The sequence below is a fragment of the Triticum urartu genome, chromosome 4, assembly GCF_003073215.2.
Source record: "Triticum urartu cultivar G1812 chromosome 4, Tu2.1, whole genome shotgun sequence".
NCBI lineage: Eukaryota > Viridiplantae > Streptophyta > Magnoliopsida > Poales > Poaceae > Triticum > Triticum urartu.
In genome coordinates, this window is record NC_053025.1 from 538,192,449 (window position 1) to 538,253,396 (window position 60,948).

The 60,948-nt window shown below is 47.2% G+C and overlaps 3 protein-coding genes across 3 annotated transcripts; 2 read left to right on the forward strand and 1 right to left on the reverse strand.

Moving 5' to 3' along the window:
* The first annotated feature begins 35,209 nt into the window (after positions 1–35,209).
* On the forward strand, positions 35,210–38,872 carry LOC125552506 (translation initiation factor IF-2-like). Its single transcript, XM_048716090.1, has 8 exons — positions 35,210–36,206; positions 36,286–36,331; positions 36,428–36,505; positions 36,648–36,767; positions 37,657–37,755; positions 37,873–38,027; positions 38,184–38,249; positions 38,439–38,872. Exons 1-8 carry the CDS (start codon positions 35,293–35,295, stop codon positions 38,461–38,463), a joined length of 1,503 nt encoding a protein of 500 aa, XP_048572047.1. The 5' UTR covers positions 35,210–35,292; the 3' UTR covers positions 38,464–38,872.
* A 589-nt stretch (positions 38,873–39,461) lies between these two features.
* LOC125552507 (probable mitochondrial-processing peptidase subunit beta, mitochondrial) lies at positions 39,462–43,829 on the forward strand. Its single transcript, XM_048716091.1, has 9 exons — positions 39,462–40,253; positions 41,190–41,354; positions 41,478–41,615; positions 41,682–41,833; positions 41,969–42,077; positions 42,277–42,375; positions 42,618–42,683; positions 42,767–42,874; positions 43,413–43,829. The coding sequence occupies exons 1-9, from the start codon at positions 39,585–39,587 to the stop codon at positions 43,497–43,499; spliced, it is 1,593 nt and encodes a 530-aa protein (XP_048572048.1). The 5' UTR covers positions 39,462–39,584; the 3' UTR covers positions 43,500–43,829.
* Positions 43,830–53,505: 9,676 nt separating this feature from the next.
* Positions 53,506–60,664, reverse strand: LOC125554848. The gene is made up of 3 exons (XM_048718247.1): positions 60,656–60,664; positions 54,432–54,736; positions 53,506–53,919 (listed from the first exon to the last, which is right to left on the reverse strand). Exons 1-3 carry the CDS (start codon positions 60,662–60,664, stop codon positions 53,661–53,663), a joined length of 573 nt encoding a protein of 190 aa, XP_048574204.1. The 3' UTR covers positions 53,506–53,660.
* Between the last annotated feature and the right edge of the window lie 284 nt (positions 60,665–60,948).

The following is a 60,948-nucleotide window of genomic DNA, read 5'->3' on the forward strand; positions in this document are numbered from 1 at the left end:
TTAGGATTAATAGCACCTGGTTTATTTGTTGTAGCAATCCAAAGAAAGGTGATTCCGAAAATTGGGACTCGATCCGCACACCCATTGCCTGATGGGCGATAAAGCGACGGTATGGTGATGCTAGCAAAGGTTGGCTCGCCGAGGCAAAGCCCTCGGTCCAGCTAACGCGACGGAGCCGGTCGGCTAGTGACGCCGAAGTCTCCAAAGTAGGATGATGAAGAGATGGCGAAGCCCCCGATCCAGCCGAGATGTCAAGCCTCGATGTCAGCCGATGAGTCGAAGTAGATCGGCGTGATGGACACCAGCTTGAAGAAGAAATAGTGCGGCCCTGCCGATGCAGGTCATGACGTGGCCGATGCCGGTTTGATGAAGTGACCATGTGGCGATGCCGGTATGCCCGCTCTGTGTAATCCGTGGGGCGGTGATGTTGGTGATGATTTATCCTTCACGATGCTGGACTCTTGTTCGGCTTGCCGAGATGATGATCCGAAGAAGTTGAGCTCGGCTCAACAAAGTGACGACGTGTCTAGCGCAGGTCGGCAGCCTTGGAGCAATATTACCGGACTGGTTTGGCACCAGCGTAATGATGAAGACGACCTCAGGGGAGGCTTAAAAATTTACGGGCACGTGTTTAAAAACAACACACAATACCCTAGAAGAGAATTCTTCTAAAAAGGTTGTCCAATATCACGTTCATAAAGAAACATAAATTCGGGTCGGATCCGTATTCGCGCAGAAAACGGATCCGAAAATTGGTCCACTCATCGGAAGCTTCCCGGAGTTTGAACCGTCGGATCGAGCTGAAATTTGGAGGGGTGGTAGATATGGGAATTCTGCAGTAGACGAACGGTTGGATCTTCCAAAGGATGTCCGAGGTAGAAGCTGGACACCACGCCCTAAACTCGTCCAGATTCCCGTCCAGATTTGACAGGGCTCCGGTATATCGCGAATTGCCAGAGATTCCTCCATCAGAACTCGACGAATTTTTCCAGGGTTGTTGTAGACTCAATTACGCACATTCCACCAAAGCAATCGTTAAAACGACACTTGAGGAGGCTGTGGCGGCAGATACGAGTTCGTTGTCCAAAAAACAGTACAGTCGCCCGAGGGCAGTGTTGACGTTGAGCCCCCGGGCTCCCTGGATGATTTCTCCATGATCTTGATAGAGATCGGAGTTGATGTCGATGAAGGCCCTCATCCGAACAAGACGATCGGAGGTAGGGCACAGTCCTCGGTCCAGCCAAGGTGACCGGCCGAGCCGGTGACGAAGAAGCCGGTGTCGCAGTTGACCTGTGGGCGAGCCATCGATCCTTTTGCCGATCACACAGCGGAACTCTCAATGAAAGCACCAATGTCGGTGTCAAAACCGGCAGATCTCGGGTAGGGGGTCCTGAACTGTACGTCTAAGATCGATGGTAACATGAGGCAGGGGACACGGTGTTTTACCCAGGTTCGGGCCCTCTTGATGGAGGTAATACCTGTTGGAAATATGCCCTAGAGGCAATAATAAAATGATTATTATTATATTTCCTTGTTCATGATAATTGTCTATTGTTCATGCTATAATTGTGTTGTCCAGAAATCATAATACATGTGTGAATACATAGACCATAACATGTCCCTAGTAAGCCTCTAGTTAACTAGCTCGTTGATCAATAGATAGTCATGGTTTCCTGACTATGGACATTGGATGTCATTGATAACGGGATCACATCATTAGGAGAATGATGTGATGGACAAGACCCAATCCTAAGCATAGACAAGATCGCGTAGTTCGTTTGCTAGAGCTTTTCCAGTGTCAAGTATCATTTCCTTAGACCATGAGATCGTGTAACTCCCGGATGCCATAGGAGTGCTTTGGGTGTACCAAACGTCACAACGTAACTGGGTGACTATAAAGGTATACTATAGGTATCCCCAAAAGTATCTGTTGGGTTGACACGGATCGAGACTGGAATTTGTCACTCCGTATGACGGAGAGGTATCTCTGGGCCCACTCGGTAATGCATCATCATAATGAGCTCAATGTGACCAAGTGTTTGGTCATGGGATCATGCATTACGGTACGAGTAAAGTGACTTGCCGGTAACGAGATTGAATAAGGTATTGGGATACCGACGATCGAATCTCGGGCAAGTAACGTACCGATTGACAAAGGGAATTGTATACGGGATTGATTGAATCCACGACATCGTGGTTCATCCGATGAGATCATCATGGAACATGTGGGAGCCAACATGGGTATCCAGATCCCGCTGTTGGTTATTGACCGGAGAGTCGTCTCGGTCATGTCTACGTGTCTCCCGAACCCGTAGGGTCAACACACTTAAGGTTCGGTGACGCTAGGGTTGTAGAGATATTAGTATGCGGTAACCCGAAAGTTGGTCGGAGTCCCGGATGAGATCCCGGACGTCACGAGGAGTTTCAGAATGGTCCGGAGGTGAAGATTTATATATAGGAAGTCCAGTTTCGGCCATCGAGAAAGTTTCGGGGGTAATCGGTATTGTACCGGGACCACCGGAAGGGTCCCGGGGGTCCACCGGGTGGGGCCACCTATCCCGGAGAGCCCCATGGGCTGAAGTGGGAGGGGAACCAGCCCCTGGTGGGCTGGTGCGCCCCCCATGGGCCTCCCCCTGCGCCTAGGGTTGGAAACCCTAGGGGTGGGGGCGCCCCACTTGGCTTGGGGGGCAAGTCCCCCCCCCTTGGCCGCCGCCCCCACTTGGAGATCCCATCTCCTAGGGGCGGCGCCCCCCCTAGGGGCCCTATATATAGTGGGGGGAGGGAGGGCAGCCGCACCAAGTCTCTGGCGCCTCCCTCTCCCCACGTAACACCTCTCTCCCTCTTGTTGGAGCTTGGCGAAGCCCTGCCGAGATCACCGTTGCTTGCACCACCACGCCGTCGTGCTGCTGGATCTCCATCAACCTCTTCTTCCCCTTGCTGGATCAAGAAGGAGGAGACGTCTTCCCAACCATACGTGTGTTGAACGCGGAGGTGTCGTTCGTTCGGCACTAGGTCATCGGTGATTTGGATCACGACGAGTACGACTCCATCAACCTCGTTCTCTTGAACGCTTCCGCTCGCGATCTACAAGGGTATGTAGATGCACTCCCCTCTCCCTCGTTGCTAGATGACTCCATAGATTGATCTTGGTGATGCGTAGAAAATTTTAAAATTCTGCTACGTTCCCCAACAGTGGTATCAGAGCCAGGTATATGTGTAGTTTCTATGCACGAGTAGAACTCAAGTTGTTGTGGGCGTTGATTTTTGTCAATTTACTTGCCGTTACTAGTCTTATCTTGATTCGGCGGCATCGTGGGATGAAGCGGCCCGGACCGACCTTACACGTACGCTTATGTGAGACTGGTTCCACCGACTGACATGCACTAGTTGCATAAGGTGGCTAGCGGGTGTCTGTCTCTCCCACTTTAATCGGATCGGATTCGATGAAAAGGGTCCTTATGAAGGGTAAATAGAAATTGGCATATCACGTTGTGGTTTTGGCGTAGGTAAGAAACGTTCTTGCTAGAAACCTATAGCAGCCATGTAAAAACTTGCAACAACAATTAGAGGACATCTAACTTGTTTTTGCAGCATGTGCCATGTGATGTGATATGGCCAAAAGGATGTGATGAATGATATATGTGATGTATGAGATTGATCATGTTCTTGTAATAGGAATCACGACTTGCATGTCGATGAGTATGACAACCGGAAGGAGCCATAGGAGTTGTCTTAATTTATTTATGACCTGCGTGTCAACATAAATGTCATGTAATTACTTTACTTTATTGCTAAACCGTTAGCCATAGTAGTAGAAGTAATAGATGACAAGATAACTTCATGAAGACACGATGATGGAGATCATGGTGTCATGCCGGTGGTGATGATGATGATCATGGCGCCCCGAAGATGGAGATCAAAAGGAGCAAATGATATTGGCCATATCATGTAACTATTTGATTGCATGTGATGTTTATCATGTTTTTGCTTCTTATTTGCTTAGAACGACGGTAGTAAATAAGATGATCCCTCACAATAATTTCAAGAAAGTGTTCCCCCTAACTGTGCACCGTTACTAAGGTCCGTTGTTCCGAAGCACCACGTGATGATCGGGTGTGATAGGCTCTAACATTCGCATACAACGGGTGTAAGCCAGATTTACACATGCAATACACTTAGGTTGACTTGACGAGCCTAGCATGTATAGACATGGCCTCGGAACACGGAAGACCAAAAGGTCGAACATGAGTCGTATAGAAGATACGATCAACATGAAGATGTTCACCGATGATGACTAGTCCGTCTCACGTGATGATCGGACACGGCCTAGTTGAATCGGATCATGTATCACTTAGATGACTAGAGGGATGTCTATCTGAGTGGGAGTTCATTAAATAATTTGATTAGATGAACTTAATTATCATGAACTTAGTCTAAAAATCTTTGCAATATGTCTTGTAGATCAAATGGCCCATGCTAATGTTGCCCTCAACTTCAACGCGTTCCTAGAGAAAACCAAGCTGAAAGACGATGGCAGCAACTACACGGACTGGGTCCGTAACCTGAGGATTATCCTCATAGCTGCCGGGAAAGCATATGTCCTTGATGCACCGCTAGGTGAAGCACCTATTTTCCGTGCAGAACAAGACGTTATGAACGCTTGGCAGACACGTAGTGATGATTACTCCCTGGTTCAATGCGGCATGCTTTACAGCTTAGAACCGGGGCTCCAAAAGCGTTTTGAGCAACACGAAGCATATGAGATGTTCCAAGAGCTAAAAATGGTTTTCCAAGCTCACGCCCGGGTTGAGAGATATGAAGTCTTCGACAAGTTCTACAGTTGTAAGATGGAGGAGAACAGTTCTGTCAGCGAGCACATACTCAAAATGTCTGGGCTGCATAACCGCTTGTCTCAGCTAGGAGTTAATCGGTCGTTGACAGAATCCTTCAGTCGCTCCCACCTAGCTATAAGAGCTTTGTGATGAACTTCAATATGCAGGGGATGGAAAAGACCATTCCCGAGGTATATTCAATGCTGAAATCAGCGGAGGTGGAAATCAAAAAGGAACATCAAGTGTTGATGGTGAATAAAACAACTAAGTTCAAGAAAGGCAAGGGTAAAAAGAACTTCAAGAAGGACGGCAAGGGAGTTGCCGCGCCCGGTAAGCAAGTTGCCGAGAAGAAGTCAAAGAATGGACCCAAGCCTGAGACTGAGTGCTTTTATTGCAAGGGAAATGGTCACTGGAAGCGGAATTGCCCCAAGTACTTAGCGGAAAAGAAGGCCGGCAATACCAAAGGTATATGTGATATACATGTTATTGATGTGTAACTTACCAGCGCTCGTAGTAGCTCCTGGGTATTTGATACCGGTGCAGTTGCTCATATTTGTAACTCAAAACAGGAACTGTGGAATAAACGGGGACTGGCGAAGGACGAGGTGATGATGCGCGTCGGGAATGGTTCCAAGGTCGATATGATCGTCGTCGGCACGCTACCTCTGCATTTACCTATGGGATTAGTTTTAAACCTCAATAATTGTTATTTAGTACCAGCTTTGAGCATGAACATTGTATCTGGATCTCGTTTAATGTGAGATGGCTACTCATTTAAATCTGAGAATAATGGTTGTTCTATTTATATGAGAGACATGTTTTATGGTCATGCCCCGCTGGTCAATGGTTTATTCTTATTTAATCTCGAACGTGATGTTACACACATTCATAGTGTGAATGCCAAAAGATGTAAGGTTGATAATGATAGTCCCACATACTTGTGGCACTGCCGCCTTGGTCACATTGGTGTCAAACGCATGAAGAAACTCCATGCAGATGGACTTTTGGAGTCTCTTGATTATGAATCATTTGACACGTGCGAACCATGCCTCATGGGTAAAATGACCAAGACTCCATTCTCCGGAACAATCGAGCGAGCAACCAACTTATTGGAAATCATACATACTGATGTGTGCGGTCCAATGAGTGTTGAGGCTCGCGGTGGCTATCGTTATGTCCTCACCCTCACTGATGACTTAAGTAGATATGGGTATGTCTACTTAATGAAACACAAGTCTAAGACCTTTGAAAAGTTCAAGGAATTTCAGAGTGAGGTTGAGAATCAACGTGACAGGAAAATCAAGTTCTTACGATCAGATCGTGGGGGAGAATATTTGAGTCACGAATTTGGCACGCACTTGAGGAAATGTGGAATAGTTTCACAACTCACGCCGCCTGGAACACCACAGCGTAATGGTGTGTCTGAACGTCGTAATCGCACCCTATTGGATATGGTACGATCTATGATGTCTCTTACCGATCTACCGCTATCTTTTTGGGCTTATGCTATAGAGACTGCCGCATTCTCTTTAAATAGGGCTCTGTCGAAATCCGTTGAGACGACACCGTATGAATTGTGGTTTGGCAAGAAACCTAAGTTGCCATTTCTGAAAGTTTGGGGATGCGATGCTTATGTCAAGAAACTTCAACCTGAAAAGCTCGAACCCAAATCGGAAAAATGCGTCTTCATAGGATACCCTAAAGAAACTATTGGGTATACCTTCTATCTTAGATCCGAAGGCAAGACATTTGTTGCCAAGAATGGATCCTTTCTAGAGAAAGAGTTTCTCTCGAAAGAAGTAAGTGGGAGGAAAGTAGAACTTGATGAAGTATTGCCTCTTGAACCGGAGAGTGGCGCAGCTCAAGAAATTGTTCCTGAGGTGTCTGCACCGACTAGGGAGGAAGTTAATGATGATGATCATGAAACTTCAGATCAAGTTGCTACTGAACTTGGAAGGTCCACAAGACGCGTTCCGCACCAGAGTGGTACGGCAACCCTGTCCTGGAAATCATGTTATTGGACAATGGTGAACCTTCGAACTATGAAGAAGCGATGGCGGGCCCAGATTCTGACAAATGGCTGGAAGCCATGAAATCCGAGATAGGATCCATGTATGAAAACAAAGTATGGACTTTGACTAACTTGCCTGTTTATCGGTGAGCCATAGAAAATAAATGGATCTTTAAGAAGAAGACAGACGCGGATGGTAATGTGACCATCTATAAAGCTCGGCTTGTCGCTAAGGGTTATCGACAAGTTCAAGGGTTGACTACGATGAGACGTTCTCACCCGTAGCAAAGCTGAAGTCTGTCCGAATCATGTTAGCAATTGCCGCATTCTATGATTATGAGATATGGAAAATGGACGTCGAAACGGCATTCCTTAATGGTTTCCTTAAGGAAGAATTGTATATGATGCACTCGGAAGGTTTTGTCGATCCTAAGAATGCTGACAAGGTGTGCAAGCTCCAACGCTCAATATATGGGCTAGTGCAAGCATCTCGGAGTTGGAACATTCGTTTTGATGAGATGATCAAAGCGTTTGGGTTTACGCAGACTTATGGAGAAGCCTGCATTTACAAGAAAGTGAGTGGGAGCTCTGTAGCATTTCTCATATTGTATGTGGATGACATACTATTGATGGGAAATGATATAGAATTCTTGGAAAGCATAAAGGCCTACTTGAACAAGTGTTTTTCAATGAAGGACCTTGGAGAAGCTGCTTATATATTAGGCATCAAGATCTATAGAGATAGATCGAGACGCCTCATTGGTCTTTCACAAAGTACATACCTTGACAAGATATTGAAGAAGTTCAATGTGGATCAGTCCAAGAAGGGGTTCTTGCCTGTATTGCAAGGTGTGAGATTGAGCACAGCTCAATGCTCGACCACGGCAGAAGATAGAGAAAAGATGAGTGTCGTCACCTATGCCTCGGCCATAGGGTCTATCATGTATGCCATGTTGTGTACCAGACCTGATGTAAACCTTGCCGTAAGTTTGGTAGGAAGGTACCAAAGTAATCCCGGCATGGAACACTGGACAGCAGTCAAGAATATCCTGAAGTACTTGAAAAGGACTAAGGATATGTTTCTCATGTATGGAGGTGACGAAGAGCTCGTCGTAAAGGGTTACGTCGATGCTAGCTTCGACACAGATCTGGATGACTCTAAGTCACAAACCGGATACGTATATATTTTGAATGGCGGGGCAATCAGCTGGTGCAGTTGCAAGCAAAGCGTCGTGGCGGGATCTACATGTGAAGCGAAGTACATGGCAGCCTCAGAGGCAGCACAAGAAGCAATCTGGGTGAAGGAGTTCATTACCGACCTAGGAGTTATTCCCAATGCGTCGGGCCCGATGACTCTTTTCTGTGACAACACTGGAGCTATTGCCCTTGCCAAGGAGCCCAGGTTTCACAGGAAGACTAGGCATATCAAGCGTCGCTTCAACTCCATTCGTGAAAATGTTCAAAATGGAGACATAGATATTTGCAAAGTGCATACGGACCTGAATGTCACAGATCCGTTGACTAAACCTCTTCCTCGAGCAAAACATGATCAACACCAGAACTCTATGGGTGTTCGATTCATCACAATGTAACTAGATTATTGACTCTAGTGCAAGTGGGAGACTGTTGGAAATATGCCCTAGAGGCAATAATAAAATAATTATTATTATATTTCCTTGTTCATGATAATTGTCTATTGTTCATGCTATAATTGTGTTATCCGGAAATCATAATACATGTGTGAATACATAGACCATAACATGTCCCTAGTAAGCCTCTAGTTAACTGGCTCGTTGATCAATAGATAGTCATGGTTTCCTGACTATGGACATTGGATGTCATTGATAACGGGATCACATCATTAGGAGAATGATGTGATGGACAAGACCCAATCCTAAGCATAGACAAGATCGCGTAGTTCGTTTGCTAGAGCTTTTCCAGTGTCAAGTATCATTTCCTTAGACCATGAGATCGTGTAACTCCCGGATGCCGTAGGAGTGCTTTGGGTGTACCAAACGTCACAACGTAACTGGGTGACTATAAAGGTATACTATAGGTATCCCCAAAAGTATCTGTTGGGTTGACACGGATCGAGACTGGAATTTGTCACTCCGTATGACGGAGAGGTATCTCCGGGCCCACTCGGTAATGCATCATCATAATGAGCTCAATGTGACCAAGTGTTTGGTCATGGGATCATGCATTACGGTACGAGTAAAGTGACTTGCCGGTAACGAGATTGAACGAGGTATTGGGATACCGATGATCGAATCTCGGGCAAGTAACGTACCGATTGACAAAGGGAATTGTATACGGGATTGATTGAATCCTCGACATCGTGGTTCATCCGATGAGATCATCATGGAACATGTGGGAGCCAACATGGGTATCCAGATCCCGCTGTTGGTTATTGACCGGAGAGTCGTCTTGGTCATGTCTACGTGTCTCCCGAACCCGTAGGGTCTACACACTTAAGGTTCGGTGACGTTAGGGTTGTAGAGATATTAGTATGCGATAACCCAAAAGTTGTTCGGAGTCCCGGATGAGATCCCGGACGTCACGAGGAGTTCCGTAATGGTCCGGAGGTGAAGATTTATATATAGGAAGTCCAGTTTCGGCCATCGGGAAAGTTTTGGGGGTAATCGGTATTGTACCGGGACCACCGGAAGGGTCCCGGGGGTCCACCGGGTGGGGCCACCTATCCCGGAGGGCCCCATGGGCTGAAGTGGGAGGGAAACCAACCCCTGGTGGGCTGGTGCGCCCCCCCCCCCATGGGCCTCCCCCTGCGCCTAGGGTTGGAAACCCTAGGGGGGGGGGCGCCCCACTTGGCTTGGGGGGCAAGTCCCCCCCCGCTTGGCCGCCGCCCCCCCTTGGAGATCCCATCTCCTAGGGCCGGCCCCCCTAGGGGCCCTGTATATAGTGGGGGGAGGGAGGACAGCCGCACCAAGTCTCTGGCGCCTCCCTCTCCCCACGTAACACCTCTCTCTCTCTCGTTGGAGCTTGGCGAAGCCCTGCCGAGATCACCGTTGCTTCCACCACCACGTCGTCGTGCTGCTGGATCTCCATCAACCTCTCCTTCCCCTTGCTGGATCAAGAAGGAGGAGACGTCTTCCCAACCGTACATGTGTTGAACGCGGAGGTGTCGTCCGTTCAGCGCTAGGTCATCGGTGATTTGGATCATGACGAGTACGACTCCATCAACCTCGTTCTCTTGAACGCTTCCGCTCGCGATCTACAAGGGTATGTAGATGCACTCCCCTCTCCCTCGTTGCTAGATGACTCCATAGATCGATCTTGGTGATGCGTAGAAAATTTTAAAATTCTGCTATGTTCCCCAACAATACCCTACGTCCTGCTTGATTGTTCTTGATGATATGAGTATTACAAGAGTTGATCTACCACGAGATCGTAGAGGCTAAACCCTAGAAGCTAGCCTATTGTATGATTGTTGTATATATTCTCTATCGACTAGCCTGGCCTCGGTTTATATAATGCACCGAAGGCCTAGGATAACAAGAGTCCTAGCCGAGTACACCGGTGAGGAGGAGTCCTTATCTTGATCACCAAGTCTTGTGGAATCTTCCATGTATGCGGCAGCTGTCCGAACTGGCCCATGAGTATACGGTCATGGGGGTCCTTGGCCCAATCTAACAGATCGGGAGATGACGTGGTGAGTACCCCCTAGTCCAGGACACCGTCACTAACCAAGAGGATCAAACTCTTCAACGTGATCCAGGTTATGCTCATTCATCGGATCCTTCTGTGCCAACACTGGGCTTGCTTTTTGTGGGAGTTCAATCCAGTCAAGCATCAAACGCTACGAGAGCTCTTCGACACAACGCACGAAGATATCTGGAAAGTTCTCTTCAAGGCCGGCGAGACACCACCGCCCACGACCTAAGATCGTGGGCTCAGCTTAAAGCTCTAGGCCAATTCGGTAAGTTCTTTCATGTATTCAAGGTATAGCCTTTACTGGCATATTTTGGGAAGGAGTCTAAGCCTTCCTATCAATTTTCAGGCCTGGATCGACATAGCGGAGTGGATTAATTGTCCAGCTCCACTTACCGAAGACGAGGAAACCCCACTCCTAACGAAAATGCTATTTCCGACGCCTTATGATGTGCCTGACAAGAAGGCCAAGAAGACGGCCAAAGGGAGCGGGAGCGGCCTTTGCTGAAAGGGAGCTTCGGACATGTCGTCCGAAGATGAGACTGGCTCTTCGGTCGCCGAAGACGAGGCGAGGAGGAAGAAGAAAGTGGCTTCCCCCCGGAGGGGGGGAAGAAGAAAAGAGAGGCATCCACGAATCTGGAGGCGAAAGCGCCCAAGAGGGGGAAGGGCTCCCTTGCGGATAACTTCGCATGGGATGTTGAAAGCAGTCTGGAGCGAATGCCCCGGACCAAGCCTCGGGCTGCCTTGTAAGTACCAAAACCCTATGCACCTCCCAATACATGGCCTTTCCAGTTTATAATATTAATATGTTTAAACTATGCCATTACAGTCCGGCCCGTGACGGCTCCCCGCGATCCTCGACAAAGAATTCGCTAGACTCAAAGGAGATGGCCAGCATGTCTCCGCCGCCCGCTCATTCTACCTCACCCAAGGGTGATGACGAGGTGGCGTCCCAAAGGATCTTCCTAGGATAGGGGAGATTCTAGAAATCGTTTAGGTGGCGTCGCAGGATGACTCCTCGGCTGCCGTACATGTGGGGGAAAAATCCCCCATGGGGACTGGCAGTGGGGGCCAAGTTCTCTTCGGCCCTCAGCCGGATACCATTCCGGAGACCTATACGGCTCCGGAGTCCAGCGAACGGCCTTCCCCGAAAGGAGAAGGTGTGTCTGTTCCACCGATGACCTTTGTCCAACCAGAGGCATCGGACAATCTGATGGAAGCGCTGCGAGGCGCCGCCATTGTGGATGAGCACCGTGTCCTTATGGGTACGGTGATCGAAAAGGTTCAGTCCACCAAAAGCGGATTGATCGAGGCCTGCACTAGCCTTTTAACAGGCTTTGAGGTAACAATTATAGAAAAAATATCATAATGTAGATAGTAGCCCCTGATGCTCTGTTCGGTGTCCAGAAAGGAAAAGCCGAACGGGGGATCAAAATGATTTTCGCAGGAGTCTAACATAATATGTCTATGTGAATAAGCAGGCATCGCTGCTGGCTGCTGCCGCTCATACTGCGGAGGTCTCCAGTCTGAAGCGGAACCTAGAGCGGGCCGAGAAAGAGCTCGGTCTCATGAAGGAGCAGCTGGAGGACAGCAAAGGTATGCAGTAACCTGCGTGTATGTTTAGGAAGGATGAATGGGTCATGCTGAATAAAGTGCCATGAACTTTATTAGGGGCCACGACCGAGGTGGCGGCCCTCAAGAAGGCATTAGAGAAGACTGAGGACAAAGCAGCCAAGGAACATGCCGCACGCGAGAAGCACGAGGCCCGGGTCGGCGAGGTTCAACAAGAGCTCCAGGACACCGTCAAGAAGTGCAAGTCCTTGGAGCGTGATTCTAAGATGCAAGTGTCCGAACTTGCGAAGGCCCTCCAGAGTGCACAGGAGGCTCGAGCCGAAGCCCAGAGCGCCCTTAAGGAAATCCAGGCGGCTTGGAAGATCGCGGCGGGTAAGGCTTTCATTATGCAAAGCAAGTCTGTGAAGGAAGCGTTCCTTTTACTTACCCGAATTTGGAGCTCTCCAGGGGCGTCTACGGATTTTCCGCGCAGTGTATCAAACGTTGTCGAGTTCTATCGAGCCAAGGAGGGAAGTTCTACGGAGAAGCTGTTCTGGTCTCAATACCTTGTGCCCGAACATCCGGTGTCCTTCAGCGACCAGCTAAAATAGTTGGTCGAGCTACACAAGGCGTCCGAGCTAGCCATGAAGGAGCTGATAGTCCGGCTGTGGCCTGCCGCGTCGATACCTAGCAGCTACTTCGGACTTGTGAAGCGGCTTGTTGATGCATGCCCCCGGCTTGAGGTTATAAATAGGTCTGTCTGTATCGAAGGTGCACGATTGGCCTTTGACCGCGTCAAAATGCACTGGGCGAAGATGGATGCCAAGAAGCTAATGACTGAGGGGCCACCTAAGGGCAAGGAGCACCGCCGACCCGAGTTGTAATTTGATGGTGTCCTGGAGGGATCCCGCATTGTTGCGCATCACTGTATGAAGGACACTATCTTTGAATGAATGTATGTGATTTCCCTCTGCCTTGTATGATAAACAAAGTATTTATGCAATATAATACTTGTTATGTTTTTTAATTTTTACTTCCTGTGCGGCCGTGTTGTATAAAATCTGAGGGTTAACCAGTCGTCGGCTTCTGCCCCCACGTAGGTAGTACGGAGGTGTTTGGGATGGAATCTAAACAATCTTGATTCAATTAGATGGTCCTTGAAGGAGTTGTTTAGCGCAACGAACCAGGCAACCAGACTATGCGGCTGTAACGCCCTCACTTAGCCATAGGAGTGCGACAATAAAAACATGGGCGCAACCCCTAGTATCCGAACTAGAGTGCTATAAGTGTCTGATCGGTAAGTACCAATCCTTCGCGTAGTGCGGAAGAAATCTCTAATGATTTGCAACCTCCGAACAGCTGACCGGCTCTCGCTACATCATGACAGTCAATTTTCGGCTTTCTCTACTGAGGTGCTCCTTTGAATAAACCAAGGCACAATCGCAGTAGTTCTCCCTTTACTACCATAGCCGATATAGCGGAACGTAAGGTAGCAAGCACAGGAGCGGGGCAACCCAACTATTGACCAAAGACATGATTCGGAGCCAATGCATATAATGCTAAATTCGGGGTGCCAGACTGTACTTATAAGAAGTGTTCGGACTTTTGTTGCCATAATGTGGGATGCTATGAAGCCCCTGGCAAACATCAAGCGTACCAAAGTGTACAGGTGCTACCTGATAGGATTATCCGCAGGGGAGCTGAAAGAAAAAGAAAGAAAACAAAAAGGTAAAAAGTTGGAGTCCTACAGCTCCAGCCGCAAACTGTTCTCATGGTAATTTAATTAGTACGTCAAAGCGCATTGATACAGGTAGTGCGATAAGCAATAGGCTATTTTACATGCCGAAACCAAGGGAGAGCTGCATGTGAGTCCTGAAAAACAGGTAAAGTTATCATTAACGGAATCACCTAAAAGGTCCCCCATATGTCTGCGTTTCTCGCCGTCTTTGTGTGTTTATCCTTCAAGAGGACAGATGACCAGACCATCAGATGGTTCCTATGGGATTGAGACCTGAAAAAGGAAACAAGTAAAGGTGAAAGTATGTGTGTATCCGATGTCGGTTGAGCTGTACTACGGACCACCAGCTAGCTATCCCTCCGTCGATGCCCATGCGATTTTGAGTGCGTAGTTATGTACGGGCGGCATGAATGCCACCACTTGATCGGGATTGCACCGAGGCCGGATTGCTAGTCGAGCTCCTGACGAGCCGAGCTCTCCTGCTCCAGAGTAGTTCGGACCCTCTTAACGGTGTTTGTGGGCTCGGCAGCCGAATTAAGGTTCTGCTTGAGAAGGCCGCTCTGTACTTCTGCTGCTAAGGCAGCTGTGTGCTCTTCTGTACGGAGGGGGCGCTCCGTATTTCTGTTGACTGTTATGACGCCGCGTGGACCGGGCATCTTGAGCTTAAGATAAGCGTACTGTGGTACTATGTTGAATCGAGCAAACGCGGTTCGTCCGAGCAGTGCATGATAACCGTTGCGGAATGGGACGATATCGAAGATTAACTCCTCGCTTCAGAAGTTGTCCGGAGAGCCGAAGACAACCCCTAATTTGATTGAGCCCGTGCAACGGGCCTCTACGCCTGGTATTACTCCTTTAAAGGTAGTCCTTGTAGGCTTGATCCTTAATGGGTTAATGCCCATTTTTCGCGTTGTATCCTAATAGAGCAGATTAAGGCTGCTACCTCCGTCCATAAGGACATGAGTCGGGTGGAACCCATCAATTATTGGGTCTAAGACTAGTGCGGCTGAGCCACCATGACGGATACTGGTCGGATGATCCTGACGATCAAAGTTGATCGGGCATGATGACCATGGGTTAAATTTTGGGGCGACTCGCTCTATCGCGTAGACGTCCCTGAGCACACGCTTGCGCTCCCTCTTGGGGATGTGGGTAGTGTATATCATGTTCACCATTTTAACCTGAGGGGGAAACTTCTTCTGTCCCCCTTTGTTCGGTTGCTGGGGCTCTTCGTCATCATCCTCGCTTTGCGATCCCTTTTCCCTGTTCTTGGCATTCAATTTGCCAGCCTATTTAAAAACCCAGCAATCTCTATTTGTATGATTGGGTGGCTTGTCTGGGGTGCCATGAATCTGGCACGGACGATCAAGTATGCGGTCCAAGCTGGATGGGCCTGAATTGCTCTTTTGGAACAGCTTCTTCCGCTGATCGGACTTAGAGCCCCTGAATCCGACATTGACTGCCATGCCCTCGGTGTTATCACTGTTGTTTCGGCGCTTGTATCTGTTGCGTCGAGACTTATCTTTGCTAGTTTTAGCTTCAGAGGTGCCGGCGTCGCTTGCATTATTTTTGCTATGGGCCAACCAACTGTCCTCACCCGCACAAAAGCGGGTCATGAGTGTCGTGAGGGCTGCCATGGATTTTGGCTTTTCTTGGCCGGGGTGGCGAGTGAGCCATTCGTCGCGGATGCTGTGTTTGAAGGCTGCTAGGGCTTCGACATCCGGACAGTCGATGATTTGGTTCTTTTTAGTTAAGAACCTAGTCCAGAATTTCCTGGCGGACTCTCCGGGCTGTTGTACTATGTGGCTTAAGTCATCAGCGTCTGGAGGTCGAACATATGTACCTTGGAAGTTATTGAGGAAGGCCTCTTCCAAGTCCTCCCAGCTGCGAATGGAATTTGCAGGCAGACTGTTGAGACAGTGCCAAGCTGTCCCCTTGAGTTTTAAAGGGGGGTATTTGATGGAATGGAGGTCATCGACGCGGGCCTTATGAATGTGGAGAATGAAGCCTTCGATCCACACTGTGGGGTCCGTGGTTCCATCGTAGGATTATATATTTAGGGGCTTGAACCCTTCTAGGAATTCATGATCTAGGACCTCATCAGTGAAGCAATGAGGGTGTGTGGCACCTCTATATCGGGCCATATCGCGACGTAGCTCTGATGGAGTCCGTCTGCGGTTTTTGGCCAGCACGAGACTAAGTTTGTCACGTCCGAATAGGTGGCCGTCATCGCGTGTCGAGGCAGGCCCTCGTGATTCGTAGATTGATCTAGTATGTCCTGCTTTATTTTCTAGCTTTTGCCGGAGGTCATATGTATGACTGTGGGCTAATTTGCATCTACCTGTGCACTGAGGCAGGGTTGGCTGGTGTTCACCGTGAGTTGTCGTTTTGTACCACGTGGTGGTCGGTCAACCACATTGTACGATGGAGGTATGTAGTTCGGCGCCTCCTCGTCAAACTGAGGTAGCAATTTGCGCTTTGGGTAGCTTTGGTTGGGCGCTTGAGGCCGTACTCTTCGGCTGCTAGGACATCGGTCCATTTATCATTGAGCAGATCTTGGTCAGCTTGAAGCTGCTGCTGCTTCTTTTTCAGGCTCCTTGTAGTGGCAATTAGCTGGCGCTTGAAGCGCTCCTGCTCAATAGGTTCCTCAGGCACGATGAAATCCTCGGTGCCGAGGCTCACCTCGTCCTTGGAGAGCGGAAGGTAGTTATCGTCCTCCGAATCTTTGTGTGTGACCTGTTTACCGGGGCTAACCTGCCCGCCTTCCCGTTCATCTTGTTCATTAGTTGTATCGACTGGGTCTTCGTTGTCTTCGGCACCTTCTGGAGTATTATCTTCCCTTGTGTCGGTGTTGCTGTCTTTACTACGGCGTGACTTAGAGCGGCACCGCTGACGCTGGCGCGTGGATTGTATTTCGGAAGGTTTATCCTCAGCTGGATCTTCCTTGTCATCGCCGTTGTTTTCTTTTGGTGCAACCACCATGTATACATCATACGAGGAAGTGGCCGTCTAGCGTCCAGTGAACGGCGGGTTCTGGACCTCTTCTTCTCCGGCATCGTCGTCCATACCGTCAATGTCCTCGGAGTCATAATCAAGTTCGTCGGTCAAATCCTCGACCGTGGCTATGAAGTGGGTGGCGGGTGGGAAGAAAAATTCTCCACCATCAGCCCCTAGTTCAAGCCGGATATAGTTCGGCTGTGAGTCCTCTGTCAAGGACATGCTCTTTAACGAGTTTAGCACATCGCCCAAAGGCGAGTGCTGGAAGATGTCTGCGGCGCTGAATTTGAAGAACGATAAACGATCAAGCTCGGCGTCCGCGAGCTCACATGGTTCGGAACTTACGGCCGGAGACGAGTCCGGAGTTCTGCTGACAGAGACGTCGTGAGAGGTTAAGTCTATGTGCGGCTCCAACATCGTGGAATATGTGGCCTCCGTGGTGGGGTTGATCCTCCCATCCTTGGGTGGCGCAGCTTGCTTCGGATCTAGGGCCAGGGCGGTTACAGGAGCAATCTCCTGGATGCGGCCTGATGACAGATTTAGGTCATGATCATCGGGGTTACTGGGAGTGGCTACCGCGGTCTCGAATCCGGCAAAGATCAAGTCTCCACGGATGTCTGCAACATAGTTCAAGCTTCCGAATCTGACCTGATGGCCAGGGGCGTAGCTTTTGATCTGCTCCAGATGGCCAAACGAATTGGCCTGCAGTGCGAAGCCGCCGAACACGAAGATTTGTCTAGGGAGGAAAGTTTCTCCTTGGACAGCGTCATTATGGACGATTGAAGGGGCCATCAAACCTTTTGGCGACAGCACAGTGGAACTCTCAATGAAAGCACCAATGTCGGTGTCAAAACCGGCGGATCTCTGGTAGGGGGTCCCGAACTATGCGTCTAAGGTCGATGGTAATAGGAGACAAGGGACACGGTGTTTACCCAGGTTCGGGCCCTCTCTATGGAGGTAATACCCTACGTCCTGCTTGATTGATATTGATGAATATGAGTATTACAAGAGTTGATCTACCTCGGGATTGTAATGGCTAAACCCAAGAGGTCTAGCTTGTATGGCTATGATAATGAGTCCTCTATCCGGACTAAGTCCTCCAGTTTATATAGACACCAGGAGGACCTAGGGTTACACAAGGTTAGTTACAAAGAAGGGAATCTACATATCCGGTCGCCAAGCTTGCCTTCCATGCCAAGGAGAGTCCCATCCGGACACGGGTGCAGTCTTCGGTCTTCGTATCTTCACAGCCCATCAGTCCAGCCCATGGCTAACAGGCCGGACGCCCGAGGACCCCTTAGTCCAGGACTCCCTCAACGACTTCCAGTGTGATTGAACCCGTGAAGTGAGCTTCGACGCCGGGTATTACTCCTTTGAAGGTAGTTGTGGTGGGTTTGATCCTTGAGGGGTCAATGCCCAGCTTGCGGACAGTGTCTTGATAAAGTAAATTGAGGCTACTGCCGCCGTCCATAAGGACCCGCATGAGATGGAATCCGTCGATAATTGGGTCGAGGACCAGAGCTGCCAAACCTCCATGATGGATATTGGTTGGGTGGTCCCTGCGATCAAAAGTGATCGGGCAGGCCGCCCATGGGTTAAGTTTTGGGGCGACCGACTTTATGGCGTAGACGTCTCATAGTGCGTGCTTGCGCTCCCTTGTAGGGATATGCGTAATGTGTAGCATATTTACTGTTTTTGCTTCGGAGGGAAATTGCTTCTGTCCCCCAGTGTTTGGTTGATGAGTCTCTTCGTCTTTGCTGTCACTGGGTGGCCCCTTCCCTTTGTGTTCGGCATTGAGCTTGCCGACTTGTTTGAAAACCCAGCAATTTCTGTTGGTATGGTTGGCGGATTTGTCACGGCTGCTGTAACGCCCTCGATGCGGCTATATCTCCCACGTGTCGAAACACGACTTAGAGGCATAACCGCATTGAAAGCAATGTCGCAAGTGAGGTAATCTTCACACAACCCATGTAATACACAAGGGAAAGATACATAGTTGGCTTACAATCGCCACTTCACACAATTACATGAATACAGCGTTACATCATCCAAATACACTCAAGGTCCGACTACGGAACCAAAATAAAAGAAGAACCCCAAATGCGACAAGGTCCCCGATCGACCCCAACTGGGCTCCACTACTGATCAACTAGAACGAAACGACACAAAGTACAAGACCTTCATCGAGCTCCCCCTTGAGCTTGGTTGCGTCATCTGTACGGTTCAATGGCACCTGCAAGCTGGTTTTGGAAGTATCTGTGAGCCATAGGGACTCAGCAATCTCGCACCCTCGCGATCAAGACTATTTAAGCTTATGGGTAAGGTAAAAGGTATGAGGTGGAGCTGCAGCAAGCGACTAGCATATATGGTGGCTAACATACGCAAATGAGAGCGAGAAGAGAAAGCAAAGCACGGTCGATAAAAGTATGATCAAGAAGTGATCCTAGAACAACCTACGTCAAGCATAACTCCAACACCGTGTTCACTTCCCGCACTCCGCCGGAAAGAGACCATCACGGTAACACACGCAGTTGACTCATTTTAATTAAGTTAAGGTTCAAGTTATCTACAACCGGACATTAACAAATTCCCATCTGCCCATAACCGCGGGCATGGCTTTCGGAAGTTCAAATCCCTGCAGGGGTGTCCCAACTTAGCCCATGACAAGCTCTCACGGTCAACGAAGGAATAGACCTCCTCCCGAGATGTTCCGATCAGACTCGGTATCCCGGTACTCCAAGACATCCTCGACAATGGTAAAACAAATCCAGCAAGACCGCCCGATGCGCCGACATCCTGATAGGAGCTGCACATATCTCGTTCTCAGGGCAACACCGGATGAACACTACGTATAGCTAAAACCAGCCCTCAAGTTTCCCCGAGGTGGCGCCGCAAGTGGCTCTAGTTTGGACCAACACTTAGACAAGCACTGGCCCGGGGGGGTTAAAATAAAGATGACCCTCGGGATGCGCGACTCCCAAGGGAAAAAGGCTAGGTGGCGAATGGTAAAACCAAGGTTGGGCCTTGCTGGAGGAGTTTTATTCAAAGCAAACTGTCAAGGGGTTCCCATTATAACCCAACCGCGTAAGGAATGCAAAATCCGGGAACATAACACCGATATGACGGAAACTAGAGCGGCAAGAGTGGAACAAAACACCAGGCATAAGGCTGAGCCTTCCACCCTTTACCAAGTATATAGATGCATTAATTAAATAAGATATATTGTGATATCCCAACAAGTAAACATGTTCCAACAAGGAACAACATCTCCATGTTCCAACAAGGAACAAACTTCAATCTTCACCTGCAACTAACAACGCTATAAGAGGGGCTGAGCAAAGCGGTAACATAGCCAAACAACGGTTTGCTAGGACAAGGTGGGTTAGAAGCTTGGTTTAACAATATGGGAGGCATGATAAGCAAGTGGTAGGTATCGCGGCATAGGCATAGCAAAAGAGCGGGCAACTAGCAAGCAAAGATAGAAGTGATTTCGAGGGTATGATCATCTTGCCTGAGATCCCGCAAGGAAGAAGAACGAGTCCATGAAGAAGATACACGGACGTAGTCGAACGGATCCTCACACACACGATGTTATCGGAACCAATCCGAAGAAGCAAACACCGGAAAGAAGCACACAACATAGTAAACAAACCACACATGAACATGGTATGATATGCGAGATGCGGTATGCGATGCATATGCATGATTTGACAAGAGATGAATGAACCTGGCCTCAACTTGGAAATCCAAGTGTGCCACTGGAAAGATGAGATGAAATCGCTTGAAAACAATATAAAGAACGCCGGAATCGGAGTTACGGTTTGGAAATGGCAAGCAATTCAAATATGGCACCGGTCTGCGATATACAGCAAGTAGCCATCTAAATGCAACAAGATGAACATGCTACAGCACTCAAACATGGCAACAAAATACATGGCAGGAATCCATTCATGATGCTTAACAAAAGTCTAGCACTGAGCTACGGCCAATTCATCCATTAATAGGTTCAAACAAGCATGGCAAAAATGCATATGGTAAACAGATTTCAGACAGTGAAATTAACACTTGTCTGGAATTTCAGATCAGATAGCACTCTTCGGAGCAACAAAACTACATGCTACAAGACCTGAACATGGCAAAGTAAAGCATGGCATGGAGCTACTCAAAGAGCTTAACAAAAGTCCCTTAGTGACCTTGAGCCAAAAGGGATCAGAAAATACAATTGCAAGCATGTGAACATAGCAAAAACATAATCAGTTCTCATACTTAGTGAAAACTGGAGCATGCTGAAAACAGATATCAAGTAGGCATGTTTACGAGCTCGATGCACTCACTACAGAGCAAGGCATGACAATATAAGCATACATCCATCAAGAATACCCAAAGTACAAGCTAGACATGGCAAGAACAATAACATAGCATGCAAGGATCAACTACAACATCATCGGCAAAATCGCTAACAAGTAGACAATCTGCCCAGATTCACGAAATGAAAAAAGTAGAGCTCGATTGACTCAGGCTAGGGTGCTCCATAATTGCAAACAAAGACATGTATGGATAGAGCACTACAAGATTAACAAAACATCCTTACTCATCATCCTCAAAAGAGGCACGGATCACTAGGAAACAACATGAACATATGGCATAATGAGATAAACAGACCAAGGACTTAGTGGAAATGCTAAGTCCCTGAAATCAGCACTAACAAGTGCCTCACTTGGCAAGCTTGTGCTAGTCACCACACACATCACAAAAATACATGGGTTGCACCTCTGGAAAGATGGCAAAACCCTTAACAAAACATATGTAGAGCTCCAGGGCATATCATGCACACAATAATCATGACAAAAATGACAAATATCTAAATGGAGTAGCAGATCTGACAATTAACTCAAGTAGCACTCTTCTAACAGCATTTCGGGCATCAAGAAGAACTCAAATGAAAATGATGCAATGGAATGAAATGATGTACTCTCTGAGATGAACATTTTGATATGCTATATGCATGAATCGGAGCTACAGATGCAAAGTTACGGTACGATGAACATGGGCATATGAAACGTGGAAATCTTGGGGACTTGGTGAAATTTTAACCTCTCCGGGAAAAGTCAACGGGCGGACGAGGAGATCTGGGACGGGGTGGTTCCGGATCGGGACGAAGCCGTTTGGATCGGGGGAGTGGTGGATCTCATCCCACTCCCCGATCGGATCTGACCGGAACGGAGGACGACGCCGGCGAGGTCGGCGCGCGGTGGCCGGATCCTTCCGCGGCGAGGCGAGGTGGCGGCGCGGGTCGCCGGCCGATGGGAGGTGCAGGACGGAGGCAGCGGCCGGAGATGGCGCAGGCGGCGGCGCTCGGCGATGGCTGATGGCGGCGGGGCGCGGCGAGCGAAGTCCGGCGCGGTCGGCGGCGATGGCCGGTGGAGGAGGCGGCGGCGAGGCGCTGCGGCGCGGAGGCGGCGCCTCGGGCATGGCGGCAGGGACGACAGGTGCGACGCAGCGGCGGTTGGGCCCCACAGGCCCGCGATGGGCCTGGCGGGCCGCGGCGGCGGGGGTGCCGGCTGGGACAGGTGGCGGCCGCGGGTTGGAGGAGAGCGGCGGCGGGGCTGAGGTGGCGGCGCGCGATTGGTCCGGGTGATGTGGCGGCGGGGTGGACGCGTCCGGCGGCGGAGTGGACATGTCCGGCGGTGCTGAGGGAGGAGTTTTAGGGTTTCGGGCAAAGATCCGAAAACGAAAATGAAGGGGTCTATTTATAGAGGTAGAGGGAGCTAGGAGAGTCCAAATGAGGTGCGGTTTGCGGCCACACGATCGTGATCGAACGACCGACATGATGGAGAGGGTTTTGGGCCACTTTGGAGGGGTGTTGGGCTTCAACACACACGAGGCCTTCTCGGTCCCTCGGTTAACCGTTGGAGTATCAAACGAAGTTCAAATGGTACGAAAATTGACAGGCGGTCTACCAGTAGTAAGCCAAGGCCGCTTGGCAAGTCTCGGTCCAATCCGAAAACGTTTAACCCCCACACACGAGAAGAAGGTAGAAATGGCCAGCGGAGGAGAACGGAGCGCCGGAATGCAAAACGGACAACGGGGAAAATGCTCGGATGCATGGGACAAACATGTATGCAAATGAAATGCACGTGATGACATGATATGCAATGCATGACACGCAAGCAATGACAAGGCAAACAGCAGCGAATAACTAGACGACACCTGGCACATCGGTCTCGGGGCGTTACAGCTGCCATGAATCTGACAGGGCCGATCTAGTATCTTGTCTAAGCTGGATGGACCGTCTCTGTTTGGCTTGAATGGCTTCTTCCATTGACCGGATTTGAGGCCACTGAATCCGGCGTTGACCGCTGTGTCTTGGGTTCTTGCGTTATTGTTTCGACGCTTGTTTTTATCGCGTCGTGGCTTTCCATTGCCGTCCCTGGCTTCAGAGGTGCCAGGATCACTCGTGCTATTGCTTCTATGAGAAAGCCAACTATCTTCTCCCACGCAAAAGCGGGTCATTAGTGAGGTAAGGGCTGCCATGGACTTAGGTTTTTCTTGGCCGAGGTGACGGGCAAGCCACTCATCTCGGACGCTATGTTTAAAGGACACGGGGGCTTCGGCGTTCGGACAGTCAACGATTTGGTTCTTCTTAATTAAGAACCTAGTCCAGAGTTTCCTGGCTGACTCTCTGGGCTGCTGGATGACTGAGGTCATCAGCATCCGGAGGCCGGACATATGTACCTTGGAAATTGTCGCGAAAGGAGTCTTCCCAGTTGCCAATGGAGTTCTCTGGGAGGCTGTTTAGCCAGTGTCGGGCTGGTCCCTTTAATTTTAGTGGGAGGTATTTTATGGCATGGAGATCATCACCGTGGGCCATGTGGATATGGAGAAGGAAATCCTCAATCCATACTGCGGGGTCGGTTGTTCCATCATATGATTCGATATTTGTAGGTTTAAACCCTTCTGGGAATTCGTGCTCCATTACTTCCTCGGTGAAGCATAGGGGGTGTGCGGCGCCTCTATAACGGGCTTCGCTACGACGGAGTTTGGCAGACGTCCCTATGCGGTCTTCGCCCCGAGTGGGGTTGTTTTGATCACGCCGGGCCTGATAGTCATCCTCTCATGTTGGGGCACGTCCCCTTGACCCATATATTGATCTGGCTAGGCCTGCCCTAGTGTCCAGGTCCTGCTGTAGGTTGTAGGTGTAATCCTGGGCCACTGTCTCCCTGCCTTTACGTCGGGGTAATGTGGGCTGGTGTTCGGCTTGGGTAGCCGCTCTGTCTTGACCACGCGGTGGCCGGTCTGGTTTATCGGCTGCGTTATGCGTTGATGTTAGGGGCTCCCGCGCCTCGACATTGAGTTGGGGTAACAACTTGCGCTTCGGGTAGCTTTTAGTTAGACGTGTGAGGCCGTATTCTTCGGCTGTCACAACATTAGTCCATCTGTCATTTAGCGTATCCCGTTCGGCTTGAAGCCGCCGCTGCTTCCTTTTGAGGCTCCTCGCGGTTGCGATGAGCTATTGCTTAAAGCGTTCTTGCGCGAGAGGTTCCTCTGGCATGATGAAGTCTTCGTCGTCGAGGCTTATTTCGTCTTCGGAGGGTGGCACATAATTGTTGTCCTCCGAGTCCTCGTCTCCGACTGGCTCGCCAAGGTTACCCTGCCCCTCCTTCCAATCATCATGTTCGGATGTTGGTTCGACGGGGGCTTCTGGGTCTTCGGCATTCTCCAGAATGTTATCGTCTCCATTTCCGGTATTACTGTCTTTTCCACGGCGTGATTTAGAGCGGTGCCGCTGACGTCAGCGCTTTGGTTGTATCTCAGGAGGTGTATCCTCAACTGGATTTTTCTCGTTATTGTCGTTACCCTCCTTGGGTGTATCCACCATGTACATGTCATACGAAGAGGTGGCCGTCCAGCGTCCGGTAAATGGCGGGTTTTGGGCCTGCTCTTCTCCGGCATCGTTGTCCATACCGTCGATGTCTTCGAAACCATAAGCGAGCGTGTCGGATAAATCTTCGACAGTGGCTATGAAGTGGGTGGTGGGTGGGACGTAAAATTCCCCGCTCTCAGCCCCTAGTCCGGGCTGGGCGTAGTTCGGATGTTGCCCCTCTGTAATGACAAGGGATCACATTAAGTCCAGAGCCTCGCTTAAAGGCGAGGTTCGGCTAGGGAGAAGGGAGTTCGTGGAGCACGGCGGGGAGGAAACTCCTTGGCCGAGCTCACACGATGTCGACTCCGAGGGTTCGGGGTCAGTGTTCGGAGAAGAGTTCGGCTTCATGATGATTGCCGGTGACACTGCTTCCTCCGGCTCTCTCGTACTAGGCTTAATAGCCACAGAGAGTCCGGCGGGCTCGGGAATCTCGTCTTCGGACCTGGAGACGCACTCCGGATTTAAGGCCAGAGCGGAGGTTGGGGTCGCAAACCCTTGGAAGATCAAGTCTCCTCGGATATCATCGACATAATCCAGATTTCCAAAACTAATCTGGTGACCTGGGGCGTAGCTGTCGATCTGCTCTAGATGGCCAAGCGAGTTGGCCCGTAGTGCGAAGCCGCCGAACACAAAGATCTGGCCAGGGAGAAAGACCTCCCTCAGGGCGGCATTATTGTAGATGACTAATCGAGCCATCAAACCTTCTGGCGACGACACATCGAAACTCTCAATGAAAGCACCAATGTCGGTGTCAAAACCGGCAGATCTCGGGTAGGGGGTCCCGAACTGTGCGTCTAAGGATTGATGGTAACAGGAGACAAGGGACACGATGTTTTACCCAGGTTCGGGCCCTCTTGATGGAGGCAATACCCTACATCCTGTTTGATTGACTTTGATGAGTATAGGGGTTACAAGAGTTGATCTACCACGAGATCGTAATGGCTAAACCCTAATTGTCTAGCCTGTATGATTATGATTATGACCTCCGCTACGGGCTAAACCCTCCGGTTTATATAGACACCAGAGGGACCTAGGGTTGTACATAGTCAGTTTACAGAGAAAGGGATCTTCACATCCGAACGCCAAGCTTGCCATCCACGCAAAGGAGAGTCCCATCCGGACACGGGAGGAAGTCTTCTGTCTTGTATCTTCATGGCCCATTAGTCCGGCCCACGTCACATAGCCCAGACGCCCGAGGACCCCTTAATCCAGGACTCCCTCACCAAGTTCTAGCAGAAAGGCATTCTGCAACTCGACTTCGACTTGAAGTCCTATCTCTAAGAAAGATTGCGGAGAACACCAATGAGAACCTCATTGCTAAATAGCTACACCTGGAAGCTATGGCCGACATGCTAGGCCGGTCTCACAGCCTTGCTCAGCAGCTTGCGTAGCAGTTCCCGCACAAGGCTAACCTTTCTTGAACTGTCTTGGAAGTGGTCTCGGTTCAGTATTATTTTGTTACGCTGCAATGGTGCCCAGTTTTTGTAATATGCTTCTTCGTTGCGCTTTACGATCACTGGTGGTGAACTTTGATGCCCAGTGGATGTAATATACCATAAATCCTTTATTGTATAGTGTAGGTTTATTCTAAGTTACTATGCCATAATTTCTTTATTCTATAGAGTAGGTTTGTTCTTAATTCCTACTAGTTACCGCCATCATTCGCTATCTGGGAAAAAATCTGATGTAGTCGACCGGGCCGAAACATTCGCCTCTAACGGTCCTGGTTTTTAGCGGGCCACAATTGGGCTGGCCTGCATCTTTCTTGGGCCCGAATGGCCATTGGGGCCTTCACACTTTGCGCCAGGCCCAGAACTTACTCTGTCCTATATTCGGCCTAAATTTTAGTTGGGCCTTTTGTGGACCCAATGCTTAGTTTGGCCCATGTAGCGTTGGGGCCTGTTATGACCCAGAAGAAACCATGGGCCTTTAGCAGACCGAAATTCATGTTCGGCCTAAATATTCACTATTCGTCGACGGGCCTTCAGCAGGCTGAAAGGTAGACCGGGCCTTTTTAGGCCCAGTTATATGACGGGCCGTTACCAGGCCGAAACATATTTCGGGCCTGAGTTGGTCCACTGGTATCATGGGCCTTTAAGAGGCCGGGAGCTTAGTACATGCATCAATGGGCCGAATTATATGACAGGCCTTTAACAGGCCCAAAGTCACGTTGGTCTGAAGTGTTGCCACCTTTATCACGGGCCGTTAGTGGGCCGGATGTAGCGTCGGACCATATATGGCCCATGGGCAGCACGGGCCATTCCCAGGCCGAAAGACACACCGGGCTGAAATGGGCCCATGTCTACATCGGGCCTCTAATAGGCCGAAAGTCACTGGGCCGTAATTGGGTCCAAATATTCGGCGAACAATTAACGGGCCAGATCTGGCTTCGGGCCGTAAATGGGCCTTATTAAACAGGTCGTTATTGGGCTGGCCCACTAGTACTTGAGTAAGTATTACAGGCCTTTGACTGGGCCGGCCTTTTTAACCTATATGGGCCTTTGTTGGGCCGTGCCACGTGTCGACGTATCATAGGCGCCTCCTATCCAATGAATGGATGACATCTGTCCCAACGGTGAGCCAACACGTGTTTCCTCCGGCCAATGACAATTTTACACGTGGAAAATCCTCATTGGTCCGGGCTGTTAACGGGTTATCGGATCCAAAACCGGACCTGATAGTGTAACGATGACCCATCACGGTGGATGCCACGTATCGGTCACCCTTGATGAAAGCACTTCTATGACGCGTGATTTATCGTCATGGAAGTTGACACTTTTGTGATGATAATTTTGGTAATGTCATGGAACACTTCTACGACAGCACAGGTATGACTATCTTGATTCTGTCATAAAATTGTCATGGATGTACACGCATGACAGAAAACATGACCTACTGTGACAAAAACGTATCATCATGGAAGTGTCTTCTTTTTGTAGTGCATACACCCGCCAGCCACCTTTATGCAAAACTAGTTGCATGTCTGCCGATGGAACCAGTCTCATGAACGTAGTCGTGCAAGGTTGGTCCGGGCCGCTTCATCCAACAATACTGCCGAATCGAAATAAGACATTGGTGGTAAGCAGTATGACGATAACCGCCCACAACTCTTTGTGTTCTACACGTGCATATCATCTACGCATAGACCTGGCTCGGATGCCACTGTTGGGGAACGTAGCATGCAATTTCAAAAAAATTCCTACGATTACGCAAGATCTATCTAGGAGATGCATAGCAACGAGAGGGGGAGAGTGTGTCCACGTACCCTCGTAGACCGAAAGCGGAAGCGTTTGGTTAACACGGTTGATGTAGTCGAACGTCTTCGCGATCCAACCGACCAAGTATCGAAAGTACGGCACCTCCGAGTTCAGCACACGTTCATCTCGATGACGTCCATCGAACTCTTGATCCAGCAAAGTGTCGAGGGAGAGTTTCTTCAGCACGACGGCGTGGTGACGGTGATGGTGATGTAATCCGCGCAGGGCTTCGCCTAAGCGCTACGACAATATGACCCGAGGAGTAAACTGTGGAGGGGGGCACCGCACACGGCTAAGAAACAACTATTGTGTTTTGGGGTACCCCCTGCCCCCGTATATAAAGGGGGAGAGGGAGGAGGCCGGCCAAGGGGCACGCCATAGGGGGGAAACCGACTAGGACTCTTAGTCCAAGTCGGCCCCCTTTCCTTTCTTTCGGAGGGGGAAAGGGGAAAGAGAGGAGAGGGGGATGGAAATGGGGGCCGCGCCCCCTTCCCCTTGTCCAATTCGGACATCCCATGGGGGCGCCTCCCCTTGTGAGCTTCCCTCTCTCTCCCCTATGACCCATGTTATCCCATTACTTCCCCGGGGGGGGGGGGGTCCGGTAGCCTCCCGGTACTCCGAAAAATAACCGAACCACTCTGAAACCATTCCGGTGTCTGAATACCATCGTCCAATATATCAATCTTTACCTCTCGGCCATTTCGAGACTCCTCGTCATGTCCGTGATCTCATCCGGGACTCCGAAAAAACTTCGGTCACCAAAACACACAACTCATAATACAGATCATCATCGAACGTTAAGCGTGTGGACCCTACGGGTTCGAGAACTATGTAGACATGACCGAGACACATCTCCGATCAATAACCAATAGTGATCTCATCCGGGACTCCGAAAAAACTTCGGTCACCAAAACACACAACTCATAATACAGATCATCATCGAACGTTAAGCGTGTGGACCCTACGGGTTCGAGAACTATGTAGACATGACCGAGACACATCTCCGATCAATAACCAATAGTGATCTCATCCGGGACTCCGAAAAAACTTCGGTCACCAAAACACACAACTCATAATACAGATCATCATCGAACGTTAAGCGTGTGGACCCTACGGGTTCGAGAACTATGTAGACATGACCGAGACACATCTCCGATCAATAACCAATAGTGGAACCTGGATGCTCATATTGGTTCCTACATATTCTACGAAGATCTTTATCGGTCAAACCGCAATGACAACATACATTATTCCCTTTGTCATCGGTATGTTACTTGCCCGAGATTCGATCGTCGGTATCTCCATACCTAGTTCAATCTCATTACCGGCAAGTCTCTTTACTCATTCTGTAATGCATCATCCCGTAACTAACTCATTAGTCACATTTCTTGCAAGGCTTATCATGATGTGCATTACCGAGAGGGCCTAGAGATACCTCTCTGATACTCGGAGTGACAAATCCTAATCTCGATCTATGCCAACCCAACAAACACCTTCGGAGACACCTGTAGAGCATCTTTATAATCACCCAGTTATGTTGTGATGTTTGATAGCACACAAGGTGTTCGTCCAGTATTCGGGAGTTGCATAATCTCATAGTCAAAGGAATATGTATAAGTCATGAAGAAAGCAATAGCAATAAAACTTAACGATCATTATGCTAAGCTAACGGATGGGTCTTGTCCATCACATCATTCTCCTAATGATGTGATCCCGTTCATCAAATGACAACACATGTCTATGGTGAGGAAACTTAACCATCTTTGATTAACGAGCTAGTCTAATAGAGGCTTACTAGGGACACAATGTTTTGTCTATGTATCCACACATGTATCAAGTTTCCTATTAATACAATTCTAACATGAATAATAATCATTTATCATGATATAAGAAAATATAAAATAACAATTTTATTATTGCCTCTAGGGCATATTTCCTTCAGATACATCACCAAAGTTAACGGTAACAGTTTCTTTATTGCAATCAATCTTTGCATTAACTATATTCAAGAAATGTCTACCAAATATAGTGGGACAAAATTGATCTTGTGAAGAGCCAAGGACTAGAAAATCAGTAAGGTATTTTATCTTTCCGCACAAGACTTCAACATCTCTAACAATCCAAGTGGTGAAATAGTATCTCTATTTGCAAGCTTAATGGTAACATCAATGCCCTCTATCTCAGAAGGTGCAATATCATTCATGATCTCTAGCAGAATAGCACTCACACCAGCACCCAAATCACATAAACCATGGTAACAATGATCTCCTATTTTAACAAAAATAACACGCATGCCAACAACATGCTTATTCTTGTCTTTAGGATCAGGCTTAGTAATTCTAGTAGCTTCACTGCAGAAATAAATAACATGCCCATAAATATTATCGACCAAGAGATCTTTAACCATAGCTACATTAGGTTCAACTTTAATTTGTTCAGAGGGTCTAGGTGTTCTAACATAACTTTTATTAACCACAGTTGAGACTTTAGCATGTTCCTTTATCCTAACAGGAAAGGGAGGTTTCTCAATATAAGCAGCAGGAACAACCGGGTCAACATTGTAAATGATAGTTTCATCTTTAACTACAATTGGTTCCTCAATCTTTCTTTAATAGGAGGGTGATATTTAAACCACTTCTCCTTAGGGAGATCAACATGAGTAGAAAATGATTCACAAAAAGAGGCTACTATTTTAGAGTCAAGTCCATATATAGTTCTAAAGTTATGAAAAGCATCGGTATCCATAAAAGATTTAACACAATCAAACTCAAGTTTTATACCTGACTCTTTACCTTTATCGAGTTCCCAATCTTCATAGTTGCATTTTATTCTTTCCAGAAGATCCCATCTGAATTTAATAGTTTTCTTCATAAAGGCGTAAAGGAGCCAGTAGAAGAATAATCGAGCATGGTTTGATCATTATGAGAAAGCCAAGCATAAATTTTTTGTAAGATAATTTCTCTTGAGCCCATGATTGGGGCATGTGTACATCATGTACTTAAGCCCCCCCCCCCAAGCTTGAGCGATACTTTCTCCTTCATGAGGCCAAAAATTATATATATAATTCCGATCACGATGAATTAGATGCGTAGGATAAAACTTCTGATGAAATTCCAATTTGAATTGGTTACAAGCCCATCCAATATGATCACATAGCCTATACCATGTCAATGCCTTCCCCCCCCCCAAAGATAAAGGGAAAACCTTCTTCTTAACTCCACCTTCGGATAAACCTGTGATGTCCTTGGAACTGCATCGGTAATTCCCCAAAGAGGAAGGGATGATGCAGTGCAACTATGGTAGGTATTTCAATCAGTTGTGAAACCAAGGTATCAATCCAGTAGGAGAACCAAGCAACACTATGTAAGCAGTACCTGCACACAAACAACAAATACTTGCAACCCGACGTGTAAGAGGGGTTGTCAATCCCTCCACGGTAAAAAGATAGATAAATTTGTGCTAGATTGGATAAATAGCTCTCGATAAAACGCGAAATAAAATAAGTAATAAAAAAGTGCAATAAGGTATTCTTGAGTTTTTGGAATAATAGATCTGAAAATAAAAGCGAATGAAAATAGATCTCAACACAAATATGATAAAGAATAGACCCGGGGGCCGTAGATTTCACTAGTGGCTTCTCTCGAGAAAATAGCACACGGTGGGAAAACAAATTAATGTTGGGCAATTGATAGAATATCAAATAATTATGATGACATCCAAGGCAATGATCAATATATAGGCATCACGTCCAAGATTAGTAGACCGACTCCTGCCTGCATCTACTACTATAACTGCACACATCAACCACTATCCAGCATGCATCTAGTGTATTAAGTTCATGGAGAAACAGAGTAATGCAATAAGAATGATGACATGATGTAGACGAGATCTATTCATGTAGGAATAGCCCCTATCTTGTTATCCTTAATAGCAGCGATACATGCGTGTCTTGCTGCCCCTTCTGTCACTGGGAAAGAACACTGCAAGATCAAACCCATCATAGAGCACCTCTTCCCAGGGCAAGAAAAAACGATCTAGTTGGCCTAACTAAACCAAAGATTCAAAGAATAAATAAGAGGCTATAAATAATCATGCATATAAGAGATCAAATAAGACTCAAATAATATTCATGGGTATAGATTTGATCATAAACTCAAAGTTCATCGGATCCCAACAAACACACCGCAAAAAGAGTTACATTAAATATATCTCCAAGAGACCATTGTATTGAGAATAAAAAAGAGAGAAAAGGCCATCTAGCAATTGCCTACGGACCCTTAGGTCTATGGTGAACTACTCACGCATCATCGGAGAGGCACTAATGAGGATGATGAACCCCTCCGTGATGGTGTCTAGATTGGATCTCATGGTCCTGGAACTTGTGGCGGCTGGAATTGTGTTTTGTCGACTCCCCTAGGGTTTCTGAAATATTTGGAATTTATAGGGCGAAGAGGCGGTGCAGGGGGGCTACGTGGGGGGCACAACCCCCTTGGGCGCGCCTGGGCTCCTCGACGCGCCTTGGTGGGTTGTGCTCCCCACGGGCCTCCCCTCTGGTACTTCTTTGGCCCACTGGGTGTCTTCTGGTCCAGAAAAAATCTCCAAAAAGTTTTGTTGCGTTTGGACTCCGTTTGGTACTGATATTCTGCAAAGTAAAAAATAAGCAAAAAAAAACTACAACTCGCACTGGGCACTATTGATACGTCCATTTTGCATCATGTTTTTCTACTGTTATTTATAATATTTTTATGCATAATAATGCTTTTTGGAGTAATTCTAATGTCTTTTCGCTCATAATATGCATGGTTTACACAAAGAGGGGGAATGCTAGCAGCTGGAATTCTGGACCTGAAAAAGCTACGTCAGAGTTACCTATTCTGCACATCTCCAAATGAGTTAAAAACCTACGGAGAATTATTTTGGAATATATAAAAATACTAGAGCAAATAACTACCGGAGGGGGCCCACCTGATGAGCACAAGACACCAGGGCGCGCCTGGGCCCCCACACGCGCCCTAGTGGGTTGTGCCCAACACGGCCCGCCCTCGTGGGTTGTGCCCAGCACGGCTCGCCTTCGGTGCCCATCTTCTGGTATATAGGTCATTTTGACCTAGAAAAAATAAAGGAGGGACTTTCGGGACGAAGCGTCGCCGTTTCGAGGCGGAACTTGGGCAGGAGCACTTTTACCCTCTAGCGGAGCGATTCCGTCGGGGGGACTTCCCTCTCTTCTTTGGGAGGACAATCTCCATCAACATCTTCAACAACACCATCTTCTCTCAAACCTTAGTTCTTCTCTTGTGTTCAATCTTTGTGCCGGAACCTCAGATTGGTACCTGTGGGTGACTAGTAGTGTTGATTACATCTTTGTAGTTGATTACTATATGGTTTATTTGGTCAAAGATTATATATTCAGAACCATTATGTTATTTAATACCCCTCTGATCTTGAGCATGATTATTATTTGTGAGTAGTTACTTTTGTTCTTGAGGTCACGTGAGAAGTCATGTTACAAGCAATCATGTGAACTTGATATGTGTTCGATATTTTGATAATATGTAGGTTATGATTCCCTTAGTGGTGTCATGTGAACTTCGACTACATGGCACTTCATCATACTTTGGTCTAAGGGAATGGATTGTAGAGTAGTTATTAGATGATGGGTTGCTAGAGTGACACAAGCTTAAACCCTAGTTTATGCGCTACTTTGTAAGAGACCGATTTGGATCCAAAAGTTTAATGCTATGGTTAGATTTTATCTTAATACTTTTCTTATAGTTGCAGATTCTTGTGAGGGGGTTAATCATAAGTAGAAGGTTTGTTCAAGTAAGAACAACACCTAAGCACCAGTCCACTCACATATTAAATTATCAAAGTAGCGAACACGAATCAAACCAACATGATAAAAGTGACATGATGAAATTCCAGTGTACTCTCAAGAACGCTTTGCTTATTATAAGAGACCGTTTTGGCTTGTACTTTGTCACAAAAGGATTGGGTTATCTTGCTGCACTTTATTTATTATTGCCGTTACTTGTCCGTTTATTTGGGGAAAGTCGGACAACAGATCTGAGGCACCACGCGTGCGTCATGAAATTGACGACAAGATTGGTTGGGACCATGCAGTCAAATTTGGTGCCATAGTGAATCGGGGTGGCACTGGAGAAGTTGTTGATGTCTGAGTAGCATCAGGGAGGACCTGCGAGCGTGAGGAGGAAGCTCAGTTTTAAAGGTCATAGGTTGGCCAGAGAAAGAGAGGGATTGGGTAGAGACAGTTTGAGAGGTAAGAAAAACGAGAACATGCGAAGACAAAGACAATGCCTCGTCTCAGTTCATGTTTGGGTGTTAGAGAAGGCACAATTGGAGGAATATGTGATGGTTTAAAAAGTGATGTGAGAACATGTCAATGTTGGTTAGGTTGTGGTCTTAAATTGCAAGAGGTTTTGCACTTGTCATAGAGCTTATTGCATTTACAAATTATTTTGAATCGTGGTAGCGCACACACATCTAATTAGTAATTTTATATGTTGCATAAGAAACACACAAAATTGTCGCTGAAATGTCGTGCAATCAGAGTAATGGAGCATTCTACATTCGACAAGATGTATGTCGGGAGTTCATCAGTGCTACCGGTTTTGCTTTGCCTTTGTATATTTCGATTTGTTTTTCATATCTTATATTCACTCATTAGTATTGGACGCTCCTCAAGCACATCATAGCAAGAGTCTCATCTACATAACACACATGCGCGTGCACCCACACAGTATGTTCGGTGCATCAGTGCATTTATAGCCGGACTCACCAACCCCCCTCCCCCTACATGCCCAGCCGGACGGTCTGACCGGTAAAAAAAAGAAACCCTCGACCTAGACGAATGCATCATACCGGCCGCAAATGTCTGGCACCGGCACGCATCATCTGCTGGAAGCAGCCTCCGTGCTGAACTTTTTTTTTACGGGCCTACGTGTTGAACTAATCGTGACAGCCCCGTTGGAATTGATGCGGGCCACCCCCACGCCTCCACTCGAGCCCCTCCCCACCAACCTCCCGCTTACCGAATTTACATCTGCCCCCTCACTGACACCAGGCCCCACCACTCTGGCCCGTCACTGCCACGGGAGCAAGCCGGGCCGGGATCGAGTGCGAAATCGCGGAGCGTGTTTGGAAGGAAAACTAGCCGTTAGGCTCCTCGGCCCCCAACGCTCCCCTTTTCCTTCTCCGCCCCGTTCCCCGTTCCCTCCCACCTCCGATCTCCCATCCCCCCACCCAATCGAAACCACTCCCAAGCAAAACACCCTGCGCGATCCCAAACCCTAGCCATGGCGACCGGGGCGGCGGCGAAGACTCCGACCAAGCCATCGGCCCCCGCGGCGCCCAAGACCCCGGCCAAGCCCGCCCCCTCCACCACCGCGGCGGCGGCGGCGAAGACTCCGGCCAAGCCCCCGCCCACGGCGGCGACGGCGAAGACCCCGGCCAGGTCCGTCTCCCGCGCGCGGTTCGCGCACGCCTCCGAGAACTCCGACCCCAACATCCTCCCCTCCCCTCCCCGGACCACGTCCAAGACCCCCGCCAAGCCCGCCGCCGCCCCCGCCCCCGCCCCCGCCCCCGCCGTCTCCGCCTCCGTCAGGAGGAAGCGCGGCACGCCCGCCCCGCCGCCGCCGGTCCCGCAGCGCCGGTTCCTCGTGGCGAAGAAGGGCGCGCATCGGCGGAGGCAAGCCGGCGCGAGCGGGGGAGGCGGCGAGTTCGACTTCGACAAGTGCCGCGAGGCCGCACGCGAGGCGCTGCGCGCGTCGCACGAGGAGTTCTTCCTCAAGGAGCGCGCGGTGTCCGCGGCCAGCGAGGAGCAGGAGTCCCAGAAGGAGGGAGCGGCCGACGAGGAAGCAAGCAGTGCCGCCGTTATCGAGGATGGGGAGGAGGGGTCTGTGGCGGATTTGGAGGGGAGCGGCAAAGTCAGAGCGATTCGGAGCAGAGTCATGGCCAAGGCGATGAACAGCGTGCCAGATACTGGGGCCGGCCGTGTCAAGCACCTGGTGCATGCTTTCGAGAGCCTGCTCTCCATCTCCGGCGCCACCGCTGATGCCGAACGGGCCGGCGAGGAGGCCTGGGTGCTGCCTGGATTGCAGCCGTGGAACGAGGGGAGTGAGGGCTCGCCGGTGGCAGTGTTCTCCTCGTCCGATTTCATGAACATGGGGCCGACCAGGCTTTGCAGTTCACTTGATGGCAAGAGCAACAGGTTGGTTGATACCAGCAAACAAACGAGATAAGTAATTGCATCTAGGTTGTTGCTGATCAAAGTTTGTTCCTCTTCTCAGATCTAGCTGGGACAGCCAGACCGGAGGACGCAGGAGCCGGCGGAACGTGAGGATGCGATAACCTTTTTTTTCTGCTCTACTGTTAGCCATGCTTGTTCTGTACTCTCTAAATTCAATGTCTATTTGCTCTTTGATCTGACAGTCATCTGAATCACTAAGGAGCAGCTGGAATAAAAAGCTCAAGGTCACTAGCCAGCATCCCTTCAAGCTGAGAACAGAGGTGAATAACAAAATCTTTGGCTATAGTTCTGTTTGTTAGTGGGCAAGTCAGTAGTAGTAGATTGAGCATTAAGCATTCAGCAGTCAAAATAATCTACTGTATTGCTATATTGCCTGATGCGCGAATTGTTTTTCTCTAACAGCAAAGGGGAAGAGCCAAAGAACAACAGTTTATTCAGAAAGTCCAGGAAATGTTAATTGAGGATGAGAAGAAGCGCATACATATTGCTCAAGGACTTCCGTGGACAACAGATGAGCCTGAGGTTTGTCATTCTGTATAGCCTAACTTTCTATAACACAGCCTTGCACTTGCATTTTGTCTGGTATAACATACTAGTTCTTGGACTTGAATAGCAAAAATGACATAATGTCAAAACTGATATATGACACATTTGGAGAATGCTGATTTCCTTTGGAATATAACAATGAATGAAGGAATCAACAAGTGTTTCCACGACTCTACCGCCCGGCCAATCCTGTTCCACTGAATGCCCTCCCTTTTTTCATTAGCGACATATATTCGTTTGGTTCAGTATACCTTAGAAGGAAGATAAATGTGTGCTACTTCCAGATTGAAGCTTGTTGTTTGAGCATGCTGTGACTGTTCTTATGACAACATACTAATTCCTGGAGTTGAATAGCAAAATTGACATGATGTTAAAATTAATACTCCTGTGGTATAACATATTTGAAGAATGCTTATTTTCTTTGGAATATTATTGATTAGGAAGATAAATGAGAACATACTAGTTCTTGGAGATGAATAGCAAAAATGACTTAATGTCAAATTACATATAACATATTTGAAGAATCCTGATTTTCTTTGGAATATAATTGATGAGGAAGATAAATGTGTGTTACTTCCAGATCGAAGCTTGTTGTTTGTGAATGCTGTGACTGTGTTCTTATGGCATCTTACTACTTCTTGGAGTTGAATATAAAAAATGACATAATGTCAAAATTATATAAAATATTTGAAGAATGCTGATTTTCTTTGGTGCATGCTGAAAACTATCAGGTTGTTCTCCTGATTGTTATTGAATTTATTTGCATAACTTTTGTACCTGGTTCTCTTAGGAATCACTATGATGGTTGATAAGTTTTCAGTTAACAAGTGATATTGTTTTAACTTTGAACCTCTATTTTCACTAGTGCTTGATCAAGCCACCAGTCAAGGAAAGGACTGAGCCAGTCGACCTTGTTCTCCATAGTGATGTGCGCGCAGTTGAACGTGCTGAATTTGATCAATATGTAAGCCTCCTTACATGTTCATTGTACATTGCACATGGTTTGAAGCCTTATTTCAGTGGTACTAGCGCGAGTCTTTTACACTCTATTAGGTATTAACTACGGCTGTTTGAGATTTAGGTATCAGAGAGGATCAAGTTTGGCGAGGAATTAAGATTGGAGCGGGAGCGTCAACAGAAGTTACAGGAGGAAGAAATGATAAGGCAGTTGAGGAAAGAGCTTGTTCCTAAAGCACAGCCAATGCCGTATTTTGATCGGCCATTCATCCCCAAAAAGTGAACACCTGCTCTGCAATGGCACTTGTATAGATGATATTTCAATTTCAATAACTCATTGCAATAATGATTCGACATTACCTGTTTAGTTTTCACTAGTTGAAAGTTGTCCATTTAAAAGTAACTAACATTTCTTTCTATTGTGCTTCTTTTAAGGTCATCAAAGACAATAACAATTCCGAAGGAGCCAAACTTTCATCTCCGGCCTGAAAGGTTATCATGGTGAGTTGCGGTTCGAGACTGACTGAACATACACTATAATCTGTGGCAATTAACTACCAATAAATTCATCTTTCACCATCGACAGCTGATTGGCATCAAATACATGTTGTGTTATATTGTTGTTCTCTATTCAAAGCATGCTCACCATGCTGGGTTATGTGAATGATGGCTGACAGTTACTATTGACAGCGATGCATGGTCACTGGAAAGCTGAAGACATGGCCCCGCAAGCAACGTGTATGTCGACTGCATGTATCAAGAGCCGCAGAGCATCATCAACACGCATGATTTAGATGCTCCCCATTCTTTCAAGTGCCTAGCTTCTTAACGTCTCCATGTGCAACGAGACTCGGTCTTTGTAGCTTGGGTGGTCTCCAGCTTTTCTTCTGTGTACATGCGTTTATGCATATCGATAGCTCTGTGCTTCAGATGCATCCTCCACCTCCAGGGTTAAACCAGCTTGTTGTACGAGACACCGCAGATGGGAAATTCAAGGATGAATTTCTGTGGTCTTGTATTCCTAAGTTGACTGTCGAAAAACCCGAAATACCAATGTGTTGATATATATGTGGATTTTGGAAAAAAAATCTCTATATTTTAGCTGTCGCTGAATTTTACTGTCAGTAGCGACCGAACTGAAAATAGTTTTGTGGCAAACTGAAGTGCGTATAGAATGAATATGGATCAAGCTTATCTGTATGCTAAAGGACACACCGGATCACTGAGAAACTGAGATGAGATAACAGTTATCACGCCGAAGTTAAAAATTAGTCAGAAAACTCTTCGATTACATCAACTATGTATGCGTATCATTTTGCAAAATGGTCATTTTACGAAGTTCTGAAACCAGGGAAATATGACTTCTGTCTCCGCGGGATTGAGATGAGATATGTACAACGAGATTTTTCCTTTTTTTTGTAAGACAGAGAAAGTCGCTTTAAACACGACGAAAAATACATTTTTTTTTGAGACGACGAAAAATACATTTATTTTTTCTGGGTCAGATTCGGCCCAAACCAAGTCTCTGGGCTAGAATGCAAAATGCTTGTGCTGTGAACATTTCGGTGGCAACCCACGAAGACCCAGTAATCCCACGCCCAACCACTTTCTTTGAAACTACTGTAGCACATTCCCTCACCGACGTGTGGGTCCTCCGCAAGCTAAGCTACGGGCACCCAGCGCTTCTCCCCCACTTGGCAGGCTCCCTCCACGCCACTTCTCTATTTCTCCCCCCATCTCTTCCTCCTCCCCGATCCACCCGACCGCAACAAACCCTAGCACCGCCAGATCTCCACCTCCGCCGCCGCCGGAGAGGCCACCCAACAGATTTCCCCGATGGCGTTCCGCCGACTCCTCTCGGCCGCAGTGCGCCGCCGCTCCGCCGCGGCGGCCGCGGCGGCCGGGAACGCGCGCGAGGCCTCCACGGCCGTCGCCGCGGGCCCCGGCGCCATCGCCCCCGACGCGCCCGCCGTCCGCGCCCCGGTGATGGCGTACGACCGGATCGCCGACGCCGTCAACGCGCGCGTCCGCCGCCTCGAGCACCCGGACCCCCGCTTCCTCCGCTACGCCAGCCCCGTGCCCGCGCACGTCGACCACACCGCCATCCTCGAGGCGCCGGAGACCAGGGTCACCACGCTCGACAACGGCCTGCGCGTCGCCACCGAGTCCTCGCTCTCCTCGCGCACGGCCACCGTCGGCGTCTGGATCGACGCCGGGAGCAGGTACGAGACGGAGGAGGCGGCCGGGGTCGCCCATTTCGTGGAGCACATGCTGTTCAAGGGCACGGGGACGCGCAGCGCCGGGCAGCTCGAGCAGGAGATCGAGGACATGGGCGGCCACCTCAACGCCTACACCTCGCGGGAGCAGACCACCTACTACGCCAAGGTGCTCGACAAGGACGTGCCACGTGCGATGAGTGTTCTCGCCGACATTTTGCAGGACTCTAAGCTTGAAGACAACCGCATTGAACGCGAGCGCGGTGTGATTCTCCGAGAGATGGAGGAGGTTAGTTTCCTGATGCGTATATGTTTGCTTGAGTTTATCACTCCTTTCCACTGCAATAAGGATCTGTTTAGGTGATTTTACGTACAATTTCTTATGCTGCCTTAGATTGATTGCATCATGCCTTCTCTAGTGTTTCATTAATATGTATTTCTTGTTTATTCTGTTGTTTTTAACCAATCCATATAGAGCTCTGAGATAGAAAGAACTAATTTACGGAGACTTGATTTCTTAGTATTAGGAATTGTTATGAACTGCTATATGTAAGAAGACAGATGTAAAATGGAATTTGCTATCAAACTGTTTGGAACCAATACAGATATCAATTTAAGAAAAAAGAACATGTATCGGGTGCTTGTGTTTTCTCGAACTTACATTCGCCAAATAGGTCCTTGCAGAAAGTAAGAACTGATCAAAGGCCTAATTTCTTAGTACGAGGCGTTCTAGTTGTATCAAGCTGCCGCAGACTTAGATCATAGATGGGAAGGCAACATTGGCATTTGATATCAAACTGTCCCAAATCAAACTGGTTAACAGTTCGGAGCAAAAATGAATATTGTATGCCCGTGAAAAAAATCTTTTGAATTTGCTGAGAATATTATTCAAGTAGAGTAGAATGTTGCACGGCCATAATGAGTTTAAATGGACCAACCTGCAAGGTTCATCATGCATCCAACAGCTAAACGCTCTTATATTTCTTTACAGAGGGAGTACCTAATATGGATGCAAATAACTTAACTCAATCCTTGGGTTTTATGAGCATACAAGTTTCATGTTCTGCTCTATTATTTACAGACTTCATTTTTGGTTCAGTAAGTTGTTGTTAGTCATGTCAGACTGCAACCCGGACGTGCAACATTTCTGAGATGCTACTAATATTTATGTCTTGCTGTGCTTTCTTGAGCCCACATTTTTTTCTGACTCTCCTATGTTATGTAGGTTCAGGGACAGTCGGAGGAAGTTATATTCGATCATCTCCATGCAACTGCATTCCAGTATACTTCTCTTGGCAGGCCAATCTTGGGTTCTGCTGATAACGTCAAGTCTATCACCAAAAAGAATCTCATAGACTACATTCAAAAGCATTACACGGCTTCTAGAATGGTACTTGAGATTAAAAATATGTGTCTAATACATTTGGATACTATCATTTTGTCGTATTGCTATTACCTCAACAGGGTGGAGTATCTCCTAGTCGTAAATAACATGTGTTTTGTGTGTTTTCAGGTCATTACTGCTGCTGGTGCTGTTAAGCATGATGATATTGTACAGCAGGCAAAAGAGCTGTTCAAATCGCTGCCAACTGACCCTACAACAACTAACATGTTGGTTGCTGAACAGCCAGCCATTTTTACTGGTTCTGAGGTATGTATTTTACTGTAAGTTTACCTGTGCTGTTCAAATCATTGATTATTTTATGCTACTCAATAGGTACGAATAATTGATGATGACATGCCCCTGGCCCAATTTGCTGTTGCCTTCAATGGAGCATCCTGGACAGATCCTGATTCTATTGCATTAATGGTTATGCAAACTATGCTTGGTTCGTGGAACAAGAGTGCTGGAGGAGGGAAGCACATGGGGTGGGTTCCTTCCCTATTATACACCCTTTCATCTTGTTGTCATTTCCTTGTGTATAACCAAGTCCCTTCGTCGAAGTGACTTGAAAACAATCCACTGATCATATTTCACTTTGTTATCCTGATTTTTTGATATAGTTCGGAGCTTGTACAGAGAGTAGCAATCAATGAAATAGCTGAGAGTATAATGGCATTCAATACAAACTACAAGGACACTGGCCTGTTTGGTGTCTATGCTGTCGCTAAGGTCAGTCGTATTTTTTTTTCTTTTGTATCAAAGGTTGAAGAAAGTACTTCTTTCTGTATGTTATGTAGGCTGATTGCTTGGATGTAGGCTGATTGCTTGGATGTGTATCAGCCATTATGTGTGAACATGTTCTGGTGGTCTAAAATGATGTGTTGTTCATGTATTTTGCCTGATGATGTTCCTTGGCCTTGTTTTGTAGGCTGATTGCTTGGATGATTTGGCTTTTGCAATTATGCAAGAGATGAGCAAATTATCATACAGGGTTACCGAAGAGGATGTTATTCGTGCACGCAATCAGGTATTTCTTTCAATGAGGGTGGTATTTCTTTCAATGCCAGTTCAATGTGTAGTAGTGTTTCCTATGGATTATTGACGCTGAATAGTATGAAGCATATTTTTTCTTGTGTACTTGTTAGGAATCATGGTTCTGATATTCTGTTGCTCGATAATTGTTGGCTTTTGCACTGGAACATATGTATCTGCCATTGAACTTCTGTCTATCTTTCTGACATTGTCATTGCTTTGACTTGATACTTTCAGCTGAAATCCTCCATCCAACTCCACCTTGATGGCTCCACTGCTGTTGTTGAGGATATTGGACGCCAGGTATATGGACGCTATTATGTAATGTCACATGATATTCCAATACGCATCCTCCGGAACTTATCTTTCTTCTTCTGTGTTGTCAGCAACTCATCTATGGCCGTAGAATTCCTATTCCTGAGCTTTTTGCGAGAATAGATGCAGTTGATCCGAGCACTATCAGGCGTGTTGCAAACCGCTTCATCTTTGACCAGGTAATTATTGTTTTGCCAACTTGCCTTGTTTTATGTAGAATTTTGGATATCCCATGGTGTCGGGTAATGCCAGAAAGTGTGGTCGAAAACTAAAAGTTGCTAAAGTTTTGGTCACTTGCTCATAGATTACATCCCGCTTATGAGGTGCCTGCCAATTGCTACTGATAGACCTCTAATGATAAGAGTATTGTTTCCTTTTATTGGAATATGAATAAGAAGGTCCATTGATATCTGGGTGATATGCTTTTGTTTTGTTGTGAATAATGTAGCTTGCTGTATTAACTTATGAAGTTTTAGTGTGCATTTACCTTTTAGTTGTGGCATTGGTATCTCGAGGAAAATTTAGTTGGAACAGTAGCCTAACTTGATATTATGATAAGACTGCATTCTGTATATATTTTTTGTTGCCTGAATAGATGAGCCATATGGGAAATATTACTGTTATACTGTATGATACATAATTATTAAGCTTGCATGAAGTTCAAAAGTCTTGGAGATACATATATATTCACTGTCTGAATGCCGTTTTTTCTTTCAGGATATTGCCATCGCTGCCATGGGACCAATTAAGTCTCTTCCAGACTACAACTGGTTCAGACGCAGGACCTACATGCTCCGTTACTAGATGATTCGACCAGCGGTGTACCATGTTTACAGTCTGCAAAGGCAAGATGATTGCTTGTTTTGGCATCAGTATATTAAGGCCACATCCACGCACATATTATGTGCCGAAGTGGAGGAATTTTTTGAGTCTTCGTTTTCCTTGCCCTTCTCTTCCTTTTGCAAACCCACAAAGCTGTCAATAATGGTAGGCAAATTCGACTGACGTGGCTTACTTGGGTGGCCGTCCGTTGTTTTACGATGATGATGAATCGTCATGATACTTTTCCATCTTGTGTTCGGATATTGTTGTCTTTCGGCCAATAATTTTAATGAAGCTGCTTATGTAAAGTAAGATGGTGGCTGTTAGCTTCGATATGATCTTTTGGGAACTTTGCATCGTTGTAATTGTTGTGATGAGTTGTCTCTGTTTGCGTTGCACATTTCGTCATCACGTGTTAACTGGGGACAAATGGCCGATCATACGAGGGAACCACCTCGTGTTGTGCGTTGTTTGTATTGCTCGATCCTGACCGAGTAGGCTATTTTGCAGTCCGCCTTGATGTTGTCAGCTGTTGCTTCGTGGCGTGCGGGACCGTAACATGCTTTGTCTATCGCTTAGAGGCGTGTGGTTGGCTGTATCATCCTATTGGGTGCATGAAACTCGTTTCGTATCGTATGCGGAGGCCTGACTTGTGTGCGCATGAACCTTAATGCGGAGGCCTGGCGTAGTTGAGCGTAAAAGTGGGCACGACGCAGAAAGGAATGAGCGTGGAGATGGCTGGACACTGAACTCTAGCATCACCCCCTCCCTCATTTATTCGCCCACCACTATGCTACGACAAACTCAACACCACTTCTCAGCATCAGGGGCGGCGACTTAGATCTGCAGAAGCAGCGGCACCGATAACTTCCTCTATGGGCACGATGTAAGCGGCGGTGCAGAAAGGAATGAGCGCGGAGATGGCGGGACACTCAACTCCGGCATCACCCCCTTCTTATTTACTCGCCCACCTCTATGCTCTTCCCTATATGAAGCCATTTGCCCTAGAAAAAATAAAAAGAAAACTTTCAGGACCTTTTGCCACCGTCTTGAGGCGGAAACACCGGCGGAGCACTTTTGCTCTCCGGCAGAGCAATTCTGCCGCAGAAACTTTCCTCTGGGAGGGGAAAATCGAAGCCATCATCATCACCAATGCTCCTCTCATCGTGGGAGGCATCATCTTCATCAACATCTTCACTAGCACCAACTCATCTATAAACCCTAGTTCATCTCTTGTGTTCAACCTTTGTATCAAACCTCAGATTGGTACCTCGGGCTGCTAGCAGTGTTGATTACATCTTGTAGTTGACGCTAGTTGGTTTACTTGGTAGAAGATCATTATGTTCAGATTGTTGATTGCATATTTATACCCACCGAACATGTTCAATATGATGAGTTGTGAGTAGTTCTATTTGTTCTTGAGGACATGAGAAAAGTCTTGTTATTAGTAATCATGTGAAGTTGATCAGGGTCCAAAAAAACTATGTGAAGTTGATCATCGTTCAACGTTTTGATATTATATTGTGTTGTTCTTCCTCTAGTGGTGTTATGTGAATGTCGATTACATGACACTTCAACATCTTTGTGCCTAGGGGAAGGCATTATGGAATTAGGTTTCGGGAGTGACAGAAGCCTAAATCCGAGTTTACAAATTGTTCCATGAGGGGTTGTTTTGGATCTACATGTTTAATGCTATGGTTAGATTTATCTTAATTACTTCTCTTGTATTTATGATGCTTGCATGAAAGGTGTAATTATAAGTAGGTGTTTGTTCAAGTAAGAACATTACCTTAGCTTTGGTCCACCCACGTAACACTTATCAAGGCAATGAACGCGAAGTCGATGAATCCTGGTAAAAGTAACTCGGCGATATTCCCGTGTGTCCTCAAGAGCGTTTTAATCACTATAAGAAGTATCACCAGCTTGTCCTTAGAATAATTAAGGATTGGGGCACTTGATGCAACTTTCTACTTTTGTTACTTGTTACTTGTTATCAATTATCCTGCTAGCGAACTATCAATCAAAACTATCTTACAACATTTGCAGAGAAAACCTTGCTGAAAACCGCCTATCAATTCCTTCTGCTCCTCGTTGGGTTCGACACTCTTACTTATGGAAAGTACTACGATTGATCCCCTATACTTGTGGGCCATCCTCCTGCTAAGGGCGTAGGCTTCAGGGGCGCAATATATGCCATTGTTGATGCTTCCAAGACGGTGCCATTCTCAAGTCCAACCGAGTCCTTCCGTCATCTTTGCTCCGAACATCGGGGGAAACCCTAGGTCCCACTGCCATGCTAGAGAGTGGCGATGCCGTGTCATCGTCTTCCCGTTGGATGTGTTGCCTAGGTTGCTTGTGGAGTCCCATAGGTGTGAGTTAGAAATGGTGTTGGCTGCCTACTAAGGTTTAACGCCCAGGATGCGGCTATATCTCCCACGTGTCGGGGCATGACTTAGAGGCATAACCGCATTTTGGTATTGTCGCAAGAAGGGTCATCTTCACACAATCCCATGTACAAGAACAAGGAAAATAAATAGTTGGCTTACAATCGCCACGTCACACAATGATCAAATTATTCATACATCATTCAAAGTACACACAAAGTCCGACTACAGACGAATCCAAATGAAAAGAAGACAACCCCAAATGCTAAATCCCGATCGTCCCAACTGGGCACCACTACTGATTATCCGGAAAGGAAACATAGTAACGACCAAGGTCTTCGTTGAACTCCCACTTGAGTTCGGTGGCATCACCTGCACTGGTATCATCGGCACCTGCAACTGTTTTGGTAGTATCTGTGAGTCACGAGGACTCAGCAATCTCAAAACCCGCGAGATCAAGACTATTTAAGCTTATAGGTAGGATGTGGTTATGAGGTGGAGTTGCAGCAAGCGCTAAGCAAATATGGTGGCTAACATACAAGTACAACATTGATGTCTACTACACAACCTTCTTCTTGTAGACGTTGTTGGGCCTCCAAGTGCAGAGATTTGTAGGACAGTAGCAAATTTCCCTCAAGTGGATGACCTAATGTTTATCAATCCGTAGGAGGCGTAGGATGAAGATGGTCTCTCTCAAGCAACCCTGCAACCAAATAACAAAGAGTCTCTTGTGTCCCCAACACACCCAATACAATGGTAAATTATATAGGTGCACTAGTTCGGCGAAGAGATGGTGATACAAGTGGTATATGGATAGTAGATAAAGATATTTGTAATCTGAAATATAAAAACAGCAAGGTAACAAGTGATAAAAGTGAGCATAAACGGTATCACAATGATAGGAAATAAGGCCTAGGGTTCATACTTTCACTAGTGCAAGTCCTCTCAACAATAATATCATAATTGGATCACATAACTATCCCTCAACATGCAACAAAGAGTCACTCCAAAGTCACTAATAGCGGAGAACAAACGAAGAGATTATGGTAGGGTACGAAACCACCTCAAAGTTATTCTTTCCAATCAATCTGTTGGGCTATTCCTATAAGTGTCACAAATAGCCCTAGAGTTCGTACTAGAATAACACCTTAAGACACAAATCAACCAAAACCCTAATGTCACCTAGATACTCCAATGTCACCTCAAGTATCCGTGGGTATGATTATACGATATGCATCACACAATCTCAGATCCATCTATTCAACCAACACATAGAACCTCAAAGAGTGCCCCAAAGTTTCTACCGGAGAATTACGACGAAAACGTGTGCCAACCCCTATGCATAGGTTCATGGGCGGAACCCACAAGTTGATCACCAAAACATACATCAAGTGAATCACGTGGTATCCCATTGTCACCACAGATACGCACGACAAGACATGCATCAAGTGTTCTCAAATCTTTAAAGACTCAATTCGATAAGATTACTTCAAAGGGGAAACTCAATTCATTACAAGAGAGAAGAGGGGGAAGGGAAATATAAGATCCAACTATAATAGCAAAGCTCGCGATACATCAAGATCGTATCACCTCAAGAACACGAGAGAGAGAGAGAGAGAGAGAGATCAAACACATAGCTACTGGTACATACCCTCAGCCCCGAGGGAAAACTACTCCCTCCTCGTCATGGAGAGCGCCGGGATGATGAAGATGGCCATCGGAGAAGGATTGCCCCCTCTGGCAGGGTGCCGGAACGGGTCTAGATTGGTTTTCGGTGGCTACGGAGGCTTCTGGCGGCGGAACTCCCGATCTATTCTCTGTTCTGGAAGTTTTAGGATACGTAGGTATATATGGGTGAAAGAAGTACGTCGGTGGACCGAAGGGGGGGCCACGAGGCAGGGGGGCGCGCCCCCACCCTCGTGGGCACCTCCCTTCTTTCCTGACATGCACTCCAAGCTTTTCCGGTAGCTTTCCTTCCAAAAATAACTTCTCCAGTTGATTTCGTTCCGTTTCGACTCCGTTTGATATTCCTTTTCTTCGAAACACTGAAATAGGCAAAAAAACAGCAATTCTGGGCTGGGCCTCCGGTTAATAGGTTAGTCCCAAAAATAATATAAAAGTGGATAATAGAGCCCAATATTGTTCAAAACAGTAGATAACATAGCATGGAGCAATCAAAAATTATAGATACGTTGGAGACGTATCAAAGAGTAAGATGAGAAACTACGCAACGGACGCAAAACTAGAAGTGATCCTGAACTAGTTACGTTCAAACATAACCCAACTATGTTCACTTCCCAAACCTCGTCGAAAAGAGACCATCACGGTTACACACGCGGTTGGTGTATTTCAATTAAGTCAAGTGTGAAGTTCTCTACAATCAGATATTAATAAATTTCCATCTGCCACATAACTGCGGGCACGGCTCTCGAAAGTTTATACCCTGCAGGGGTGTCCCAACTTAGCCCATCACAAGCTCTCACGATCAACGAAGGATATTCCTTCTCCCGGAATAACCCGATCAGTCTCGGAATCCCGGTTACAAGACATTTCGACAATGGTAAAACAAGACCAGCAAGACCGCCCTAATGTGCCGACAAATCCCGATAGGAGCTGCACATATCTCGTTCTCAGGGCACACCAGATGGGACAAGCTACGAGTAAAACCAACCCTCGAGTTTCCCCGAGGTGGCCTCGCAGGTTGCCCGGTTCGGACCAACACTCAGAGGAGCACTGACCCTGTGTGTGTGGGGGGGGGGTTGATTAAGAATTCCTCGGGTTAATTACTCCCTAGGCAAATTTTAGTTGTTATTAGGTAAATGGTAAAACCAAGGTTGGGCCTTGCTGGAGGAGTTTTATTCAAAGCGAACTGTCAAGGGGGTCTGAAAGAACATGCGGTGCCCCCATGTTTGGTTTTGGTAATTGATGACAATCTCTATGGACTAATGGTTGCCTTGAGTTATATTTGAAGGTTTTGTCCATAGGCTTTTCTTGGAGTACATGTGTTGGTTTCAAGGAGAGTTTGTGTCGACCAAGGTGCTATTCAAGAAATTACCTAAAGATTGGTCTTGTGAGAGGTTGATCAAGACTAAGTTAAAGAGTGAATCAAGTTGATGAACCCACAAAGCATAGAAGATGTACGGAGAGGGATCAAGTGATCCCATGGTATGGTAAGCATTGTCAATTACGCTTTGTGTACTAACCCATGGTCTTCGTGAGGGTTCTTTGTGGGGTTAGGTTGCGGTGTGCAAGTTCAAGTGGAGCACCACGAAGAGATCAAATGCTTGAAACTTGCTGTCCTTTGTGGTGACAATGGACCTGTGAAGATGTGCGAAAGAGTAGCTCACCCATAGTAGAGTATGGGGGAGCAATCAACTAGTCTTCATCGAGTCAACACAATCAAGAAAGGTTGCGGTGTGCAAGTTCAAGTGGAGCATCACGAAGAGATCAAATGCTTGAAGCGTGCCATCCTTTGTGGTGACAATGGACTTGTGAAGATGTGCGGAAGAAAGGCTCACCCATAGTGGAGTATGGGGGAGCAATCAACTAGTCTTCATCGAGCCAACACAATCAAGAAAGGTGGTCCAACTTGAGGGAGTCAAGATCGTCATCATCTAGCTCAAGTGGACCATGTGCCAGGCAAAGGTTTGCCCTTGATAGGTTTTCTATTTACCGGTCTCATGTTGGTAGTTGGGAGACCGGGTTATAGGATCGATTGCCATACTATCAAGGGGGGGCTCTCGATGAGTAGCTTGATCGTATCGTTCGTTGAGAGCTCAAACCATTGCATCCTTGCATCATCTTTCTTGGTTATTGTTTGGTTCTCTTTGTGAGTCTTAGAGCTTACGGTCATCTTGTTGACAAGCTTGAGTTCATCGAAAACGGAGTTCGCTTGCATCTTCTATGATGTTTTCGATGTTGGAGGTTTTGCCGGTTCTTCTCGGTTGGAGGTTTCACTCTTCTTTTTGTTAGGCATAACTCCCCTGCCTCTTCTTACTATAACCAGTCGCTGTTTTGATGCTACTCGTCGTCTTGTTTCCAACAATCTTGAGTTTGCTCAATTCGGAGTTCATATGCAGAAGTTATGGCAGTTCTTATTTTCTTGAGTGTGGTTTTTGTCAGGGTCCCAGCGGTAGTACCGTGGTACCCAGCGGTAGTACCGCTGAGGGGTCTCAAGCGGCAGTACTGCTTCGCAGCGGTAGTACCGGCAGTGACTCCGCAGCAGTACTACCGCTGGCTTACCAGGTCCCTACCGCGTCGATTCGAGGGGTCTTTTTCTGTGTCGGATTGTGCGGTACCTCGCTGCGGCAGTACCGCTCCTTAGCGGCAGTACCGCCCTTCCTCCGCGGTAGTACCGCCCGGTTCCCTCTTTTCCTTTCCCTTTCGTTCTGCACGGCAGTACCGCCGAAGGGAGCGGTAGTACCGCTTAACCCAGCGGTAGTACCGCTGTCTCCTGCGGTACTACCGCCCTAAGGTTCATGTTTGTTGCTCCTTTTCCCTGTTTCCTCTTCCTGAGCGGTAGTACCGCTCGTGGAGCGGTAGTACCGCTCGTGTGCGAACTGAGCACATAACAGTTGGATTTTCCCCCTCCTATAAAAGGGGGTCTTCTTCCGCAATGAACCTTATCCTTTGAGCTCGTGTTCTTCCCCCATTGTTGACCTTCTTTGAGCTTGCTAACTCTCAATCCCTCCATGGATTCTTGCTAGTTTTTGAGGGAAAAGAGAGAGGAGATCTAGATCCACATTTCCACCAATCACTTTCTCCTCTATGTGAGGGGAACCCCTTGGATCTAGATCTTGGAGTTCTTGGTGTTCTCCTTCTTGTTCTTCCTCTCAATTTCCTCCCTAGCATTAGTTGCTTCGGTGGGATTTGAGAGAGAAGGACTTGGGCACTCCGTGTGCCCTTGTCATTGCATTTGGTGCATCGGTTTGAGTTCTCCACGGTGATACATGGAAGTGAAGTTTGAGAAGCTTATTACTCTTGGGTGTTTGGGCACTCTAGAGCTTGTTCCTCTTGGGTGCCTTGGCGCCCTAGACGGTTGGTGTTGTTCGGAGCTCAATCATTGTGGTGTAAAGCTCCGGGCAAGCGTCGGGGTCTCCAATTAGGTTGTGGATATCGCCCCGAGCAATTTGACGGGTACCAGTGACCGCCCCCAAGGGTTGCCAAAGTGTACGGGTACGGTGACCGCCCCCAAGGGTTGCCATCTGTACGGGTTCGATGACCGCCCTCAAGGGTCCCTTAGTGGAATCACGGCATCTTGCATTGTGCGAGGGCGTGAGGAGATTACGGTGGCCCTAGTGGCTTCTTGGGGAGCATTGTGCCTCCACACCGCTCCAAACGGAGATTAGCATCCGCAAGGGTGTGAACTTCGGGATACATCGTCGTCTCCACGTGCCTCGGTTATCTCTTATCCGAGCTCTTTGCTTATGCACTTTACTTTGTGATAGCCATATTGTTTCTTGTCATATTTCCTGCTATCACATAGTTGCTTATCTTTCTTAGCATAAGTTGTTGGTGCACATAGGTGAGCCTAATTGTTTTAGGTTTTGTGCTTGACAAATTAACCGCTAGGTTTATTCCGCATTTGTTCAAGCCTAAACCGTAATTATTTTAAAATGCCTATTCACCCCCCCTCTAGGCGACATCCATGATCTTTCAGGGTCCCATAACCCCAACCGCATAAGGAACACAAAATCAAGGAACATAACACCGGTATGACGGAAACTAGGGCGGCAAGAGTGGAACAAAACACCGAGCAAAAGGCCAAGTCTTCCACCCTTTGCCAAGTATATAGATGCATTAATTAAATAAGAGATATTATGATATCCCAACATATCCATGTTCCAATAAACATGGAACAACCTGCAAGGCACGTGCAACTAGCAACGCTATAAGAGGGGCTGAGCAAAAGCGGTAACATAGCCAAACAACGGTTTGCTAGGAAGGTGGGTTAGAGGCTTGACATGGAAATATGGGAGGTACGATAAAAAAGTGGTAGGTAGCACGACATAGCGATAGAACGGACAACTAGCAAGCAAAGATAGAAGTGATATCGGGGGTAATGATCATCTTGCATGCAAAGTTCTCAGGGTTGTTGAAAGCTTGTTCCTCGTAAACGTGCTCGATAGGATGCTCATTCACGAACTCGTCTCCCGGCTCTACCCAAAGCAAGGGAACAACAATCAAACACGGTGCAATGCAAGCAACATGATGCAAGACATGGCATGGGATGCAAGATATGATGTGCAATGCATATGGTTACTCCGGAAGGGGAAATATGATCATGGCATCAACTTGGCAAACCAAGCATGCCACTGGATAGGTTGGGAGATTTCGAATGAAATCGATATGAAGATCACCGAAAACGGATGCACGATTTGCAAATGACAAGCAAAACAAGATATGATGCAATCTGCTTAAAACAACAACATGGCCACTTAGATGCAAGGTTTAAATATACTACAACACTCCAACATAAAAACAAAACACATGGCAGCGCAGTACATGTGAAGCTCTACAAATTATGAACACTGAGCTACTGCTAGAACTCACTAGAACAAGTCTAAAACAGCATGGCAAAAATGCAAATGACAACAGTTTAACAGACTTAGCAGAAATTCATTGATCATGACAGAACATCATCAGGTTGCAATGTTTATGCCTATTAAACTAGATGCTACAGGAACATATTACATTACACAAGATCATGGCATGATAGTACTAAATGCACTTAACAAAACTCCCTTACTGAACTTGTTCCAAAGACCCACAGAAAAGATGGTAGCATCAATGCAAACATGACAAATGATGTGAAACAGGTTTCAGACTTAGAGGAAATCATGGCATGGCATAAACAGATTCATGATAGCAACTTTGCAAGCTTGTGGCACTCATCACAGTGCACTAAATGGCATGGAATAAAATCTAGCATGAAGTAGACATGAAAAGAAAGCTACACATGTGCCAAAATAGCACATAGCATGTTTGAATTTAATCACACAAAAATGACAAAACAGTAACATGATGTAAAATGACATGGTCATGAACTTGCTCAAATGCAAAAACTAATGCCACCACTGGATTGGTGGGATTTTTCTAGCCCCAAAACATATATAATATGTTGGGATCACCATAGAAAAATCACCACAAATGTTAGAAACGCAAAACTGCCTGAAATGGAATATGACAGAATAGGCATTTTCCTAAAGGGAAATGTCCAGAAATGGACTAGCCAGGAAAGGACAGATGCTACATGCCAGAAATGGAAATTCGCTGGGATAAGGGAAAAAATAAAAGGAGGAGGGCGCTGAGAGGCTGACTGGTGGGACCCTGCTGGGATGTGAGTATGACAGCTGGGTCCGGCCTGTAAGTGACCCATCTAAATGAGAAAAAGGGGGGGGGGGGTTTACCAGCGCCCGCAAGTCAGCATGTACATTCGGTTTTTTCGGTTTGATTCGGTTCGGTTCATACGGTTTTTATACTTCGGTTTATACGGTTTTATACATAGATATGGTTCGGTTTCGGTAATAACCGTTTGCTTTCGGTTTGGTTTCGGTAATAACCAAAATAACCAAAGTTAACGTGAATTTTTAATCAACACATGGTTTGGCCACATGGAAAAACAAATTTAGTACTTGTCCAATACAACCTCGTTACCTACTTGAAGAAATTCTGAAACATTAGGAATTTATGTTCCAGTACAACAATCTAGTAGAAGACTACAAGTACAACTACAAGCACTAATTTAGTACATGTCTAGTCAAACCACATGAAGAAATTCTGGAACAAAAACTTGTCCAATACAAGCACAAGCAGAACTGCTCAACACAAATTCTGGAATAAAAACTTGTTCAGTTAGCATGATTCGAATCATCATTCTGAACTGTGAAGTGTGTCCATGCCTTTGAACTTTTGTTCTTTTTCTTGCTAACACGGTCAGGAGTAACATCAGGATTTGTTTCAGGTAAGTAAGCTTGACCAGCAGCATAACCAGCACCAAGGTTGGCACTTTCGAACACCTGAAAAATTAAGTCGGGTAATTTCCATTTAGATCAGTGACCAGCAGCAGAACCAACACTAGAAATTACTGGAAACCTAAATAGGGAACATATGTGATTTGTCCATGGTAATCTGAATGAAACTTTTTTTGCTATGACAACAATTCATCATGCTTTGTGGATGCCTGAGTCCTACTCCCTCCGTTCCAAATTACTCGTCACAGAAATGGATGTATCTAGAACTAAAATACATCTAGATACATCTATACATGCGACAAGTAATTCGGAATGGAGGGAGTATTTGATATGGTTTGTATGGAATGCAATCTAGTTCCTTTTGCTACTTGCCACTGCCTGTGATTTGTTGATGTTAGTCTGGCGAATGAATGGTATTGTATTAGTCTGACGAATGTTTCACATGTTCAGCAGTTTGATTCTTTTGCCCTGAGTGTTTGTTTGCAACTAGCCAACTACCAAACCGGAAAGCTCCAGATCGAACCCAAGATGAAAGAAGGAAGTGGCGTACTGCTTACCCTTGTGCGTCGGCGGCGGCTTCTGTCTTGCTCCACGGAGGCGTGCGCCGGTGCGCTCGACGGCGCGAGGGAGGGCGGAGGTCAACGACGCGAAGGGGTAGAGGGCGGAGGTCGGAGGTCAGCGACGGAGGGCGGAAGCCTGCGGGGAGCGACGGAGCAGATGGATGCGCGCGGAAGTCTGACCTAGAGCGCCGCCGCCATCCTCTGTTCTCCGCCTCCCTCCGTCCACTCTGCTCTGCGTGTGCGTGGGCGAGGGTGGGTGAGGCCGTGAGGCCGTGAGGGAACGAGGGTGAGGCCGTGGTGGACTAAGCCCCAGTTGTTTTGCCACAATCCGGGGATTCTCCCAGAATTTGACCCCTACCTAGCTTCTCCCAGAATCTTTAAGCCCCATTTGTTTTACAATCCTATCTAATTAGATTCTAACTAGATAGGATTGTAAAACAAATGAGGCTCAAATATTCTGGGAGAAGCTGGGTAAGAGTTGGATTCTGGGAGAATCCTGAGATTCTGGCAAAAGAACTGGGCCTAAGGTTGAGGAATAAAGGAAAGGGCCCGCGCGTGAGGTTGGGCTGGGCCTTTGAAATATCTATGTTGCTGGGCTTCGGTTTTGTTCGGTTTAACCAAATTATTTCGGTTTTAAACTGAAAAGACCGAATTTGATATGGTTTGCTATTTTGCAAACTGAAACCATAACCAGAACCTGAAAAAACTGGACTTTTGGTTCGGTTTGGTTTTTTCGGTTCGGTTTTTGGTTTTCGGTTCGGTTTTGCACAAGGTGACCCGCAGGGGATCAAACCCGAGTCGCCTGGGTGGTACGGCAAGGCTCGAGCCACTGGGCTACGCAGGGGTGCTCATTAGAGAGGGGGAGGTGTTGGTTTTTGAACCAACCCAGCCGAGCTCTGCCGGAGACGAGCGTGACGCGGCGGAGGAGGTCACCGGAGAAGGCTACGGTGGGTTTAGCGGGGTGGCTGTTTGGAAGCGCGAGTTTATACCGCGCTTGCGCTTGGTACGCACGACGCCCAGCGGCGACGGGAACGCTGCCGGCGACAAGGTCCAGAGATGGCGGCGGCGAGCTCGAACACGACGAGCCGCGGGGTTAAACAAGCGGTAGTGGGCACGGATCTAGCCTACGCGTCGAGGCGAACAAGATGGACAAGCGCAAGTGATCTACGGGGGACGAAGCACTCGTCTGTGACGAGGTCCGACGGCGACGCGCGCGGGTGCTCGAGGTAAACGACGACAGAACAATCTAGCGAAGGGGAAAAAGGGATGGGGGACGCGTGTGCTCACGAGGAGCTCGGAGGAGAGCTCCGTTGGTCGGGAGGCGGACGGAGATGGCGACGGAAGCGGTCGAACACGATGGCGGCCGAAGACGATGAGGAAGAAGAAGACGTCGCAGCGACTCGTTCCGGCTCCACGTAGACGACGTAGTGGACGTAGTCGACTTCGTGGAAGGCGGCAGACACGATCTGCGGGGCTGAGGATGACGGTGTTGGAAATATGCCCTAGAGGCAATAATAAATCGGTTATTATTATATTTCCTTGTTCATGATAATCGTTTATTATCCATGCTAGAATTGTATTGATAGGAAACTCAGATACATGTGTGGATACATAGACAACACCATGTCCCTAGTAAGCCTCTAGTTGACTAGCTCGTTGATCAATAGATGGTTACGGTTTCCTGACCATGGACATTGGATGTCGTTGATAACGGGATCACATCATTGGGAGAATGATGTGATGGACAAGACCCAATCCTAAGCCTAGCACAAAGATCGTGTAGTTCGTATGCTAAAGCTTTTCTAATGTCAAGTATCATTTCCTTAGACCATGAGATTGTGCAACTCCCGGATACCATAGGAATACTTTGGATGTGCCAAACGTCACAACGTAACTGGGTGGCTATAAAGGTACACTACAGGTATCTCCGAAAGTGTCTGTTGGGTTGGCACGAATCGAGACTGGGATTTGTCACTCCGTGTGACGGAGAGGTATCTTTGGGCCCACTCGGTAGGACATCATCGTAATGTGCACAATGTGATCAAGGAGTTGATCACGGGATGATGTGTTACGGAACGAGTAAAGAGACTTGCCGGTAACGAAATTGAACAAGGTATCGGGATGCTGACGATCGAATCTTGGGCAAGTATCGTACCGATAGATAAAGGGAATTGTATACGGGATTGATTAAGTCCTCGACATCGTGGTTCATCCGATGAGATCATCGAGGAACATGTGGGAGCCAACATGGGTATCCAGATCCCGCTGTTTGTTATTGACCGGAGAACGTCTCGGTCATGTCTGCATGGTTCCCGAACCCGTAGGGTCTACACACTTAAGGTTCGGTGACGCTAGGGTTATAGAGATATTAGTATGCGGTAACCCGAAAGTTGTTCGGAGTCCCGGATGAGATCCCGGACGTCACGAGAAGTTCCGGAATGGTCCGGAGGTAAAGATTTATATATGGGAAGTCTTGTTTTGGTCACCGGAAAAGTTTCGCGCATTATCGGTATTGTACCGGGAGTGCTGAAAGGGGTCCGGGGGTCCACCAAGGGGGTCCACCTGCCCCGGGGGCCACATGGGCTGTAGGGGTGTGCGCCTTGGCCTATATGGGCTAAGGACACCAGCCCCAATAGGCCCATGCGCCAAGAGATAAGGGAAAGGAAGAGTCCTAAAGGGGGAAGGCACCTCCTAGGTGCCTTGGGGAGGATGGACTCCTCCCTGGCCGCACCCTTCGAAGGGCCAAGGCTCCCCCCTCTCCCTTGGCCCTATATATAGTGAGGGGGAAGGGAGGGCAGCCACACCTAAGCCCTGGCGCCTCCCTCTCCCTCCCATGACACATCTCCCTCCTCCCGCAGCGCTTGGCGAAGCCCTGTTGGAATCCGCTACTTCCACCACCACGCCGTCGTGCTGCTGGATCTCCATCAACCTCTCCTCCCCCCTTGCTGGATCAAGAAGGAGGAGACGTCGCTGCTCCGTACGTGTGTTGAACGCGGAGGTGTCGTCCGTTCGGCGCTAGGATCATCGGTGATTTGGATCACGACGAGTACGACTCCATCAACCCCGTTCTCTTGAACGCTTCCGCGCGCGATCTACAAGGGTATGTAGATCCACTCCTCCCTCGTTGCTAGATAACTCCATAGATTGATCTTGGTGACACGTAGGAAAATTTTAAATTATTGCTACGTTCCCCAACAGACGGGTCTCACGCCGGCGATGACGACGCGCTCCTGGATGCGTTCGGGGTGGTGGATCTGGTGGCAAAGGTGGCCTGGCGGCCGCTAGAGGTAGAGGGAAACCCTAGGGAGCGTGTGGACAAGGAGATGGGTCTTGAAGGGGCTAGGGCGAGTGGGGCGAGCTCGCGGTGGCGTGGCCGTGGCCATGTGCGTGCGCGGGAGAGGGGGACCGAGGTAGGGGAAAGGTGGGTGCGGGCGCAACAGCAGTCGCTGTCGGCTGGGGCCGGCTAGGCCACATGGGCGCGAGGTAGAGGGGGTGTGCGGGCGAGCGTGTGAGAAAAAGGAGCGAGGGAGAGGCGCAGGCAAGCTGAGCGGGCTAGGGCTGGAACTGCTGCTGGGCTGGCCTGGAGGCCGAGGGCCAGGTAAGCTGCCGCTGGCTTGCACTCTTCTCTTTTTCTTTTCTCTAGACAGGAAAATAAAGAGAAATGCATAGGGGGAAAGGAGAGGTGTATGAGAGATATGAGAATATCCTCATGACCCTGGAATTATGCCCTATTTGATAAAATTAAGTTAGGCATTTTTAGAGGTAGAAAAATAAAACAAGTCTGAATAAAATTCAAACTTGAGGCATTTTTGAACCTAACCAAATCAACTCCAAAATAGGTGAAACTTGGCAAGGAGGTTTTGGACATGGTGCAAGATTCATAGGGAGAAAATGAACATTAATGGAGTAGTGCAATATGGGACTTGCAAAAAGAAGATAGGGGTAGGAGGAGAAGTGATGGTGCATGGATCACCCATGGAGCATGCAAGTACAACATGCATGAAAACAAACACACAATGCACATGATGCTCATGGCAACAACATGAATGACCAAACACAAAGCTATACTTGATATGACCATGATGCAACATATGATGGCATAGAGAAATATAACAAGACAATGCAAAAGCAAAAACAACAACTAAAAACAAAAGATGAAACCCAAAAGGAATTGGAATAAGATCAAGTGGATATATTACTCAAAAAGGAAAGTTTTACATCTGGGATGTTAAATAAGGGCATGGGCTTCAACAATGCAATTTATGCCAGTTGCCGATGCTTCCAAGATGGTGTCGTTCCTACCGTCGGCTTGTCGACTCCTCTAAGCACACGGGTGGCGGTGACCCGGTTTGTTCTGAAGTCATGCTTGCTGGCCAGAGGTGTCCAATATCGGTTTAGTAGCACTCTTGATGCCCCGTATCCTGCCTCCAAGCCATTCTAGACTTCAGATTAGATAAGACATATCATTTATCCTTGTAGTTGTAATGGGAGTGTTTGCTAGTCCATGAGATTAACGTTGTGTGCAGAAATATGTTGCTTTGACTTCCCTTCTACTCTCTCCGTTCGGAAATACTTGTCCTAGAAATGATTGTATCAAGTCTAGATACAACCATTTTTAGGACAAGTATTTCCGAACGGAGGGAGTATGAAATATGATGCACACCTCTATTGTGTATTCTAGAAATGAAAAAGGAATTATAGCATGGTAGGATTGCCTGTGTGTGCATACATAAATGTATATGCTGGTATAAGTCTGGCTTTTGTGTATATATATGAAGGAAACGTTCAAGGAACAAGTAGAAGCTATTCATCCAATCCAGAAAGACAACAACTTCTGTCTCTAAAACCCTAGACATCTATCTATATTTATATCTATACCTACTAATAAAGTAAGGTGCATTTTTCTAAATTTTTCATCCGTTCATTATCAATTTTTTTAATTTGAGACAGAACTAACTTTTTTTCTTCTGTCCGTTCCTCTATTAAAAAAGAAAAAATGCTAGAATTTCGTACATGGCTACCCGCAGTGTGGCCCAACAAAGCCAGCCCTGTTATTATCGTGCCCATGCAGCTGGGAAAACCCTATTTATCATATAGAGCGTCAAATAGTAGAAAATTCGCACCTCGCGCCCAACTTGGCCTGAACCGTTTTTTTGTGTTATGTTTCTAATTTCCTTTTTCCATTTCTTTCTCCTTTTCTTTCCTGTTTATTTTGTATTTTCTCCTTTCAAGTTTATTTTTCTTTCTCCCTTTTTTCATAAATTCAAAATTTTCAATAAAGTTAATATATCATAAAAATCGAACTTTAGAAAAATGTTTAGAATTTTAAAATATATTCCATTTTAAAAAAATTCAGAACATTGAATCTTTGTTCTCATTTCAAAATAGTTGTAAATTCGCGCAGGGCACCCAAGCTGGGTTGAACCGTTTTTATTTGTTCCGTGTTATGTTTTCATTTCCCTTTTTCCATTTCTTTCTATTGTTCTTTCCTGTTTCTTTTGTCTTTTTTGAGCTGGCCATTGGTTGGTAATACTCGTTTCTTCGAGTAGCTACCAACACTTAGTCGGGTCTTTGAGGGCATGATTATGACCATTCAACTCATTATTCTTTGGATTTTTTCGCATTACAAACACATGTCGTCTTGGAGCCTACCACTGTGCTGGTCATACATGAACTGATGTGTGTCCCACGTGCTATTTTACACAACTAGCATCATATAGTAGCCCCCACGCAATTGGCCCAAGAAAAAAAAATGCTCCGTCGCACATGCAGTATTGGGCCTCAGCCGCACTCCCCTACTGGTTACTCCGAGGGAGCATTTTTTCTTGGGCCAATCAAAGAGAATATGTTGGTTTACCTCGAACAAAAAAATTATGGACACGTGAGCGCTACAATAATCAAAGAGAATAAATCCTAATAAAGAAGGAACATTGATGTCTGGTTGTGGAATATGCTAACAAAGTGAGACTTATGCGCTACAATTGGTAATCCATTCGGTTACGTCATCTTAAGCGAGACTGGTCGAAGCAATCATGCCCCGAAGGTCGCCGCATAGCTACCAAATGAGGAGGCGGACACAACCCCGAGAAAGAGGCGGACCCAGAGAAAAAAAAGCACGAGTTGGATGGTTGCCACCACACTGACTAACCCCACTACTATCAAGATCTCGCAGGACAAACAGGACCGCTTTGGAGATCGTTTTTGATGGACAGATCAATTACCTCTCCCATTGCTTTTTGCAAAGAAATATCTCTCCCGTTGCAACGCACAGGCATATGGACTAGTATCTTCTAATTCACTAAGCTCCCTGGGGTAAAAACGAAAAATAATTATATGAGACCAGGTCTCATGGGCTAGCATGTGAGACCCATCCTGATGGATGACACGTGACATTTACAAATCACAAAGCATATACCCCACCTTCACTTGAAATCAGGAGAGAAGAGAGATTAGATGCTTTATGATTTGTGAATGCCACGTGTCATCCATCAGGATGGATCTCACCTGCTAGCCC

Coding starts and splice junctions, on each gene's coding strand:
- LOC125552506 (XM_048716090.1), top strand. CDS start 35,293: ATGGCGACCGGGGCGGCGGCGAAGACTCCGACCAAGCCATCGGCCCCC. Junction 36,506..36,647: donor CCTTCAAGCTGAGAACAGAG/GTGAATAACAAA, acceptor TTTCTCTAACAG/CAAAGGGGAAGAGCCAAAGA. Junction 38,250..38,438: donor CGGCCTGAAAGGTTATCATG/GTGAGTTGCGGT, acceptor TACTATTGACAG/CGATGCATGGTCACTGGAAA.
- LOC125552507 (XM_048716091.1), top strand. CDS start 39,585: ATGGCGTTCCGCCGACTCCTCTCGGCCGCAGTGCGCCGCCGCTCCGCC. Junction 41,355..41,477: donor ATTACACGGCTTCTAGAATG/GTACTTGAGATT, acceptor GTGTGTTTTCAG/GTCATTACTGCTGCTGGTGC. Junction 42,376..42,617: donor TTATTCGTGCACGCAATCAG/GTATTTCTTTCA, acceptor TGATACTTTCAG/CTGAAATCCTCCATCCAACT.
- LOC125554848 (XM_048718247.1), bottom strand. Junction 53,920..54,431: donor GCCGCCGCCGACGCACAAGG/GTAAGCAGTACG, acceptor TTAATTTTTCAG/GTGTTCGAAAGTGCCAACCT.